The sequence below is a fragment of the Ursus arctos genome, unplaced genomic scaffold (genome assembly GCF_023065955.2).
Source record: "Ursus arctos isolate Adak ecotype North America unplaced genomic scaffold, UrsArc2.0 scaffold_8, whole genome shotgun sequence".
NCBI classification, from domain to species: Eukaryota; Metazoa; Chordata; class Mammalia; order Carnivora; family Ursidae; genus Ursus; species Ursus arctos.
Window position 1 is genome coordinate 44,057,678 of NW_026623100.1, and position 72,089 is coordinate 44,129,766.

Sequence of the window (72,089 nt, forward strand, 5' to 3'; positions counted from 1 at the left end):
AAAAGAGAAAATTGGTCTTTAAATGACAGAGTTTTAAAGTTTTTAAAAATTTGTTGCCCTTTTTAAAAAGATTTTATTTATTTATTTATTTATTTATTTGAGAGAGAAAGAGAGCACGAGCAGGGGTTGCACAGAGAGGCAGAAGGAGAAGCAGACTCCCCTGCTGAGCAGGGAGCCCAACATGGGGCTCAATCCCAGGAGCCTGGGATCATGACCTGAGCTGAAGGCAGACACTTAACCTACTGAGCCACCCAGGTGCCCCCAAAATTGTTGCTATTTTAAATGGAGTGGGGGGAAACTATATTATATCCTCTTACTATTATTTGGGCATATGAAGTTATTGATTTATACATGTGAACTTTATAATTTGCTACCTTATTGAATTCTTGAATTGACTTTATCATTGTTTTTCTAGTTTCTAGGTTTATCATTGATCTCTAGTGTTTTTCAAGCACATTATCATATAATCTCTCAAAAGAAACAAATTTATTTTCCCCCAATATAAATGTATACCTTTGATTTCTAGCTATTGTCCAATTATACTGACTAAAACAATATTGAGAGTAGTAGAAATATCTTGCCTGGTCCTAATCATAGAGGTGTTGAAATGGAATTAGAGATATCAATGTGAAGTCATGAACTTTTATATACAGCAAGCTAGATATAAAAATGGGTAAAAATGTCTTGAGTGTATACATACATACATATATGTGTGTGTACATGCACATAGGGCTGCCAAGTGTGTTATCAAGGCTACAGCACTGACCTAGAAAGTAAAAAAGTGCTCCAAAAATTATGGGTACATATTAAAGGATACCTAAGGAGTCAGTCTAAAGGGATTCTCACTGGCCAGATATATATCATATAGGTGATATATATCAGTGTCATTTAGGTATGTCTGTCTATCTATCTATCTATCTATCTATCTCAATATATATAAGAATATATATCAATGTACATACAAATAAAAATCTAAGAATTTATATGCATGTGTTTATGTGTGTGTGTGTGTGTGTGTGTGTGTGTGTGTGTGTGTGTATAAAGAAAGAGAGAAGGAAATTGTTCTTTACCATAAAGATCAAGAATAAATGTAGAACAAATGATTAAATTAGAAAATTAGCACTTAAAAAACATCATAATAATATCAAGCAAGAGTCATCAATGGATACTGAAATGGTGAATGAAAGTTTAGGACTAACAAGATATTTATATACTCTCAAAATATCTCATCATAGTTACATATTAACTACAAAGAGCAAAATACTAACTTTACAATGAAGAAAAATGGCAAATACTTTTTTAACCAGGTAATCAACATTAACATTTCCAGCTGTAACAATTAGCAGTATGTGCCTCCTGATATGTTTCACAACCAAATGTGCATAATCTGAGTCTATCCATAAGAAAATATTAGGCAAGCCAAAATGAAGAGATAATCTACAAAATGACTGTTCTGCGCTGTTAAAAAATATCAGTCTTGACCGGATGGCTTCAGAGGTAAATTCTACCAAACATTTAAAGAAGAGTTAATACCTATACTTTCTTAAGCTAGTCTAAAAAATAGAAAGGAGGGGAAACTTCCAATTCATTCCAGCAGTACCTTGATACCAAAAACAGACAAAGACAACACTAAAAAGAGAACTACAGGCTAATACCCCTGATGAACACAGGCAAAAATTCTCAATAAAATACTAGCAAACTGAATCTAACAATATAGTAAAAAAATAATTCACCATGATCAAGTAGGATTTATTCCTGGGTTGTAAGGGTTTTCAGTATTTGCAAATCATTTAATGTGATACATCACATTAATAAAATAAAGGACAAGAATCATATGATTATTTCAATAGATGCAGAAAAAGCATCTGACAAAATACAACATTCATTCATGATAAGAACCCTCAACAAAGTAGGTTTAGAGTAAACATACCTCAACATAATAAAGACCATATATGAAAAACCCACAGGTAATATCATCCTCAATGGGGAAAAAGTGAGAGCTTTTCCTCTATGGTCATGAATAAGACAGGAATGTCCACTCTCACTACTTTTATTGAACATAGTGCTGGAAGTCTTAGCCATAGCAATCATACAACACAAAGAAATCAGCAAGGAAGAAGTAAAATTGTCACTATTTGCAGATGACATGATACTATATGTAAACCCAAAATATTACCAAAAGAACTGCTATAACTGCTAAACAAATTCTTTAAAGTAGCCGGATACAAAATCAACGTACAGAAATCTGTTGCATTCTATATATCAATGATGAAGCAGCAGAAATAGAAATTAAGTAATCAATCCCATTTAAAACTGCATCAAAAACAGTAAGATACCTAGGAATAAACTGAACCGAAGAGGTGAAAGACCTGTACTCTGAAAAACATAAAACTCTGATGAAAGAAATTGAAGACAACACAAAAAAATGGAAAGACAGTCCATGCTCATGGATTGAAAGAACAAATATTGTTAAAATGTCTATACTACCCAAAGTAACCTACACATTTAATGCAATCCCTATCAGAATACCAAGAGCATTTTTCACAGAGCTAGAACAAACAATCCTAAAATTTGTATGAAACCACAAAAGACCCCAAAGAGCCAAAACTGGATGCATCACAATTCCAGATGTCAAGTTATATTACAAAGTTGTAGTAATCAAAAGAGTACAGTACTGGCACAAAAACAGATACATAGATCAATGGAACCGAATAGAAAATCTGGAAATGAACTCACAATTATGTAGTCAATCTTTGACAAATCAGGAAAGAATATCCAATAGGAAAAAGACAATCTCTTCAACAAATGGTATTAGGAAAACTGTACAGCAACATGCAAAAGAATGAAACTGCGTATGACCATACACAAAATATAAATTCAAAATGGGTTAAAGACCAAAACGTGAGATCTGCAACCATAAAAATCCTAGAAGAGAACACACAGGCAATAACATCTTTGACATCGGCCCCAACAACTTCTTTCTAGATTTGTCTGCTGAGGCAAGAGGAACAAAAGGAAAAATAAACTACTGGGATTACATCAAAATAAAAAGTTTCTGCACAGCAAAGGAAACAACAAAATTAAAAGGCAACCTATGGAATAGGAGAACATATTTGCAAATGATGTATCTGATAAAGGATTAGTATCCAAAAATATAAAGAAATTATCAAATTCAACACCCCAAAAAATGAAAAATCCAATTTTTAAAAAATGGGAAGGAGACATACAGTTGGCCAACAGACACAAGAAATGATGCTCAACATCATTCATTATCAGGGAAGTGCAAATGAAAACTACAATGAGATATCACCCCACACCTGTCAGAATGGCTAAAATCAAAAACTCAAGAAACAGGTGTTGTTATTTATTGCATCTACATGAAATAGCTGAGGATGCTATATATAAGATCTTGGTCTTGAGGAAGTCAAAAAATATTTGATATATTTGTATAACACACAATTCTATACTGTTCTTGTGTGGCTCTCTGATCTATGTCAAATGTGTTTGCCTGATTTCACAACATATCGCAATAACCCAATTTAAAATAATATGTGAAGTTTATGGAGCTTTTCCATTTTGTTCGCAGAGAAATCCATACAGTAATTCTCTATGGGGTGAAGGAGAAATTTAAGTGGAATAATTTAATCAAGAAATACCATGTCTCGGGGCACCTGGGTGGCTCAGTCGTTGAGCGTCTGCCTTTGGCTCAGGGTGTGATCCCAGGGTCCTGGGATTGAGCCCTGCATCAGGTTCCCTGCTCTGCTGGAGGCTGCTTCTTCCTCTCCCACTCGCCCTGCTTGTGTTCCCTCTCTCGCTGCCTGTCTCTCTGTCAAATAAATACAATCTTAAAAAAATAAAAAAAGGAAGAAACACCATGTCTAGGGGCGCCTGAGTGGCTCAGTCATTAAGCATCTGCCTTCAGCTTAGGTCATGATCCCAGTGTCCTGGGATTGAGCCCCGCATGGGGCTCCCTGCTCAGTGGGAAGCCTGCTTCTCCCTCTCCCACTCCCCCTGCTTGTGTTCCCTCTCTCTCTGTGTGTCTCTTTGTCAAATAAATAAAATCTTAAGAAAGAAAGAAAGAAAGAAAGAAAGAAAGAAAGAAAGAAAGAAAGAAAGAAAGAAAGAAAGAAAGAGAGAGAGAAAGAAAGTGTCTAGTACTGGCTAAGTAGTAATTAAGTACTCTAATCCTCATTTTCTTCATCTATCAAATGGAGATAAAATCTACTTACTTTCACCATCAAATGAATATTCCATAGCCAAAGAAGAGGGGCTGAACATATGATGTCGTGAGAGTGAGAAGCCTAGTGTATTTGACAGGAAGTGAACATACCAAGTATTATTCATTATCCTTTTGATCACTCAACAAATAATTACTAAGTTGAACTTGTCCCACACAATATGCTAGAGTCTGGTGTTATACAAAACAGATACAATCATTGCTGTCATTGAGCTTACTATCTTCTGGGCCAGTGAGAGAAAATAGTAACAATAATAACAAATAAAATTTAAGATAAATGAGTATGTTGTCAAAAATTATGAATGTGATAAATGTCATGAAAATAAAAGAACTTTATGGGAATAAAGACAATATTGTCAGGGAGATATGCTATAACTACAGAATGTTTTGCATGCCAGTTAGAGAATTTTAGATTTGATGGACATGTAATCAGGGTCCTTTTAGATTCCTAAGGAGGACAGCAAGTTTTATGGGTTTAAATGTCTTCTGTAGAGTAAGAGATTTGAAGTAATTTCCAAAAGTACGTCTAGCTTTGCCATCCTATGGCTTTAACACAAATAATTATGCACAAAAGACTCCGGAGGCAGAGATGGATCAGATGTGTTTTGTTGATAGGTGGTAGTGGCAGTGACGGTGCAGCATATGCCAAAATGCTGGGGAATCAGTTGTCTGTGAGGAGGATGCTGGGAGAATGAATGAGGAGATATATGAGGATCAAATGAGATCATGTATGTAGAAGTTCTTTGAAAAAGAAAACACAATGGCCTATACAAGTGTGTCATTATTTGCAAAGCTGACCCTCTTGCAGTACATATATACACATGAGCATCTTAGAGTTTTTTGACTGTAAAGACTTTTATGAAACCAAGGAGTTATTTTTAAAGAGAACAAAAATAGTATATGTCAGTGCTTTGAAATATGCAAGCTAAGTGGGCTGGAAGTAAGCTTAGCCCTCCAGAGTGAAATTCTCAAGGGCCAGAGGTGGATCACAATCTCCACCAAAGTAGCAAGGCACAGTTTGAAAAAGCACATTCTATTCTATTCTATTCTATTCTATTCTATTCTATTCTATTCTATTCTATTCTATTCTTTTCTATTCTATTCTATTCTATTCTATTTGTATTATTTATGGTGGCTATTTTATTAAGCACAATTTTAGAATAATTCTAATATCAGTAAACATAATTATTTTTTTAAGAGTTTGATGAGCCTTTAAAAATAGCATCAAGGTAAAATTGCACATATTTAAGGTGCAAAATTTTATGTTTAAGTTTTGATATATATAGGTACTTATAAAACCATCACCACAACAAAATAATGAATATATTCATTACTTCTTAAGTTTATTGGTGCCTCCTTATAGTCTCTTCCTCACTTTCCCTCCCCTCAACCCCAGACAATCACTAGCATGCTTTCCATCAATACATATTAGTTTGGAATTTATTAGACTTTTTGTTATAGATGAAGTCATACAGTATGACTTCCTATATTATCTGGCTTATTTCTCTCAGCATAATTATTTTGAGATTTATCTGTGTTGTTTTATATATTAATAATCCATTCCTTTTATATTTCTGAGTAGTATTCCATTGTACGGCTATATTACAATTTATTTATCCATTTATCTGTTGATGGAGAATTTCAGTTGCTCTACAGTTTATCCATTACAAATAATGCTGCTGTAGATGTATAAGTTTTTGTCGGGACATATGTCTTCTCTTAGGAACTATGCAGGTATGGAATGGCCAGATCATACAGTGGGTGTATATTTAATTTTTTATGACACTGACAAATTGTTTGTCAAACAGCTGTACCATTTAACATTCCCCTCCAGAAGTATACAAGAGTGCTGCCTCCACAGCAGTACATGGTTATGGTATTTAAAATTTTAGTCATTCTAATAGGTATGTTGTTATATTCTTGTGGTTTTAGTTTTTAAATTTTATTTCCCTAATAACTAATAACTAATGATGCTGATTACCTTTTCATATGTGCATTTACTATCCCAATATACTATTTTGTGAAGTGTCTACTCAAATCTTTTGTCCATTTTCTTATTGGGGTATTTATTATTATTGTATTCTGAGACTTCTTTATAAATTCAGGATATGAGTTATCTTCTGTATGACTTTCAAATCATTTCTCCCAGTCTATGGGTTCTATTTTCATTCTCTCAGCAGCATATTTCAGAGAGTAAATGTTTTAAATTTTTATCAAGTCCAATTTATCAACATATTCTTTTAGGGTTCATGTGTTCTGTATCTAAGAAATCTTTGTCTAAGTTTATACAGTTTTTCTCCATATTTTCTTCTAGAAATGTATACTTCTAGGTGTTACATTTACAGCTATAATCCATTTTGAGATCTATTTTTGTACATGGGGCAAAGTAAGAATGAACGTTCTTTTTTGTATATAGATATCCAATTTTCCCAATTCCATTTGTTGATAATAATCTAATTTGAAACTTTAAGTAACATTATAGGAGGCCATTGATTTTTGTTTTGTTTGTTTATGAAAGTGAGGATAGGGTAAAAAAATTGTTGAAATATGGTGGTCTAGTTTACGGAAGAAATGTTTAGTAGCATGTAACTATTTACTAACATTCACAAGTAAATGAAAAAGTGGTTACTGTTTTCATTATTTTTAATATTCCTTCTTTCTCAGTCTGTAGCCTAGTCTATTTGTTTAAAATGGACTTTTCTACAATTGCCCAGATCTAATGCACTAATTATATAAATCTTACCATTTTTTTGATTTGGTAAACCTTCATAGCAAAACTAATCATTTCATTTGTTAGTTCCTTTTGCTAATTCATTCATTCAACCGAGAAACAAAAACATCGTTATATGTCTAGCAGGTACTGGGTTTAAAAAAAGGAGATTGTTTCAAATAGCACAACTGCCAGGAGCACAGGCAGGAGTGAGAGATGTGGCTCAAATCACTCAACCTTTTTAGAAAGTGAAGATGATACTAACCTCATTGTACAGATATGAGATTTAAACTAGATAATATGTACAGGGCTTAGTGCATTACCTGACCAGTCAGGACTTAACCAGGAGGAACTATATTTATTTCAATTAATGAAAATAGCAAAGTTTCTTATAATTTTTAATAGATATCAAAGATATTGGATATCTTAGCAGAGTCCCTGGAATAAACATGGTATAAGGGTAAAAATGACTAAAATATCATAGTAAATACAATGTTTAAAGTAAATATTATTTTCCTGATTATAAATAATATTGCTAACTATGAGACCCTTAATGTGCCCAGGTGGCCAGCTGGTGTCCATTCATATATCACCGATGTTCTGGAACCAGTCTATTAGATACATCATGGATTGATATTTGAATACGAAGAACTGAATAGAAGACTATAGGAGCCTTAATACTGGAGTGTACAGAAGAATAAATATTTTAGTAATTCCATTCTCAAAACAGCATTTAAGGAGTGGGAGTAGAGGACTTTCTTAGTCCGCTTTAACCCTAAGACACTGGAAAGATTCAAAACTAAGTAGTGTGTTCAAATCAAGGAATTTCTACATTTTCTTGAGTGTCATTAGAAATAATTTATATATGGATTATAATACCTCTTTTTTGAACTAGTACATATATCAGACCTACCACTGTAAAGAACAGAAGAAACATCCAGCCTCTTGTACTCTTTAGTCTATTTTTAACATTTCTAGTGTCACAAGAAATAATTTTAGAGCAAAAATGCTCCTAGTACCAAAAATCCCTTTCATAAAGTATTTCTCAAGTCACCAGATTCTTCCTCCTCCTCCTCTTCTTCTTCTTTTTTCTTCTTCTCCTTCTCCTTCTTCTTCTTCTTTCCCCTTCCCCTTCTTCTTCTTCTTCTTCTTCTTCTTCTTTCCTCCTCCTCTTCTTCTTCTTCTTCTTCTTCTTCTTCTTCTTCTTCTTCTTCTTCTTCCTCTTCTTCTTCTTCTTCTTCTTCTTCCTCTTCTTCTTCTTCTTCTTCTTCTTCTTCATCATCATCATCACCATCTTTAAATGCATTTGTATTTAAACATCAGAAGAACACTGCTCTATAGGTGCTATTTTTATCATTTTCCATGAGAAGAAACTCAAAAATCAGAGTTTCATTTACTTATTCATGATCACAAAGTAACAAAACCAGTAATCAGACCTAGGAAGTGTGATTACAGAATATTTATGTTCAACCACCCTGCTAGTGAATGGATATCAGTTAAGAACTGCTTCAAGTCTGAGTAAAGGTTAAATAGAGAAAAATCAAAGCAGAACTGGGGAGACATTTATATTAAACATAATATGGTATGGTATGGCATGGCATGATGTGGCCTATTATCTGATTGAAAATCCGTACTTTTTCATATATCCTCACAAGAAGCATGGTTGTTCTCCATGATATAAACTGAACACTACTTTTTTTATTATTACCATTCTGAGGCCTTGGAGTTAGAAAGGTTAGTTACAATAGTAACTGTGACTATTGCCCTTTTATCAGCATTGACATTTTAAAACATTGATGGAGAGGAACGGGAGTAAGTCCTAATCCCAGTAAGTCTCCAGAAATTTTTGTCTTTCCCCCAAAACACACCATCTGATACTGTGGAGGCATCTGCTAGCACATTCACGGGTTAACCAGAAACACATCTTTCCACTAAGAGGCTGGTAATTCTGTAGGTTCTAGAAGTAAAGCCAGTGTTCCAACCTGAAAGTTAGTAGAAGCTCTTAGGCACATTTCAAGATCAATTCTTCACATGGTCTTTTTCCAGTTTCTGTTAGCCCTGGCTCTCAGCATTTACCTTTCAAGCTTCATTCTTGGCAATTTTTCTGGGTCAATTTCAAAGCTAATATCCTCTACAACTTCTATGATTCCATGGCCTCAAACATCTCATTACTGATATCAATGTGGATTCTGTAACTTTGGCCTGTAGCAATACATGGGAAGAAGACTCACTTGTAATCTTTGTGAATCACATTATATAAGAGCCTGATGCTGCCAACCACAATACATAGTACCTTAGTGTGATGGGGCAGTAGGGACTACTTCTTCCCAAAGCTAGATAATAAACAAAAATTCAACCTTAGTGTTTGCAATTCAAATAGCCCATTCACCACCATCTGGACAACACTCTATAATGTTCTCTGAGGCAAAATATCCTTACAAAATTATTTGTGCAAAATAGCACAACCCTCCTTTTCTGTTAAGAAAAACCTGTCTTAGTAATGTGCTGCTTCAAATAAAAAGTAAGTACAACTAGATAAAAGCATTTTTTGTCCCTTCCTTTCTCAATTCATCTTCCCCCACCCTTATTTTTTTTATCTTTAGAAAGCATACATACAGCCTGAAGTTACTGTTACCTTATACATCTGCCATCTTACAACCATACAGTAATGAGTTACAGATTGCTATTACTCCCAACTTCTAAATCTCCCTGTGTCATGGGTACATGCAAAACTATATTCATTGCCCCATATGACTGACTACGGATGGAAATGACATGTGTCACCTTCAGGTTGAGGCAGTGAAAAACCCCAGTGTTCCTCTTTTTCCCTTTGCATTGGGGACTATGGAAACTTTGTGCTGAGATGTTGAACGTACAGATCAAGGTGGCTTGTTATTTTGTTATTGCATGGAGCCACAGAGATTCACTTGGATGTACACTGGACTCTGCATGAGCAAAATACACTTTGGTTCTGTTGAGCCCCTGAGGTAGAGCTGTGTGTAAATACTACAGAATCTTCCAACCTATCCTAAGTAATAAAAGTGGTAAGCATAATATGGATGGAGGTTTATGCACTAAAGTTAGTGTAGCAAAACTATTAAAATAACCCTGCTCCCAAAAGCATTACCAAGTTTTAGTAGCAGCCCTGAATGTAGAATGCCTACTTGCAGATTTCTTGCTGAGTCAAAACAAAACAAAACATACCTATTAGTTAAGTGACTTAGTTGCTTTTGTTTTAATTTGTTTTATATTTTGTAACTGAAAGCATTACAAACTAAGATAGAGATAGATAGATAGATAGATAGATAGATAGATAGATAGATAGATAGATGATAGATAGATCGATCTCCTACTTCTTCATGTTACTGCATACCAGGATATAACACATAAATGTTTACCTCATTACTCACTTGCTCCTTGACTCTTGGTAGTTGTGTTAACCCCAACAATGACCCAGACAAATAACTCCAGTCTATATTGCCATTAGAGGATACACTGGGTTACATGATGGTGACACATCACTGAAATTCATGAAGTCTCTCCTTACTGCACAGTGTAACCTTCTTTGCTTTAAAACAGTTTCACTTTATTTTTTTCACTATGCTGAAAGCATGGAGAACAACAATTGCTCAACATCTGAAAACTATGCACTACTTGAATAATAATATTCTGCAATGTGGGAGAAAAATCCACATGTACTTTCTTTTATGCCAGACTGATATGTGCTTTGTTATTTTCACTGGATAAATGTAAGAACTATCAAAGGACAAACTTGCAAAACAAAATAAACTGTTTGTTCCTTTCTTTTCCTGTCTCAGATTCAACAGCTTTTCAGATTTAGTTTCCATTTATTAGAACAGATTGAAATTACTTATTGGAATTTCTTAGCATTCTTTTATAAGCCCAATGAACAGGTATAATTGTGTTCAGTAGATCAATTCATCCACCACACCTTGCCCTGAAAATATGCTAGTTACCAAATATCAGCAAATAGCCTGGTTGTTTAATTATACCAAGTAAATCTATGCCTTTTGATAGAAGTAATCAATTCAAAATGAAATCATAAATCTTACAGGTTGAACAATTTATCCAATTAGTTAGATTTTTCCCCCAAACTCACATTTCAAATTAATGTGCATATATTCACCACCTATACAACATACTGATAGAATCTTATCAACATAATGCATGTCAGTGTCTGCATTATTAAAATTCTACCAAAGCCTAAAATGGAGAGGACAGGCATGAAAAATCATTTAACACTAATTCTAATGACAAAATTTTCCATTGCAATAGGGAAGTTTTCCTAGTATTTTATTTTCACTTCTACAAACCAGAAGTACTTTGAAGTATTCTAATCAATCATATGTACATCAGTGTAATGTCTTCATTATTGAGATGCAAACATGTACATTTATCTTTTTCTTGACTATTATCTCTTATAGTAAAAAAGCACTGCACAAAATGCAAAACACACTATTCAATTCAACAACTACGTGTTAAGAACTGTTTTGTGACTACTAATGACTACTGGAATTTTTAATGTTTCCATGTAATCTTGACACTGTCACCACAAATCTAGGTCCATTAAACTCTTCAGTTTAATCAAATCAATCAAATCACTTTTATGAGAATATATTCTACTTCTTCACTACTGCTACTCTGTGGACTTTCCATGAACAGTTATGTTTGCTTTACAGACATGATGTCTTATCCAGTCCCTTTTATGTAGTAGTCATCTCAAAAGTGTTTGCTGAAAAACTAATGAATTGATGTCTTTTTATGTTAATATATGAATAAGAAAGAATTTTTAAAAGAGGAATGGGGTTATGACTAATGATCCTAATTTCCAGGGATAGTTGTTTAGACTGAAGAAGTAAATTGATGAAGTAAAGATAGAAGAAAAATATTTTTAACATGATCCTTTAAGAACGCTATGGACTTGGGGCACTGGGGTGGCTCAGTTGGTTAAGCGTCTGCCTTTAGCTCAGGTCATGATCCCAGGGTCTTGGGATCGAGTCCCACGTTGTGCTCCCTGAACAGAGGGGAGTCTGCTTCTCTCTCTCCATCTGCCTCCTCCCCCCTGCTCATGCTCTCTCTCTCTAATAAATTAAATAAAATAAAAATCTTAAAAAAAAAAAAAAAGAATGCTATGGGCTTGGCATTAATACCCACGATTGTTTTGTGTGTTAAGAAACTCTCCAGCCAGGAATTGTGTAATATTCTTCCAAATAATAAGCTCTAAAACATGAGCTAATGTTCATTCATTTACATTAAGTACAGTTGAAAGAATCATCAGATATAAGATTATATGTTCATTTGTTTATAAATGGTGGTTGCCGGGGATTGAGAAAGAGAAGAACTGGGGAAATGTTGGTGAAAGGATACAAATTTCCAATTATAAGATGAATAAATGCTGGACATCTAATGTACAGCATGGTGATTATAGTTAACAATACTGTATCAAATACTTGAAAGTTGCTAAGAGAGTAGATGTTAAATGTTCTCACCACAAAAAAAGAAAAAAACCCAAATGGTAATTATGTGAGGTGATGGATATGTAAACTAACCTTATTGTGGTAATCATTTCACAATACATATGTGTATGAAATCAGCACACTGTACACCTTACACAACATTATAGGCAATTATATCTCAATAAAACTGGAGAAAACGAAGGCAAAACAGGGAAAGAAAAGAAAAAGCCTAAAATCATGATAATGGTTACTTCTGGAGAAAAAGTAGACATAAAAAAAGGTTTATATTGTCCTCAGAGTGTTTCATTTCTTGACCTCAATGACACTTAGTGGAATATTATAATTTCTCAGTGCCATCATTTGTGTATTTGTCTCTATGAATGAGCAATTTAACATAAAATTTTATTTTTAAAAAGGATATAGAGAAACATTTTTCAAGATGAAAAATAATGAGTTCATTTTAGATATGTTTAAGTTGAAATGCTAGTCATGGAGGTGTCCAGTAAATAATTAGATATATATCCTTGCTGCTCAGGGAAATACAATGGGCTAGAGATGGATATTACTAGAGTTATCACGATATAGTTCCACTGTAACTGAAAAAGTTTAAGAATTTATGATTAGGAAACATGACCAGAACAAAGCCTTTTAAATGCAGTCAGACACACAATTAGTAAAACCGGTCTTTTTGTTTGGCATTCTCCTCTGTGCATCTCTCCTAGAATCACCAGAAGGCAGTTGAGGAGCCAGCCAGGTGAGGAGAATTATTCAACATCAATTTTTAATAATTAACTCTTCTTGACAAGTCTTGTAGATGTAATTGTAAACCATATGGAAAGAGAAATTTATTAAGAAGCCGGATTGGGGGGCGCCTAGGTGGCACAGGTGTTGGACGTCTGCCTTCGGCTCAGGGCGTGTTCCCAGCGTTCTGGGATCGAGCCCCACATCAGGCTCCTCCGCTAGGAGCCTGCTTCTTCCTCTCCCACTCCCCCTGCTTGTGTTCCCTCTCTCGCTGCCTGTCTCTGTCAAATAAATAAAATAAAATAAATCTTTAAAATTAAAAAAAATAAAAAAAAGAAGCCGGATTGGTAAATGTTGCTGTGTTGGATGCTATATGCACTACTTAGATTCCCTTCGTAAGTGAAGAATGTATTTCTCTAATAGTGCTGTGATATAGTATATATATTAATATATATAAATATAAATAAATATATTTAATATTTATATATATTAATATATATAATATAAATATAATATATATAAATATATATAAATATATGTATATATAAATATATATAAATAAATATAATATATAAATGCTCAATAGCCTTGAGCTTTTAAACCCTCTAAAAGGATTTCCCTAGTTGAAGAGAACTGTCTCATCCACGCCCATATCTCCTTCTCAATGTCCACATACAACTGCTCATTGTAAAGCTCCACTCTTCATGTTCTAACTCAAGAGCATTCCCAAGTCATCTAAACTTCAGAACTGCCCATAGGGTCGGCTTAGGCCTCCAATGAGACTTCAACTTTTCCTTCTGCCCAATCATGCTTCCTTCTCTCAATAGGTGTTGATCCCAAAGAAACTTTTGCACGTGTATCTACATCTTGGAGACCTCTTCTCAAAGAACCTAAACTATGACAAATGCCCAAAGCTTCAGAAATAAGGAATATAAATATATATTTCAACTTAGCTACAACATGGTCTTTAATAATGATTTTGATACAGTTTCAGTGGTGTAATGATATGAAAATAAGCCTTATCCTACCAAACAATGAGTGGGATTTCAAGAAACTCATTAAGTATAGGCAGTTTTTAGAAGAGTATTTGTTCTGTAAATACAATGAAATAACAATAATGTTCCATTAGATGTAAGCCCAATTTTTTTTTTATTTGATGATGGTTTGAATGTATTTATGCTTGAAGTACAGACACTCAGAAAACCTAAGTGGAAAAAGTTGAGAAACAGGATAAATAAAAGGATAATGCAATTTTATCCTTAAAATGGCACAATGTTATGGAATCTAGAGAACATTGTAAGGTTACAAATTAAGTTAGAATGAAGTAACTGTTATATTACATAAAGAAGAAATGGAGATAAAGATAGAATATGGCTATTGCTAAGTTTATATAAGAGGTAGGTAGTTTAGAAAGTTCTTATCAAATTATTTTTTCTGTGGTGGAAAAAAAAAAAAAAGGCAAAAGCTCCCTGAGGGCAGTTGGAGTTGGGGAGGAGAGTATGGTGGGCTTACTTTTTTTAACTACCCAAGTAAAGAATGGAATAAGGCAAATATTTATATTGATTCAAGTGTGCAATTTAGTGCAGGGGTAGCAATGGAATTGCAAGGGTGCAAAGGGGTTGAGGTTGTTTGTAAATATGAGTTTAAAACTATGAAAAAAAAAAACTAAACAAAAATATCAAGAAAGGAGGGGTTGCTAGACTGAAGCAAAGGGAGGGAGTTAGGCACAATAAATAAAGCATTAATAAGGCAGAATAAAGGGAGCAAGAGTCCTTGAAAACAGGATACAGTCAGAAAATGTGTTATCGTGGGAAGCAAAAAACAAGAGACCTTGGGCTTAAAAAGCTATCATCAGAATGTGATATAGTAATTAGGTATTACAAAAGCACAGTGATTCCCAGTAACAACAAGATCAGGGTATTGTATGTTTATACAATGAAGGTCACAAAAACTGTGTGTGTTAAACAACTGAAAGACTTGGATAGGTCACCTTTAAAAGTATTGAAACTACTGAAGGATAGGACAAGATATTTTTTAAAGTTTCTGAGTTTAATGTCAATATGTTCAACAAATATATGGGAGAGATCAGAAGGTTGATAGATGGTAGTGATGAAATGAGGAGTAGTCATAGTCAATGATATAGTTGGATAGAAACATTAACTTCCAGGATATATTCATTTCTAGCATGAATTAGAAACATGCTGATTTGTGTTCTGATCCAGTCAGAGTAGAGGAATCGGCAGTATTCTTTCTATTAAATTACTAAAGTTAAAACAAAATGATAAAACAAAACAAAGATAAGCAATAAACCATTTAAAGATATATAGAAATTTGTGTGCTGTGGAATAGAGGTCCAGAGATCAAGGAGAGCAGCAGACAGTTGGGACATGGGGGATGGAAGCTCTGAACAATCTGGGAATGAGAGTCCAGAGAAGATATACAGCCATAATAATTGGAATTTGAGCAATAAAAAGGATGACAGATCTGTGGCACACACTTGGGTTAACTGGCTTCACAAACTCTGAATAGACACCTGATGGTATTTATTCAGTGTTGGCATAAGTCATATCGGGGTTATGGCAACACTAGCAGCCACTAAATATCTACATATTTATGGAATTACATTTGTTGTATTTGTAAAATGATGGCACCATCTTAATCTAATCATCAGAGGTCTTTACACTAGGATAAGGAGGTAACACAAATCAATCACTTTAGCTCTTTTGATACATTTCTCTATAATTTATCTATGTATCTGTCTATCCAACTACTTAAGGTGGCTCTATTTTAAATAGACCATCTTCATAGCTTAAATCAGGTAATTTGTCTTTAATATAATTGCTGATACATTCAGGTTTAAATCTACTATCTTATTACCATTTTTGTATTTGTCTCATGTTCTATATTCACAAATCTCTCTTTCTTGTCTTCAGGAAACTAATCATTAATGTATTGTTCTATTTTCTCACTCAACTATTTTATTATTTACACATTCTCATTTTTCTTTCTTTTAGTGTTTACCTTAGATATAACAAAATATATACTTTATTTAAGGTTAATATGAATTGGTCCTTTATCCACTGTTCAAAAATATGAGTTCTGAGAACATTTAAGTTGTTTATTCCCCTTCTGCCCTGTGTTCCATTATCACCATGCCTCTTAATTCTCTGTATGTTTAGGACCCCATGCTAAATAATAACTAATTTATACTGTAAATGTTATATCATATGTACCCACACACATACCCCTTTATCCACACTTGATTCTACCCTCCCCTATGTTTATTATCATGAGTCATCTTCCTTCTGCTTGAAGTACATTTTAGGTAGGGGTGTATGTGTATGAGAGAGAGAGAGAGACTCACTAAAATTTCATAGTTATTGCTTATCTAAAAAGCTTTTTTTAATTTAAATTCAATTAGCCAACATATAGTACTTTATTAGTTTTTGATGTAGTGTTCAATGATTTCTAAAAGGCTCTTTCTGTAATCTCCATTTTATAATTTTTCAAGAATTAAAAAATTCTTTTGGTTTCTGTATTTGTGTTGAAAATTCAGCAGTACATCCTTGTATTGTTCTTTTAAAGATTTATTTGTCCTTACTTTGGCTGCTTTTAAGATTCTATGGTTTTCATTTTATTTCTCTCGACTATATTGTACTTCTTGGATCGGTGGCTTGATGCATTTTCTCAGTTTTGGAAAATTCTCTTCCACTTTTATTCTATTTTACTCTATTATCTACCTCATGCTCATTCTCCTACTACTCTGGGATTCCAAATATATATATTATTTATATATATAAATATGTATATATACGGGACCTTTTAATTTCTCCCTATTTTATTACATTCTTTCTGCACTTTCCTTTTTTTTTTTTTTTTTTTTTTTGGCATTTCCCCACTAGCATACTTTCTTCTGTATGTCATTCAATCCACTAATTCTCTTCAACTGTTTTCAATCTGCTGTGAAACCCATATATTGAGTTAATTTCATTTTACTTGTTTTAGTACTAGAATTTTTCAATTGATTTTTATTGTATCCAGTTCTTTGTAATATTTGTGTATTTCTTTCATGTATTTAATATTTCATTCAGCTGTTTCAAAAGTTCATGCCAGATACGTGGTGAGTCTCCTTTCATTCTCCTTTTGTTCCGTTCTTATCCAGTCTTAATCTTGGTTATTATTAAATAATAGCTGAATATTATAGAAAAATTGTAGAGATTACTTAAGGCTCAAGATGACCTAGAGGAGGATATATTTTTGTTGTTAGTCTCTCAGATTAGAGACAGATCTCCTTTATATAATGAGGGTTGAAACAATGCAGTCCTAGTGTGGTTTATTTTCAGTTCATATTTTCTCCTGGGCTGCAGCGGTTTTAGCTGCCTGGTGAATGAATGCCTGAGATTTTCATCAGAGAACTTTCCTGGTAGGTCAAGAACTCATTTTTTATTCCCCAAGATCTGTAAGTCCACTGAGAGTTTAGCTTCATTTCTGTGGTTTTCAAGTCTAGATTTTCTCCCCTCATCTTCTTATTTCAATCATGGCTTTCTAATAGATCAAGAACAAATAACATCAACAACTAGCCTCTTTTCTCTTTCCTTCTTCGGGTCTTGATTCTGCAAATTCCAGCTTCCTTGATGACCGTGATGCCTTCAGATATTCTCAGCATGTGGGTTGGTTCAAAATTGCTAGCCATTTTCACAGAAGCAGAGTTCTCCTATTTCTCTCAATAAATGGCACTGCATTGGACTTATTTCGCCAAATCAGAAATATCAGGAATCATGTACACATTGCTTTGTCCTGCTCTTTATTTTTGCAATAAATTAATGAATTCTGTCAAGTTCATTTCTTCAAAATCCTTCAAATCCATTTCCTACCTCCATTTGTCAGCATCCCCATGACTACTGGCTACTTAATTTTTCAACTGGATTAAGAATTCAGTCTTCTCAATAATCTCCTGTCTTGATTTTTATTGCTTGATTTATTATTTCATTTTCATTCTATTTCCATACTGCTATTCAGAATGTTTGTCTTAAAATTCAATTATTATTTTAACTCCCCTGCTTAAATTCCTTCAAACTATCCTCATAACATTCAAAATAAAAATCCTTTGGCATGATATTACAGTATTCTTCATGAATAGATACGTATTTATCTCAGCTATGTCAGCTCTCATGCTACCATGCTTACTGTATATCTTTCTGCCATGTCTGACAAGTTTAAGTTCTTGAAAACACCATGCACTTGATTTTGTGCATACTCTCTCCCACTGTTTTTGGAGGAGAAATTTTGGTACTGGCTTCTCAAGAATGATTTCTCAAGAATGATCAATAGCCACACTTGTTCTGACTCCCATGTATATCTGGGTATCCTGTCCTGGCTCTTCCTCAAGCTACTTAAAGATCTGGGAGAATAGCATGTGCAAAAATCTATTTGTTCATAAACAGATATATGATACATGTAGCTGAAGTATAGTGAGTGAGGGGAAGAGAAGCATAACAAGGGCACAAGTGGTAAAAATAAATATATATATAACAATTATATATACAAATATATATATAACAATTATATATATATATATGGGTGGAAGATGTCTGAAGCACTTTTAAAGTGTCATGGGATTATTTGGAAGGTTTATGCATCACATATTAATGTATCCCCCAAATTAGGCCTGTACCTATCTAACATATAATATAATTCAATATATTTGAATTAAATAATTCAACCAATTTATTCCTGAGTTGAATACATGTCATATTCAAATATTCTATCAGATACTGAAAAGGATATAAAAATGAGTGAAGTATTGACTTTGTCCTTAAGGCCTTTGCATTCTACTAGTGAGCATGTAACATGAACACAAATATATGTTATTTAAGTTCAAATGGGAAGGTGAAATAAATTAAAAAGTCCATGGCTTTTATTTTTTTAGGTTTTTATTTTAATTCCAGTTAAGACAGTGTTATATTAGTTTCAAGTGTACAATATAGTGATTCAGCAATTCCAACCATCATCCTGTGCTTATCACAAATGCACTCCTTCATACCCATCACCTATTTCACACATCCTCCACCCACTTCCCCTCTGGTAACCATCAATTTGTTCTCTATAGTTAAGAGTTTGTTTCTTGGTTTGCCCCTCTGTCCCTCTTTTTTGCCCTTTGCTCATTTGTTTCTTAAATTCTACATATGAGCGAAATCACATGGTATTTTTCTTTCTCTGATTTATTTCCCTTAGCATTATACTCTCTAGCTCCATCCACGTTGCAAATAGCAAGATTTCATTCCTTTTGTGGCTGAATAATATTCTAGTGTGTCTGTGTGTCTGTCTGTGTGTCTGTGTGTACACACACCACATCGTCTTTATCTATTCATCAGTCGACAGATACCTGGGCTGTTTCCATAATTTGGCTATTGTAAATAATGCTGCTATAAACATAGGGGGTGCATGTATCTCTCTGAATTAGTGTTTTTGTATTTTTGGGTAAATACCCTGTAATGTGATTGCTAGATTGTATGGTAGTTCTATTTAACTTTTGGAGGAAGCTTCATACTGTTTTCCACATTGACTGGACTAGTTTGCATTTCCACCAACAGTGCAAGAGGGTTCTTTTTTCTCCACATCATCAAAAAGGCCATGGCTTTTAAAAAAAGAAATACATTCTAATGAGAGAGATTTAAAAAGTGGTTAAACAGGTGTATTTTAAAACATTTTATTTTGAAAAAAAAATCTCATATCTACAAACATTTTTTGAAAACAGTATAATGATCTTCTGAAAAAATTTCACCTAGGTTCACCAATTGTTAATATTCTGGCATATCCTCCTTCTTCTTATAATTCTTATTACTTTACTGAACTTTTGAGAGTAAGTTGCACTCACTGCACCCCTTCATCCTAAGCACCTAAGCAAGTATCTACTAAAAACAGGACATATTCCTACAGGAACGTAACAAGCATTAAATTTAGAAAATGTAGCAATATAATACTACTATCTAATACATAGTCCATTTTCAACTTACACAAATTATTCCAGTTCTGTCTTTAATAGGATTTTTTTCTGTCCAGAAACCAGTGAAGAACCATGCATTTCATTTAGTTTTCACATTTTTTATCATCCCTTTTAATTTGGAACAGTTCTCAGCATTTTTCCGAACGTTAATAGATCATCATTTTTTAAGAGTATAGGCTTGTGTATGTGCATGACCATGTATGTGTGTATGTGAGTAGGACTGTTGCATCATGATTATACTCAAGTTACACATGGTTGGCAAAATTATCACATTTTGACAGGTGACATTTTATACAAATTTTGAGATATAGAAAATATTTATATAGAGAGATTAAATATGGCACAGAAGACAGAACTAGAAACTGAATCAAATATTCTTAATCCTAATGCAAGACTTTTATCACTAACTATAGATACTATGGATACTATCCTGAAAGCCTGAGATTTTTTTTTTTTTGATGAATGTGAAATTATTAAAAATTTGATGTATCAAATAGAAGGCTCAAACCATGCTTTCAAAAGATAGATTGTGGTGTGATATAACCAGAACTGGTTGTCTAAAGAAAACATTCAACACTAGTCCCTAGTTAACTGCAGATGTAAGGAATCTCTAATTAGAAATTCAGTTTTAGGAGCTTTTGGGTGGCTCAGTCAGTTAAGTGTCTACCTTCAGCTCAGGTCATGATTCCAGGATCAAGCCCTGCATCAGGCAGGATCCCTATTTAGTGGGGAGCCTGCTTCTCCCTCTGCCTTTGCTCCTTCCCTCTGCAGTGCTCTCTCTCTCAAATAAATAAATAAAATCTTAAAAAAAAATAAGAAATTCAATTTTAATCTTTAAATGATTATGCTTTTTGATAGGAAAAAATGGAGAACTTTTGTTTTGGGGGCTAAGAGGCCCTATCCAGCATTAAAGCAGGCCTCAATAAGCTAACTATTAACATCTGCAAATTCAGAATATTCTAAATGAGATGAATATGGTACCTTTACTTGATAGTATAGAATCGCAGAGGCATAAAACAGTCACATTCTTGCAGACTGTCCCCTTATTTTGTAGATACAGTATACACAGAGAGAAGATTTGCCCAAATTTACAAAGCTGGAAAGTGGTGTAGACTAATCACTTTCCTAGGATTCTCAATCCATTGTCCTACTGACAGATTCTTTGAATATGCTTACAGAAATGACAGAATTTCAACTTCATGGATAGCCTCTTGCCATTGACTGTCTCCTTTGTAGATTAGGCCTTTCACAGTTGGGCCCCAGTCTCCCACTGGTATTTTAGTAATAGAATGGGGTAGGCCAGAAAACATTCACAACCACTTAATCAGACCCACTTTTAGCCTCATTTATTTTGACCTTCAAGCATTTACTTAACGAAAGTGCATGAGGTTTCTTTTCAGATTAATGCCAAGTTTCAATTGCCACAAAGCATAAGAAAAATTATTTTTTTTCATGTGATTCCCCAAAAATGAATTCAACAATACTTTTATCAGCCATGTTTTTAATCCATTAGCAATATTGACTTTGCCATGAAATGAGAGTAATTCAATTTTAGATTATATTATAAAGCTGAAATTATTATAGCTTTGCCTGCTAGTTTTACATTAGTTAAGGCTATGTCAGGGTTTTCACGCTGAAGCTTTATATTTCAAAGTTTTATAATCAGACATTAAAAAGGAAAAAAAAAAAGCCAAATGGCTTTTGAGACTGCATTGGTGCCTGCAAGAAATCCATGTCAGGCTTTTTATTCAAAGAGATTCACATCAATGGGCAAGTCCCTCTGCTTAATAACTTTCATTATTATTATTAGATTGGCTATGGGTACCACCAAAACATTTTCCTAATGCTATAGTGGCGCCCATTTTTGGGTTTGTTCAGCCTCAGTATCAGGTGTGGAGCTCTATATGGTACTATAAACAGAAGACAGAAGATACAACACAAGCCACCCAGTCTCTTACTACCTGTCTATATGCAGGTTACTTAATATTGTTGAGACTCAAGTTTTTTAAAATGAAGAATGAAGAAAAATTTATGCTATGTTTCTGAAAGCAAGAGACTGGACCTTTTGTAATCCTTTCCAATACTCATACCTGAATTTATGTTAAAATGAGGAGGCAGCTAACTTAAGAGATCCTTAGGAGCAGAAAAGAGATTGCTACCTCTATCTTATAGTTGAGACATATTAGAAAAACATCATTCCCCAAAGAAACCAATAAAATACAAGTACCTGACTTAAAATATATTTATTTAACATCTCCCCAACAAATTGCAAATGAACATTGTTAGCTATTAATAACTTGGCATGAATTCTGAAGACAGATCTATACTCAACATACTTGATGGGCTATGTTTAGGAAATGGCCATAATTGAAATTACTATTCACTGATGGAAAGCTCCCTAAAGTCAGAAAGAATAGTGAATGAAGAAGAGAATGGATAGCAGTGTTGAATAAGCTGAAACTTCCTGCATAACTCTGCTCAGGATCACTAGTCTTCATTTGTATTTAGTTTGACTCCACACAAATTTAAACCTCTTATAGGCATGGCAATGTTTAGACGTCATGCTTTGTTTAAATAAATAAGATGGCCTTCATGCCTCCTGGAAATGTAGGACTTTTATGTTGAGGAAGCTATGTAAATTCTTAATAACAGTAATATTTCCTGTACCTTCTGCATTTACTAAGTGGCAAGCACAAAGTTACATGATTCATATACATCATCTAAGTTAATAATAACAACAATCCCATGAGGGAGTTATATTCATTTCGCTAATAAGGAAATGGAGGCTTAGGAGAAATAACTTCATCAGGGTGATCTGTGAGTTGCAAATTCAGTATTAGGATCTGGCTTTCCCAAAGCCTGCATTCTTTTTTTTTTTTTTTTTTTTTTTTAGTTATAAATGCTTTGTCTTTTTTTTTTTTAACATAGAGGAACTTGGTGGTGGACATATAGCCATTAGACGTTTCTCTAAGAGCTCAAGTTCGGGTTTTCTAATAGAATGTAAATGAATACCTACACATGTTTATGTAACTGTTACCAATATTAAGTTCAGTCACTAAAAGAAGATTCACTATCCCAACTTTCTTTTGTATTTTTTTCACCTTTACTGTTAGGCACTGAAGTATCTGACCCCCAAGAAGGCAAGGGTCCTTCCAATATCATTTTTTGTAATCTTATTGCCATCACTGGAATACCCACTTGAGCCATTTTGAGATATCCAGCATATCCTGGGTCCTTGGTTACAATTAAGATATGTTCTGATATCACTTCACTTTCCCATGGTCCAGAGTCTTATATATTGTTCTGCTGTGATTGCTCTGAAGTGGTTGGTTTCAGAATGTGATTGATTCATTTGTGATACCATTGTCACTTACAGGAGATACTTCAAATGTGACATCATCTAGGCCTGGGATAGATGGCAATTTTCCAACTAAAATACTGAGAGGTGTTTCAATTTGTTAGATGTGGAGAAAGTTCTGCCAGTTTCTCCTTACAAACCGTAGAAAAGTGGTTGAGAACCTGTACAGTGCTCACCACAGGTTGGTTTAGAAAGTGCCACTGGTCTTTTCTGTTAACAGCTGCCGATTTAGTCAGGTCTATGCCTGACCTCATGAGAGGAAGCCCATCCTCATCTGTCTCCTTGGGAGGGAGATCCAGGGCTCGCCCTACAAACCCCTCACAGATGGGATCACCCAAAGCCTACATTCCTAAATTCTATTTTATAATATAATATCTCATAATTTCCTAGGAGGACAGAATAACAAATGAATCTCCCAGTGAAGATGAGGAAAACATGGAAGTGAAATCTCTAACATTCAACATTCCGTAAGTGAGACCCATTGGTACAATCCAAGCAGTCTCTGAACCCTGCAGTTTCTATTTCCAAACATCTATCATCTACTCATTTCTTTCTATTCCCAGAAACCCTACATTTTTCCAGACCATTCTCTTGTTTCATAGAAATCACTAAATGGTCTCAGAGAAGCTATTCATGCTCCACCTGCTCCCTGCAGGCAACCCAGGTTCAGAGACCAGGATAAATGCACAGAGCTGTTTAGTAACAAAAAACTAACTGAAAGTCTCCACATCACCATGGTTGGCTGATTCCTAGTTTCTTTTAATTGAGAATGCTAAATAAAAGCACCTGCTCAGAATAGGAGAATCCTTCAGGAAGTACTCAGTTAAATTTTCAGTGACATCAGCAGTTACTCTCCGCTCTATTAGCACCCACAATTTTGCCTTTCCTTAAATTCCTCAAACAGGTTATGCTTCTTCCTACCGTAGGACCAAGAAACATGCTTTTCTGTTTTCATTGTTCTTATATACTTGGCTCCGATGTGTAGCTAATTCCTACTCCTCTTTCACACTTCTGCTCAAATACTATTTTCTTTAGTATGCCTTTCCTGCCATGACAGACTTAGCAAGGTTTTCCTATTATATAATTCCAGAGCATTTTATACTTAGCAACAATCACCATATAATCATAACTGCAATTCATTCTTTCATTCACTCACAAAATATTTTTTAACACTAATTATGTGCCAGGAATTATTCCAAATGTTTCCCCTACTCTATGGGAGGGAAAAGACAACAAATAAAATTATATATGTGTGTATATGCACGCATATATATACACATATATATAACATATATGTATAAATATATTTCTATAAATTAAGTTTAATGAGGAGAAAAAGTAAAAGTAGTAAAAGTACAGCAAGTTTTGTATCACTGATGCTGAATTAAGTAAGTGACATGGACACAGTATGCAGAATAAAGTGGCAAGGGGTGATAAAGGTAGACCTCATTTAAAGACTGAGAATTTAGGGGCGCCTGGGTGGCACAGCGGTTAAGCGTCTGCCTTCGGCTCAGGGCGTGATCCCGGCGTTATGGGATCGAGCCCCACGTCAGGCTCCTCTGCTATGAGCCTGCTTCTTCCTCTCCCACTCCCCCTGTTTGTGTTCCCTCTCTCACTGGCTGTCTCTATCTCTGTCAAATAAATAAATCAAATCTTTTAAAAAAAATAAATAAAGACTGAGAATTTAGCTTGAAGAAGGTGAAGAAATGAGATACCAATATCTATGGAAAGAGCAGCCCAGGTGAAGGAAAATAACTTGAGAACTTTCTGTTATCATGTGAACATGATTACTATGTTTGAAGGACAGTATGGAAGCCTGTTGAGGGAACGGAGAAATCATAGTAATGGAGGACAAGAACAAGTAGGGCCTTAAGGTACTTCTGTTTTTATTGAATAAAAAGAGGGGCCATTAGCAAAGTTTAAAAAGAATATCTATGTAATTCTGTGTTTAAATAAATCCTTTTTGTTGCTGTTGGAAAAGCCTATAGGAAGTCAAGGATGGGAACAGGGCAACATGATATGAGGCTACTGTAATAATCCAGATGAGAGATTATGATGGCCAGGACCACAGTGGCTGCAGTGGAGACAGAGGGAAATGAACAGACATGTAGCTATATTGAAAGCACAATCAACTAGATTTTTTTTGACATATCAGATATAGGATATACTAAAAAAAAAAACAAAAAAAAACCAGAATACTTAAGGATGATCCCAGGTGTTAAGTGACATGACAACTAATGAAGTTCCTAAAAAAAAAATTATGGACAACCATGGGTGCGAGGCAGGGATCTGTTCAGGAGATCAATGAAAAGCATATTGCTAAGTAACATCTACATTGGGGAATTTTTTGGTTTTCAAAAAACACACAAATGCATTATATATGGCTAAAATATAGATGCAATTAAACTTCTCAAGTAATGCTACTAAACATGTCCCCTAAGTGCAGCACAGTTACTTTATGGTTCAACTCACTAACCATGTAAAATGTAGAATGAAAAGTGGCAGGGACTGAAACTATTTGATCAATAAATGAATAGATAAAACATATAAGGATGGGAATGGTGTATTCCATTATGTGTATTTGCCATTATAAGCATTATAAAGAGTGATGTAGGCATAATGCATGGGGATACATTTTTAATTGTAGAATTTGTGATGTCAGAATAGATACAATACAGGTACATGTCTTCTCCATCTATAATTAAGACCATCAGCAAACTTTTGGAACAGAAGTAATGGAATAACAGGCCTACTACATACCAGGCACAGTGCAAATCTTTTGTTTGTTTATTTTTATTTTTGTTGTTTTGTTTTTGTTAGATAATCTCTTTATTTCTTTTCGGCCTTCCTTGTGATAAATACTATTATTTTCTTCAATTTCCAAACTGGGTGCTTTGGGAACAGGAAATCAAGCAAATCCCCAGTTCACAAAACTATAAATTGGTAGAGCTATAACATATATGCAAATTTTGACCTGTGCCCTTGACCACCACAAAATAATACCTTTGACCAGAGACCTCAAAACATAATGGGAGCTTTGCAACTTCAGATTTTCGTAAGCTTTCCAGTTGTAATCATATCCCATTCTATTCTGTTGAGAAACAGCGCTCTTAGCTGAAGTATCTTTTCTCACTTTCAGAACACTTAAACTGTGGCCAATTACAATCCCACCTCCTGAATCCTTTCTAGCTTTCAGTATTTTTCTTCTTTGACTTCCTCTAACAGTTACAGTGAGAAGTAAGCCATTTAATTCTAAATGACTGACTATTCTATACTGCCTATTACTAGTTTTAGATTATTTTTCACGCATTGGCACTAACTCAGAGCTTAATAAATTGGCTATTGATTGAATAACTCTGAAGTAGGCTAAAATTAAGAAAAATTTAAAATGGTAAATAGTTACAGTATTTTCTCAATGCAGGATTACTCTCTACCTACCACTCAGTCCAAAGGCAAGCCATCTTATAATTTAAATCAAAAAGAATTATACTAATGAGGGCCTGGGCTTAATATTCCACAGGAGAAGCAGCCACATACAACTTTTATGAGATTATTTCATGGGTCTTGTTCTGAGTTTGCATTATGACAAACCCAGAAATTAAGGGACACCAGAAATCTCAACAGATTTCAATATCCATTTGAATTCAGATTTTCAGATGAAATTATTCATTATAACCTTTCCAGATTTAACAGACAGAATAAGCAATCTTTGCCAGGAAGAAACCCTGGAATGATTAATTAGGAATGATGCTGAGTATTAACCCTGAATGTGTTTTACTGTCAGACTCAGGTATGAAGACTTATGCCCAGCTATAAGGACAGGAGAATAAAGTTTTTTTGTTGTTTTTTTTTGTTGTTTTTTTTTTTTTGTTTTATCACTCTAGGGCTTCAGTCTCTATCTTCTATTCACATCCTTTCCCACAGGTAAGTGGTGATCTCTACATATGTTGTACTATTTCAGGCTGAATATCACATACATTTTCTATTTCATTGAAGTGTCTTCTCAAGTGACAAAATTCTTACATTTTAAATACTTTTATGGACTGCATGATATATTTGTGTATAAAATTAAATGAACATAATTAAGTAGACTTAGTTTCAAATCAAGAGAAATACTAAAACTATATGCACAGATTGCATCTGGTCAATATAAATTGATGATTACTCAGTCATAGTGTTCAAGGTAATTAAATCTGGTAGCTTCTTTGAGCCATACAACCCTTCCAAAGATATTCTTTGATTTGATGTTCAGAGCAAAAACAATAATAAAAATAATGTAAGCGTTTTAATGGAAAGGGACCTCATTATCTAAAAAACACTAAAGCTTTTCAGTTTTCTAGTTACTTAGCACACAGTGTAAAATTTCAAGATTATAGAATGTAGGAGAGAAAGATTTGATGTTAGGGTGGGAGAAGGTCTAAAGAAACTGTGTCTAGGATTGGCTATGCATGGACTTGGGCAAGAGATAGGCCTGCAGAGCTAAAGGGCTCCTGAAAGTTACTGAGAGAACAAGGGTTGGGAAACCTGATAGAAGATGTAGAAAGGACACCACATTCAAACATTCTTAGTTTTCAGTTATTCAGAGAGTTGGTCCTGTGCTTAGGGGCTCTTGTGTGTTCATGTTTAGTCTCTGCACCATGTTTACCATTATGTCATGGCTCCAGAAATAGTGGTCCTGCCCAAAACACAGAATGGCAGCTCCAATTACTGCTGCAAGTTACAGATGCCTGCACCATATGCTACCATTCTGAGGATCTTCCAGATATAAGCAGGGATGCCATTTTTCAAGGAAGAAAGGGGCTAAATTATTAGGTAAATTGATCAGAATTAATATTAGCCTGATTAAGTCTGAACTTAATCTACTTTCGACATTCTCATTTTGGTTCTTTTCGAAATCCAATTAACTTATATACCTGATTAGCATTTGCTAGTTCTGATTTTACAGCCTGCAAATTTCTCTCACCATTGCCTTCTTTTTCATTTCCATGACTTTAATCCAAATATTACTAAGAGATTTGACAAAGTGTTTGAACATTAGCCAGTTTAGAGGCTGAAAATTGCATGTACAGATATCATTAGTTACGTTTTCAGAAGCCAAAATGACATCCTTAAAACAGACAAGCAGAAGGAGCCGTAGATGCAAGCAGAGGTGCTAAACCTGTAGAAATAGCACATTTACCACATCTGAATGCTTCCTTCTTTATTCTGATAATAAGCAAAGAAACAACCAACACTACAGTGTAATCATGCTTTTCCCTGGAGAGAAGCAAGAAAGTAGACCTTTCCATGTTATTAGGAAATTGACCTTATTTTTTGAAGGCCCTTAAGAGACTAAGTGATCTTTTTATCTCACACCCCAAACCAATGTGAAGTTCATAGTAGCTACAAGAACAAAGGAAAGAATAAATGACATTGCCATGTACTTCCTATGAAGCTACTATGAGAGCATGAAATTCTTTTTAAAAATTACATAAAATGGTTTCCAATTTCAGGTTAAATCCATAGCCTAAAATTCTTTTTCTAGGAGGATGACAGATGGGAGACCCTGAACAAACTTCCAAGCTGAAACAACTAGACAAGTAAGGAAACAGCAGAGCTCCCAAATTTAGTGAAATTAGTAACTCTTGGAGGTAAGTGAAAGACAGTCAGCTCTCAGCCTAGGAGTTTCTTTAGAGACCTTGAGTTTATGCTTTCTGAAGTGCATGAGGCATGAGGAACAAGAGATACATACCAGAATTTGTCAACGTGGAAACACTAAGGAAGACTCCAGAAGAAAAAAATTAAAAAAAAAAACAAAACAACTAAGAACCCAAGGAATATATTCCTCTTCCAAGAAAGCATGCTTTTCTTGACCCATACACTCAGTGGAAGGGAAAAATAATTTCCACTGAGAATTCCTACTCACAAAGACTGTCTTCCTGTTTTTCAGTCCAAATCCTTGCTACTTTGTTGCATAAGAAAACTGGTTATTTCAGAATTTTTCTTGACACAAAGTACAAATTAATATAAGAAGAAAAATAGTTTATACATACTGTCACAAGGCTATAAGATCTGTGGTGAACCTATTACTCAATTGGTTTGTTCTGTTCCGTATGTATCAGCTCACACGGCCCCAGAACATTGGATGACTGACCAAGTCCCAACTGATTGTATCAATGCCAGACATCTGACTCCAGACAATTTGTAATTAGAATACAAAGACCCTAAGTAACTTTATAGACACTTTAACTGGAAGATCATGTAGAAATGGAATCAGAGATAGTGGATAGAAGCACAGAAGAAATGTGAGGTGCATATGGAGAAAATGCATATGTGAGGAAAAAGAAGAGGAGCTATAGGTGAATTTTCACCTCCTACTTTTGTTTTTTCAGCTTTATTGAGGTACAATTCACTTCCTACATTTAGTCCCTCAGGAGAAACTCCTATCTTTCAAGCAAATTCCCCTTAGTAATTAAAGCAAGTTTGACTATGTTTCTGACCCTTGAAACTAAATGATCCCAACTATAATAGTACCTTAATGTTAGGTAAGGTCAGGCCTCTTTATAGGTGGAGAAACTGAGATCTAACAGAGTAAACGAAATCCTTGAGGGTAACACAATGAATTACCCATAACTGAGTTCTAGGACTGCTACACCCAAAATACTTTATCTATACTTTCTGATACTGCCTCTTTCCTTTGGTTATTTAACAAATTGAGACAAGTTATTATGCCATTCTTATCCTACCATTGGTAAAGATATAAAGAGTTCACTTTCTAATCAATATTGAATAAACTAACTACTCATTTATGCAATTAGCAGGGGCTGCCTGAGGAATGCGTCTTCCATTGCAGATATGTAAAGAAAGCATGAGGCGGAATACTAAAAACTTTAGAAAGTACTACTTATAATACAGGGACTAAGAGTACACTCTTGGTCAATGAACAATAACTCTGTTATAGCCAATCTATGGTTATGTGAATGTACTTCAATGAATCCACTCATTTTGCCCATCTCACAATGGTTAGTGCAGTGGCTTGCAACAACTGGCAAGAAAATACAAATTTTATTGGCTGGAAAAAAAAAAAAGGACAAAAAACAAAACCAATGTTTATCAGCTATAGCCCATTTGTTTTCCATGATAAGATGAGGACAAAGAAGCATTGACTTCAGCAAACCCAGTGCCATAGGAAATGCAATTATTACTACTTCACACAAAGAATTATCTACAGTCAGCTTTCTTAGTTGGAGGCACTTATATAATTCATCACTTTAATGAATTTAAATGAATAACCTGTTACGTAATATATTTCTTTTCTGAAGTAACCAAGTATTAGTGCAGTGATCAAATTAATTAATTTTTTGTCATTAGATAGATAGAAATAAAATCTAGTGAATTATATCTACCTTCTTGTCATGAGAGGTTGTTTGTTTTGTTAGATTTTTGGAACTCGGATCCGAAAGAGAAAATCCAAGAATCTACAGACTTCAAAAGCAAATGAAATTATAAGATTCTTACCATGATTACCATTACTATTAATAAAGAATCACTGTCAGGAATATTCAGATGATGCATTTATTCATTCACTCAGAAAACATTAAGACTTAACTTTTCTTCTACCTAAACCTGGCAGAAAGATCTTTACATATTTTTTCAGCTTAATACATATTAATTGAGCCCATATTCCATACCAGACAATGATTGAGAGGCTTGGGAATATCAGTAAACAAAATGGACAAAGATTCTTGCTCTCGTGGAGCTTAAACTAAGCAGTTTATATCTTCCATTTGTTTAATACCTGCCTTGGCTTCCCATCACATCCAAAATAATGTCCAAACTCCTTACTATGGTTTATAAAGTCTGAAATGATGTGATCCTTGTCCACAGTTTGTTTACTGAACACACTCAGTAGCACTGGCCTTGGTGTTCCTGAGATGAGCTGAGCCTCCCTCATTTCCTTTGTATTTACCTTCTCCGTGCCAGAACACTCCTTGCTCACATCTTTGAAGGACTAACTCTTCCTGGTTTTTAAGGTTTCAGGATAAGTGTCACCGGTTTAAAGACAACTTTTCTCGGAGTGCCTGGGTGACTCAACTGGGTAAGCAGCCAGCTCTTGGTCTGGCTCAGGTCATGATCTCAGGGTTGTGAGATCAAGCCCCACATCCAGCCCTATGTGCAGCCCTAGAGTGGGCTCTGCACTCATCAGGGAGTCTACTTGAGAGTCTCTTCCTCTGACCCTCCCCCGCTCTCACTCTCTCTCTAAAATAAAATAAATATTTAAAGAACTTTTCTAATCACACCATTAAAACAACAACAACAAAACCATCTACTCCAAGTCTTTCTATCATGCTGTGATTTTTTGCCTTAATACAGAAAATATTATTTTATTTGCTCAATTATTTGCTTGTTTATCCTATCTCTTCTCTCTTCGTAGATTGTAAATTTTGTAAGAGTTCTTTTGTTCTTATTCAGTCTTACTTCCAGCCCTTAAAATAGTGTTTGGAATTTATTATGCTGTCATAAAACACATTGTAGAAGGTATAAATAAATAAATCAGTGAATTCATATTTATTTATGCTTTTCTTAGTGTAAAAAAAATCAAACCAACTTTGTAAAGGAATTTAATTACTCATATAACACTACTAATGCATTGCAAAAGTATTGCAAGACAGGAATATACTTAATTTCTCTAATTGACAGACTGATAAAGAGGTGAAAATTAAGAAAAAAGGCTCCTTTTTGAGTGGCTTGCGGTCACCTAATCTTTTCCCTTTTTTAAGCTTATAAATTGTATGATTATTAGAATTATGTCCACACATACAACAGACTTTCTTTGTATGTGGGTTTTGAGATATATTTAAATCAGGATTATAAATCACATAGGGAAATGATTTATGTAAATTGAGAATTCATTAGCATGTATTGAATTATTTTCCCTATAATTCAAGCAAATGGAAGAAGTCAAATGGATCAAGTTGGTTAAAAAAAAAAGAAAGAAAGAAAGAAAGAAAAAAAAAAAAAGCAATTTGCTAATAATTTTTTATTGTTGATAAACGACCAGAAATGATAAGTCCCAGGCTGCAGAAATCTGTTACCTTCATTGTAATTCAAATTGCATACAAGAGACAAGTCTTTCCATGCTTGCAATAAATAGTTGACTTTGTGGCTGAGCTTACTTGCTGGTGACACTGGGCAAAACGCATTTGATCAACATAAAAACATGTCCATTAACTACTGTAAAAGTCCTATTTGTCATTTAATTATTCTAGTTACAGGAAATGTCAAGTAACCTGTTGATGGATATGAGAGGCAAGTAGGAGAGTAAAAAGTGAAACTAGCTTCAATCCTGATTTTGCCACTTAGTGGCCTTAAGAGATCCAGTTTATCTAAACTCTGAGATGCTTGGTCTTTTTTCACATATGAAAAGAAATAAATAATTCCCATGTGACGTGGCTGTAATGAAATTCAAGATAATGTATAGAGTATGTCTGATATACTCAAGCACTGAATAAATATTATTTTTATTCCTTCTCCAAATGTATCCACTTTTGAGGAGCATGGTAGACCTTTAAACTTTGTCTCTCTCACATATATGTTAACTTTCTTACTTGCTTTGAAATGTTTGCCATACACATGAATAAATGCTCCACATCACTTGGTATCAGGGAAATACCAAACAGAACCATAAGGAATAGCACAGGGGACCATAGGAGAAGGGAGGGAAAACTGAATGGGAAGAAATCAGAGAGGGAGACAAACTATGAGTGACTCTGGACTCTGGGAAACAAACTGAGGGTTAAAGAAGGGGGGGTAGGGGAATGGGGTAGCCGGATGATGGGTATTAAGGAGGGCATGTGTTGTGATGAGCACTGGCTGTTCTATGAAACTAATGAGTCACTGAATGTTACATCAAAAACTAATGATGTACTATATGTTGGCTAACTGAACATAATTAAAAAAAAAAAAAAAAAAACAATGAGATACCACCTCACACCAGTCAGAATGGCTAAAATTAACAAGACAGGAAATCGACAAATGTTGGCAAGGATGCAGAGAAAGGGGAACCCTCTTACAGTGTTGGTGAGAGTGCAAGCTGGTATAGCCGCTCTGGAAAATAGTATGGAGATTCCTCAAGAAGTTAAAAATAGAGTTACCTTATGACCCAGCAATTGCACTACTAGGTATCTACCCCAAAGATACAGAGGTAGTAAAAAGAAGGGGCACGTGCACCCCAATGTTCATAGCAGCAATGTCCACAATAGCCAAACTGGAAAGAGCCAAGATGTCCATCCACAGATAAATGGATAAAGAAGATGTGGTGTATGTGTATATATATACACACACACAATGGACTATTACTCAGCCATCAGAAAGGATGAATACTTACCATTTACATTGATGTGGATGGAACTGGAGGGTATTATGCTAAGCGAAAAAAGTCAATCAGAGAAAGACAGTTATATGGTTTCACTCATATGTGGAATGTAAGAAACAGGGCAGAGGACCATAGGGGAAGGGAGGGAAAACTGAATGGGAAGTCATCAGAGAGGGAGGAAAAACCATGGGAGACTCTTAACTATATGAAACAAACTGAGTGTTGCTGCAGGGGGGGTGGGTGGGGGGATAGGGTAGTTGGGTGATGGGCATTAAGTAGGGCATGTGATGTGATGAGCACTGGGTGTTATACAAAACTGATAAATTAGTGAACACTACATCTGAAACTAATGATGTACTATAAGTTGGCTAATTTTATGTGAATGTAAAAGAAATCTTTGTCATAAATTGATTTTTAACCAATTAATTCTGCTGGCCAAAGAGGATCTAGATTCTCTCCATTGCATATAACACTGGTTCACATTATTTACAATATTTGAGCCTTTCATGTTATGACCCTACCATTTATTTTCAGGCTCACATCATTATCAGGCTTTAAGGTTTATGGTTTCCCTTTTTCAAATCTTATTTTCATTGGCACATTTCCTATTTTCTTTTAGTCACCCATTCATTGTTCACCTTCTACATGTTAGTTTCCAATAATGAATCAGCAATAAAAATTCTAAAGTTAGTGTTCACATCTCTTTGGCCTACAGACATAGGGCCAATCAAAGCCACTATTTGAAGCAACACTCTTTGGCTTGTAATATCTCTGTGGTAAAAGGAAGAAATTTTTCTGTTACTGTTATTTGCCTCATTAACACATGTACAGATTTATTCTGAAAGGTGGATTTACTCTCAATTTCTTTTCTCTGATCAATATTTTTTTAAATTTTTTTAAGGTAGACTAGAAAAGAATTGGAGTTAACAAATCTGGATTTGGAAATAATATCTGCAATTTATAGTTTATGTTGACGTGCATATATTGACATTTTTATCAGTTTCATAATTTATAAACTAAAACTAGTGTAACAAATAAAATGGAGCACACATGTAGACAAAAAGCAATTATGTCAGTATCTTTTCCAATTAAGCAACTGATATATCATAATATTTTTGCATATTGAAGATTAAATTTATTCTAGATGTGTTATCATTCTTATATTTTTATACCTCACTTTATTTAAGTCGATATTACATATATGCCTATAACAGATCATCTCTTTCCCTCTTTTATAAACTTGAGGTTGGCATGATACTTTTCTCTTTAAGTTACCATTACTTTTTGTTAACTGAGCAAGTCTTTCCAGCAAGTTAGCAAGCTTTCTGGTGGGCTATGGATTAACTGGAAAAGTCCTCCTCCATCAGTGTATGTATCGCATAATTATATTAGATTCTCAATATATTTTGCCAAAATTAGCATATATTATGCTAATGTCGTTGTAAATAATATGATATCAAGGGGCAGTGAAATGTACAGTACATCACAGGATAGTGAGCTCAAGAAGTTCCTAAATGAATGGCTGGTGTGTATGTGTCAAAGGGCTTTGCTAGATCTGAGATAAACAATTATTACTGTGCAGCAACCATTGACATTGCACCGCTATTTTATAAAGAGTTTATAAAATACGTTTTTAGTACCTCCATTTAAGTAAATATTTATAAGCTTCAGGATCTTCTATTTCTTTAAGCATTATCAATGAGGTCAAAATCATGGTCACTACCTGAGCACCTCTTCTGCCTGCCACCTTTCAAAATCCTGGAAACTAGTTTCACTAAAGCCAGAATTAAGCCCTGAGAAATTCTCTTCTCTCATTTCTTCCTTTATTCATGAATAAGTGAATTTATTTATTCTTTAGGTTAAGTCGGAAGTGAAATAAAACAGCGCTTTTCAATTTCTTGATCATAAGCCACACACACCTAAGTTTTTCCCTCTGTAACATAGAAGAAAATTATACACATACACTGAAATAATATTTAATAAAATTATACTTGTGTATGTTATCATCTTTATTCTATCTATAAATTTAATTTTTTAAATGATGACTGCGATCCACTAAGTTGGTTTTATAACACACTAATGGGTGGCAGCAAGTACTCTGAAAAATACCAAAATAAAGCAGATCAAAATAGTGAGGTCCTGGTTTTGCTGGTCAGTTGCAATCTCCTGGTGTTACAAAGCGACCATTTACAATGTTTGCTGTGTAATCATGCCAAAAAGGTAGGAAAAAAAGAGAAGTACTAGACGGATGTGGATGAGGAAACTCAAAGCCAAGATTCAGAAGAGCCCATTTTTCTCTGGCCTAGCAGGTACTCACTTTAAGGTAGGTGGCAGGATGGGGTCAAGAAGATATTCAGGTTTCCAAGTCCTAGGCAAACTTTTAAGATAAGCAGGTTCTATTGTGGGAAAAAAAAAAAAATGGAATTACTTCTTCATAAGCTATTTATTACCTAATCTCTAATACCAACACTTAGGTAATAGCAATTACTGATTGTGAGTTGCTCTACTAAATATTCAGATGTATTTAATTCATTTAACTTTCATAAATATCTTATGAGATAGGTACAGTTATTATCCCTAGTTTACAGACCAGGAAAATGAAGCCCAAAGTAGTTAAGTAACTTGCCTGAATTACAGAGCTAATAAGTGTCAGGAATTTTAGTCATTATGGAACATAACCCAAAGTATCTTGTAAGCAAAACTGCATTAATAATTAATAAAAAGAATAATGCATTGTTCATTTTCAGTGGATTGTACCCTTCCAAGATGCTTCTTTTGCATGGAACATGATGTGTTTGTAAGGAAAAGTTGCACCAATTTCTGATGGTAGTTAATTCTGCAAGCACTCTACAACAGGTGTAAGTTAGGATTACTAATGTGATTAATCCAAAGAAAGATTTCAAGGAAATATCAACAGAGAAATATATTCAGGCAATGATTTTGAGTGAAAGTGAAGAGCATATAACACTTTTCTTCAATATGGAATAACCAATGGAGACAAGATATCCTGATATTATCAATGAGAAATAGCCATTCCGTAGCAGAAAAGACAAAACTCAAAGAAGAGGGTATCTCTGCACTGAAGTCTTATAAATAAAACAATATTATATATGTACATAAAGTGTAAAATTATTTTTATATAGGTTTCTCCCTGTTTGTTAATCATGGTATTTTTTCAGGTTGTAGTCTTCCAAGAATACGTTAATTTTGCTTTCACGATGATGGGCAAAAATTCAAAATCTTTCAGGCTCTTTGTTGCTCAGTGTCTTAAGAGAGTTCTTTCTGTAACTTTGACAATGGACTGACCACTTGCGAGTGATAATGTAGTTTCTGACAATACCAGAGTCCAAAGCTCTTATCTCACTCTCAGGATTGCCTCTGATATAGGAACTAGAGCCATTAGAACTCTGTCATCCATAAACGCATAATGGACAGTAACAATGTACTCAAAGGGACTTTAAGTCAGGAAAAAAAAAAAAAAAGATGAACACTTAGATCATGTGCTCCCAGAAAATTAAAACTACTGAAGGAGAGAGATGATAAGAATAAAATGGTTGTAATGATGGTGGTAATGGTGGCAGTAATGGTAATAAGTAATATCATGATTAGTAAAAATCATAATACTAACAATAAGATGTATTCTTTCTACCTGAAGACAACTAAAAAAAACTGTAATAAACTATTATTTTTAAAATCTTCTGACATGTTTAATACAATAGTGATTAATTACTGAGATAATATCCAGGAGAGACCTAGATTTCAGCAGTACGCCAGCACATGAAGCCACCTTTCCTTGAGGCTGACAACAAAGAAATGAAGCAGAGAAGCTTTATTTGTGTTTTTGATAGCCAACTGGAACATGAGGGACAAAAATCCACAGTATAGGGCCTGACAAGTGTGGGAATCTGGAAAGATCATTCTTTGGGTTCAGACCCCAAAGAGTTGTTCAGAAATTGAAAGGAATTGGAGGAAGGCCAGCTATTACATGACTTTCTGACCAATTTCATATCATTTGCATAACGAAGAAAAACTTCAAGACTTCAACTAGGACTAAAATGATCTTTCATTATGTAGGTCCTCTGGCACCTAGTAAAGAAAAGGAAGGTAAGATCATCTAAGACTCAAATATTTGTTCAAATTATTTTTTCATATATGATGGCTAAACCACAATCAAAAATAGATAGATGAAGAGAAAATAAAATATGAGTGAGAAATAAATGAGAAGAGAATATCCTCTCTGGTACTGGAAATACTTGGCTAGCTTAACAGCAGATTAGACCAGCTGAAGGGTGACTAACAGAAGTCTCAAGCAAAATACTAAGTGGTTAAAAAACTATAAATACAATCTCTTTAAGATAGAGGAATAGATAGGGGCACTGGGTGGTTCAGTCAACTAAGGATCCGACTCTTGATTTTGGCTCAGGTCATGATAGAGTTGTGAGATCGAGCCCCGCCTCACGCTCCATGCTCAGCAGAGAGTCTGCTTGAGATTCTCTCTCTTCCTCTCCCTATGTCCCTCCCCACTGTTTGCTCTCTCTCTCAAATAAGTAAATAAATCTTTTAAAAAAGGATAGAGAAATGGAAAATAATGAATACATACCATACAACTGGAGAACTAGGAAATAAATTTAGAGAAGGAAAATAAATAAAATTGTAGGATTAAAAGAGAAGAGCCAAAATATTATTTGCAAATGATATATTCAATTAAGTAGAAAATCCAACTGAATCTACAGATAAACTACAATGATTCAACATAGTTTCAGGCACAAAATCAATATACAAAATGAAGCGCTATTCTGTACAGGCTATAATCAAAGAAAAAGGATAACAGAAAAGATATATGCTCACTCAGAGCATATAACATATAAAGCAAAACCTCTTAAAACGTAATGTTGACTTGATTAAAATAGGATTATAGCAGCATTTTAATACATTTTGTTTTTAAAATCTGCTCCAGAAAAGTAATTGTGTTTCAAGGATTAAAATAATACAATTAATTTTAAAAACTCAAGTCAGTAAAAATACAAACAAATTCTAACACTTCAGGGAATAAGTGTGTTTTTGCATGTCTATGAAACATCAACAAAAAAGCAATATAATTTATATAAAAAGAACAGTGAGTTTCAGACTACAACAAAGGTAAATTTTGAAAACTTATCAAAAGATATTTATTTGTAAATAAATATTTGCAAAAATATTTACGATAACTGAAATTTAAATTAGGAAAAACTGAAATGGCAAATTAACTAGAAAGCAGCACAAACACATTAACATAAAATCTATGCAAAACTGAAGAAGCTGAACTTAAGATACATTTATAAATTTAAATGCCTTTATCACAGAGGAAATACTGAAAGTGTAGGAACTTGGAACAAACCTAATGCAAGTAAAAAGAGAATGTAATGAAATAAAAGATATAGGAGGAATAATTAAAAGATGAAATTAGTAAAAATGTTTAAGTAGAAAAGATATATATATATATTCGATGTGACTTTTCTGGAAACACAACAACAACAACAGTAATATAAATTAATCCTTTATGAGTGTGACTGAAGAAAAAGAGTAGAAAAAAGTAAACATAAAGGTAGGGCATTCCAAGATGACAGCGTAGGAAGACCCTGAACTCACCACCTTCCCACAGACACATCAAACATATAGCCATATATGGAACAATTCCTTGTGAAAAATAATTGAAAACTAGCTGAATTATTCCTCCACAACAAAGAAAAAAAGGATAGGATAGGCAGGAGAGCCAGAGACACCATCTGGAGAAAAATCATACTCCTGGCATGATGACCAAAATAAGGAAGGATCTCACAAGTTCATATATCCTCCCAAGAGAGGCATTTGTGCCCCATATAAGGCACCCCAAACCTTGGGACCTGTACCACAGAAATGAGTCCCCAATGCCTTAGAAAACCAATAGGACTGACCATGATACCCAAAGGGCTATGAGGAACTGACTCCTTTCAAAGAACCTGTGAACAGTCTCACCCACCCCAGGACCCAGTGCAAAAGCAGCAGTTTGAAAAGCACCTAGACTATATGTGAAAAAGATGAATCTGCTAATCTTAAAGCATCTGCTGAAGGGACAGGGAACAACTGAGTCATTCTATGAGATGGAGGTACCAAAATCATCGTTTTTGTACTCCCCCTCTATCCTGCTAGGGCACACTGGCACACATGTACATGGCACTCTTCTACTCATTTGCTAAGGCTGGCAGAGGCAAGCAGTCATGGCATTTTCCTGCTGCCTTGCTGAAGCTGGTGGTCTGTGCCATTGCATCACACCTGCACTGCCTTGTTGGGGCAAGAGAGTACAAGAAGTCACAGCATTCCATTGCTGCCTAGCTGCAACTGTTGGGTGTACTGCAAAGTAGGCACTTATCTGCTGCCCCATTGAAGGCTGAGGGCATGCATGGCCAAGCTATTCTCCTGCTCCCTTGCTAAAGTTGGCAGTGCTTCCTGCACTCTGCAGCTTCATCACTAAATCCAGCAGACACACACAATCAAGGCATGTTCTTGTTGCCTTGCTAAAGCCAGCAGGTGTGCCCTGCCACCTTTGCTCTCCAGCTACATTGCTAATGCTGACAGGTATGTGCAGTTCACAGAAGTGATGATGCTTGATCACCTGGCCCAGGCCGCCATGGGGCCTTAGTTCCTGGGCTCCACAGGATTGTGACAATGAGAAAGCAGTTCCTAGTAGGTTACTACCCACAGGGCACTGTACAAACAGAAGACTGAAACACACCCCCAGTCTTCCTATGAAAAAGGCCTAGTTACTTGTCCAGCAGCTTCACCAGAGGGACAGGCTTTAGACTTTGCCACACACCTAGAGACTGTGAAGCAGCTCCCAAGGAGCAAAGGCAGAGAACGCTATCCTTGTGCTCTCCCCTGGCTTCACCATAGCTCAACAGTACCTCCTAGAAAGGAGCTTATACACCCTTCTGGAGCCCCCTGAAACTGTTACCCATGGGAAACCTTCAGATCTCATCTGGAGGACAGCAGGTTTATGACTGCATCTCCACAGGACTACATAGGGCTGCATACTTTAAAAGCTGCTGCCTGAGGACCTGGCTTCCAATTAGCTTGAAACTAGGTACTAAATGAAATCCCTCACCTTGGAACACTGACAGAACTTGTCATATCCTCAACAGGGACCTATCAACAACAAATTGAGCTGCTTGGACAACCATAAAGATTGAAAGACAACTAAGAACTAAGGCAAAGTTGAGCAATAAGGTTCATCACCTACACAAAACCATTCCTTCAAGACTGACAGAGGTAGCTCTTTAGCCTAATACAAAAAAAAAAAAAAAAACAAAACAAAACAAAACAAAACAAAACAAAACACAGAGTTAAGCAAAATGAGGAAACAGAGGAATATGTTCCAAACAAAGGAACAAGATAAAACCTCAGAAAAGATCTCAATGAAATGGAGATAAGTAATCTACCTGATAAATAATTCAAAGTACTGGTCATAAAGATTCTTATCAAAGTAGGGGAAAGACTGGATAAAAGTGAGAACTTAAACAGAGAGGGGAAATATAAGAAAGTACCAAACAGAAATCACAGAGCTAAAGAATAAAGTAATGAACTAAAAAATACACAAGAGGGGTTCAACAGTAGACTAGATGAAGCAGAGGAATAGATCAATGACATAAAACACAGGGCAGTGGGACTCACCCAAATACAAAAGCAAAAAGAAAAAAATAAATAAATAAATGAAGATAGCTTAAAGGACCCATTGGAAAACCTCAAGTAAAATAATGTTCACATCGTATGGATTCCAAAAGAGAAACAGAGAATGGGGCACAAAACTTACTTGAAGAAATAATAGCCGAAAACTTCCCTAACCTGAGGAAGGAAATAGACAACCAGATCCAGGAAGCTCAGTAAGTTCTGAATAAGATAAACCCAAATAGATCCACACCACACATTATAATTAAAATATGAAAACTTAAAGCAAGAAGCTTAAAAGCAGCAAAAGAAAAACAATTTGTTACATATAAGGGAAACTTTCACAAGACTATCAGTACATTTTTCAGCAAAAAGTTTGCAGGCCAGGAGGGAGTGGAAGGATACATTCAAAATGCTAAAAGGATGGGGCACTTGGGTGGCTCAGTTGGTTAAGTAGCAGCCTTTGGTTCAGGTCATGATACCAGAGTCCTGGGATCAAGCCCTGCATCAGGCTCCCTACTCAGTGGGAAGCCTGCTTCTCCCTCTCCCTCTGCCACTCCTCCTGTTTGTTCCCTCGCTCTCTCAAATAAATAAATAAAATCTTTTTAAAATAATGCTAAAAGAAAAAAAAAACACAAACAAACACAGACTTCCAACCAAGAATACTCTACCCAGCAAAGTTATCACTTAGATTGAAGGAGAGATAAAGAGGTTTGCAGACAAGGAAAACCTGAAGGAGTCCATCACCACTAAACCAGCTCTACAAGAAATGTCTAAGGTCCTTATTTAAGCTAAAAAGAAAATGCACTAATTCATTTTAAGAAAATAAATGAAAGTAAACTTCTCAATGATAAAGGTAAATATATAGCAAAGACAGTGGATCACCTATAAAGTTACTATAAAGGTTAAAGACACAAGTAGTAAAATTATAACTACACTAATTGGTTAAGAAATACACAAAATAAAAAGATGTAAAATGAGATATCAATAACAAAATGTGGGTGGGGGGATAAAAATATAGTTTTAAAATGCATTCAAACATAAGTTCCTATCAACTTTAAATAAACTGTTACAAATATAGGATGTTATATGGGAACCTCATGGTAACCACAAAGCAAAACCTATAGTAGGTACACAGAACATAATGAAAAATGAATATAAACATAATACTACAAAACAGGAAAAGAGAGCAAGAGAAGAAGAAAGGGAAAGAGGAATTACTAAAACAGACAGAAAACAATGAATAAAATGGCAAATAAGTAAAGACCTATCAATAATCACTTTAAATGTGAATGGACTAGATTCTACAATCAAAAGACAGAGTGGATTAATGGATTAAAAAAAAAAGACTCACCTAAAATGGCTTAATGGATTAAAAACAAAAACAAGACACTTCAAATGTAAGAAACAGACTGAAAGTGATGGTAAGGGAAAAGGTATTCTATGCAAATGGAAATTTTAAAAATGTTGAAGTAGTTATTATGCTCATATCAGACAAAAGAGACTTAAAGACTGTAATGAAGACAAAGAAGGACATACATAATGATAAAGGGGTCAGTGCAACAAGAAGATATAACATTTGTAAATATACGTGCTTTTAACATAGGAGCACCAAATATATAAAGCAAATATTAAACTGACCCAAAGGAGAAACTGTCAGCAATACAATGATGGTAGAGAACTTTAATATCCCATTTTTATCAATGGATAGATCATCCAAAGAGAAAATCAATAAGGAATCATTAGCCTTAAAGAGCACATTAGACCGTATGGACTTAATAGATATGTACAGAACATTCCATCCAAAAGTAGCAAAATACATACTCTTCCCAAGGGCACATGAAAATACACATGAAACAGTCTTCAGGACAAATCACATGTTAGGCCACAGAACCAGTCTTAATAAATTTAATACTGAAATCATATCAAGCATCTTTTTTGACCAAAATGGTATGAAACTAGAAATTAATTATAAGAAAAAACATGAAAAAAATGTGAAGATAAAACAACATGTTACTGAACAAACATTGGGTAAAAGAAATCAAGGGAGAAATTAAATCTTAGTGATTCTAAGAGAGAAGTTTATAGCAACACAGGCAGACCTCAAGAAACAAGAAAACTCTCAAATAAATGAACTAAGTTTACACTTAAAGGAAATACAAAAAACAATACAAAGCCCAAAGTTAGCAGAAGGAAGGAAATAATAACTATCAGAAAGGAAATAAATGAAATAAAGACTAAAAAAATAGGAAAGATTAATAAAACTAAGACCTGGTTCTTTGAAAAGATAAATAAAACTGACAAACTTTTAGCTAGATTCACAAAGAAAAAAAAGAGAAAGGGTTCATATAAATAAAATCACGTGATGTGATGAGCACTGGGTGTTACATGAAACAGATGAATAACTGAACTCTACATCTGAAACTAAAGATGTACCATATGTTGGCTAATTGAATTTAAATTTAAAAAAAAATAAATACAATCAGAAATGAAAGAGAAGTTACAACTGGTACTACAGAAATACAAAGTATTGTAAGAAACTCTGATGAACAATTACAGGCCAACAAATTGGACAATCTAGAAGAAATGTACAAATTCCTAGCAACAAACAAAAAATCTTCCAAAACTAAATTCTGACAAATTAGAAAAGTTGAATAGACTAATTACTAGTAAGGAGATTGAATCAGTAATCAAAAACTTCCTAACAAACCAACCCAGGACTAGACAGCTTCACTGGTGAATTCTAGCGAATTATTCAAAAAAGATTTAAATCCTGTCCTTCTTAAACTCTGCAAAAAAAACAAAACAAAAAAACAAAAACAAAAAAAAAACCAAAGTGGAAGAAACACTTCCAAACTTCCAAATGAGGCCAGCATTACGCTGATACCGAAACCAGGCAGACACCACAAAAAAAAAAAAAAAAAAAAAAAAAAAATACAAGCTGATATCCCTGATCAATAAAGATGCAAAAGTCCCCAATAAATATTAGAAAACTGAATTTAATAATACATTAAAAGGATCATACACCATGATAAAGTAGAATTTCTTCCAAGGATGCAAGGATGGTTCAACACCAACACATTAATCAGCTTGATATAGGACATCAAAAAAATGAAGGATAAAAATCATCTGCATCATCTTGATAGACGCAGATACAACATTTGACAAAATTCAACATACATTCATGATAATACCTCTCAAAATGTGGGTATAGGGGCGCCTGGGTAGCGCAGTCGTTAAAAGCGTCTGCCTTCGGCTCAGGGCGTGGTCCTGGCGTTCCAGGATCGAATCCCGCATCGGGCTCCTCCGCTGGGAGCCTGCTTCTTCCTCTCCCACTCCCCCTGCTGTGTTCCCTCTCTCGCTGGCTGTCTCTATCTCTGTCAAATAAATAAATAAAATCTTTAAAAAAAAAAAAAATGTGGGTATAAAGGAAACATACCTCAACAGAAAATACATAACAAGCCCACAGCTAACATCATACTCAATTGTGAAAAGCTGAAAACCTTCCCTATAAGATCAGGCAAGACAAGGATGCCCATTCTCACCACTTTTATTCAACATTTTATGGGAAGACCTAGCCAGAGCAATTATACAAAAGCAAATAAAAGGCATCAAAATTGAAAGAAAAATTAAATTGTCAATAGTTGCAGACAACATGATTTTATATACAGAAAACCCTAAAGACTCCTCCAAAAAACTGTTAAAACAAATTCAATAAAGTCACAAGTTACAAAATCAATATACATAAACCAGTTGTGTTTCTATACACTAATAAGAAACTATTAGAAAGAAAGATTAAGAAAACAATCCCATTTATAGCTGCATCAGAAATAATACCTCGGAATATTTTTAATCAAGGAGGTAAAAGACCTATACTTTGAGAACGATAGACAATGATGAAAGAAACTGAAGAAAACATAAACAAATGGAAAGATATTTCCTGCTCATGGATTAGAAGAATTATTATTGTTCAAATGTCCATATTACCCCAAGCAATATACAGATTCAATGCAATCCCTACCAAAATTCCAACAGCATTTTTCACAGTAATACGACAAGCAATCCTAAAATTTATGTGAAACTACAGAAGACTCCAAGTAGCCAAAGCAATCTTGAGAAAGAATAACAAATCTGGAGATATCATGCTCCCTGACTTCAAACTATATTACAAAGATAATTAAAATAGTACAGTATTCACACAAAAACAGATACATAAATCAGTGAAACAGAATAAAGAGCCCAGAAATAAACCCACACATAAGCACAATTTACAACAAAGGAGACAACAGAAAACAATGGTGGAAGGACAGTCTGTTCAACAAATGGTGCTTCGTAAACTGGACAGTCACATACAAAAGAAAGACGCTAGACTACTATTTTATACCACAAACAAAAATTAACTCAAAATGGATTAAAGACTTGAATGTAAGATCTAAAAACATAAAACTCGTAGAATAAAACACAAGCAGTAAGCTATCTGACATAGTCTTGATGATAAATTTTCTTGGATCTGATTCCAGAAGAAAAGACAACAAAAATAAAAATAAACAAGTGGGACTTCATCAGACTAAAAACCTTCTCACAGCAAAGGAAACCATTAACACCTACTGGATGGAAGAAAATGTTTGCAAATCACATACAGGGTTAATATCCAAAATATATAAAGAACTCATATAACTCAATAGCAAAAAAGATCCAATTAAAAAATGGGCAAAGGAGCTGAGCAGACATTTTTCCAAATAAATAAAGATGCCCAAAAGGCACATGAAAAAAATGCTCAATGTCACTATTCATCAGGTAAATGCAAATCAAAACCAGAATGAGCTAACACCTCACATCTGTTAGAATGACTATTATCAAAAAGACAATAACAAGTGTTGATAAGGATGTGGAGAAAAAGGAACCTCAGTGTACCACTGGTGGGAATGTAAACTGATGCAGCCATTATGGACAGTAGAGTGAAGGTTCTTCAAAAAATTAAAAATAAAACTACCATACGATCCAGTAATTCCACTTCTATATATTTAACTAAAGAAAATGAATTCAAAAAGTAAATAAAAAAGATATATGAACGTTTATGTTTACTGCAACTTACAATAGTCAAGATATGGAAACAACCTAATTGTCCAGTGATGGATGAATAAAGAAAATGTGGTAATACACACACACACACACACACACACACACACACACACAAACACACACAATGGAATACTATTCAGCCATTAAAAAGAATGCAAACTTGCCATCTGCACGAACATGGATGAACCGAAGTGAAGTAAGTCAGAGAAAGACAAATACTTTATGATCTCACTTACATGAAGAATGTAAAAAAAGAAAGAAAGAAAAAAAGAGAACAACAAAAATCATACATACAGAGACAGAAGGGTGGTTGCCAGAGTGCAGGGGTGAGTTAGGAGGTGTTGAAATGAGGATACGGGGTCAAGAGGTACATACTTCCAGTTACAAAATAAATAACTCATAGGGTTGTTATGTACAGCATGGTGACTACAGTTAATAATATTGCAGTGCATAATTGAAAATTGTCAAGAGAGTAAATCCTAAAAGTTAACTTTGTTTATGGTTAGTAACTAGATTTATTGTGGTGATAACTTCACAATGTATACAAATATCAAATCATTATGTTGTACACCTAAAATCAATATAATGTTGTACGTCAATTATACCTCAATAAAACTTTTTTAAAAGAAGAAATGAAATGACATAATTATCAGTAAAGAAAAAACCAAACATTATAAAATAATAAATACTAAGTACATGACTTCAATGAATTTTAAAAAATTCTAGAGGAAATATTTGAATTCCTTTAAAAATATAAACTTGGGATGCCCGGGTTGCTCAATCAGTTAAGCGTCTGCCTTCTGCTCATATCATGATCCCAAGGTCCTGGGATCAAGTTCCATAGCGGGCTCCTTGCTCAGCAGGGAGCCTGCTTCTCCCTCTGCCTGCTGTCCCCCCTGCTTGTGCTCTCCCTTGCTCTCTCTGACAAATAAATAAAAATTTTAAAATATATATATAAACTTAACATTCTCAACCCTGAGTACTCATTATAATCACTGCATAGAATTTGGAACAAAAAATTACCAATGTTTAGGCCCTACCATAGATCAATTAAATCAGGGTATCTGGGAATGGAGCCCAGCTTGTTTAAAGCTCCTCAGTTGGTAGTGATGGATGCTGAAAATTGAAAGCTTATATTTTCAACAGAAGATTCATTTCCTCTGTTCTCATATCTGTTGTCATTAGTTTACTTAATACTGTAGAATATATTGAAAAGGAGGTTAAGAAACACCAATTAAAAGATACAAGAATCACATGAAATCACAGGTGAACTCCATTTAACTTTTAAAGAGAGGTGGAAAGTCATTTTAATATTTCATTTCATAGTAAAAGATGGAAAGCCTCCCAATTCATTCCATAATAACAGTAGAAACTTAAAACCAACACTTGATTAAAATAATAATAATATCGAAATATAAAGTTTCAGTATTCAAATATAAAGTTTCAGTATTCAAAAATGAGACCCAGGACCTATGCAGACAAATTAAAAGAATTAAGCAGCAAGAAGACATCTAACCTAATTTTAACTGCCCTATTCAGGATAAATTCCATCATGGCCTTTCCTTCATTAATGGAGAAAGCAGCTGGGGAGAGCTGCACTTTAGAAATAACCTGATGGAAAGAAAGCTAAAACATTCTCCTGGTAACATTGGAACCTAGCCTGTGTAAAGCGCCTTAAAGTCATTTTATCTAATCCTACTTTTTCACATTTGCCATTAAAATTATTTCTTGGTAACCTTAGTTCCTCTTATTCATAATCATCCTGTGTTTCATTAAGATGGAATATTAATTATATGTCAACAAACAGAGATTTGCATTATGGGACTCTACCAGATAGCTGAAGTCTCCTTATAAATGAACAAAAGAACAAACAAGAACACGTACTTTTTCCTGTGTAAAATACTATTATTATTTTAAATCTACACTAATTAATCATTGCTCTAATTTTCCATCTGGTATTTCTTTCGCAAACCTACAAAATCAGTTTTGTGCCTTTCTCCTTTGATATTCACCAAAATGGTTCCCATGAAGGGACCCTCAGAATGTGAATTTCTACATAATACATGTCCGTCTACAACATATTCTAGGCATAAGGAGATAAGATAGAAACAGTGCCAAAAAAAGATACTTTGCAAAGTACCAAGGAAAGAACTGAACACAGAGTTGTCTTATTTAACAAATTACTCTAACCAGGCCTTGAACATAAACAAACAACGCTTATCTTTTCAGTGGGTTTCTGTGGTTTCTCAACACATAGAAAAATCACAATTATTTAATTCATGCCATCACTGAAACTTTGCAGTTTTTATTGTTTTTAGTATTATGAACCCTATAGTGAGAAGGTCCTTTTGGTTAGAATCGGCAAAGTGGGCAGATTTATGAACACAGTTAACCAGGTTTTTTGTGTGTATTGTCCAATCTCAATTCAGAGAAAATGTATCATTCTCAAAATATTCTCTACCATATTCAGTGTTGTCAACAACTTATCTAACTAATATGCCAATTTCCTCTTCTCTTTTAGTAATAATTCTATAGGTGACCTTTTCACATGCAAAAACTGTGGGTCTATTCAAAACAACCAGAAAGCAAAAACTGTACATAGGCCATGACACTCTCAGTCCTCATTACTATCAATGAGTATAAAGAGGGAAAGAGCTGACAAGTGTTATTATAGTAAAATGTTGCATAAGTATGAAAGTGAATGTCTATAGGGTCACAGACCTAAACAGATTCCTAACCACAGAGGCAAAATCTACTGAGGCAAATAATACCATGCAAATCTTTTTCTATGGCTTATCTCCTAACATTCCAGCATATTTTAAAACATATGAAAGGTTGTGTTATAGGAATGAAATTGAATGAGTCAAGAACCAGTAAGCTCAAAAATGTATGTTTGAATTATTCTTGGTTGTGTAGCCACAGACTGTGGTAAGCTAGAGAACAAATACGAATGGATTCACAAATACCTTCTTGATTTGAGGAGGGATAATGCAGCATTGAGTTATGGAGCAGTAATAAAAGAGCAGATTAGATAAACTAGTCTAGAATATCTGCATTTATGGATATTATTCTATTTGATCCAGCCTTGTAAGGATTCATGCAATTCCCATTAGGTGCAAAGGGAAATGCATAAAGAACTGAAGCATTTGTTTACCTTATGATTAAACATCACATCAACAGTATTTTTTAATCTCTGAGTGCAATGAGTTCCATTAGGTATGCTATCAAACACCCTAACTTGATTATTCCCTTGGCCCTCACAGGTGGCAGTGGCATTGTTGTCATAAGGTGGAACATGGGAAAAAGAGATGGCCGACACTTGAGGCTCATAAATGGAGAAATGAAAAGGCTGTGGTTGCTGGAGACACAAAGAAACTGAGGAGTCAAGAAACTAGAATATCGGGAGGGAAGATCCATAAGGACAGAACTGGAAATGACACATAAGTCATACAGATCAGTTCTTCAGCAAGTTTTTGAAGATAAATACAAAAGGGGAATGAATCAGTAATGTCAATATCTCAGTAGCAAGGGCCCCAAACCATGAAAAATCAGGGCAGAGATATATTGGTTGGATGATTACAAGATAAACAAAATGAATGACAGCGGTGTTACAAAGCAAAGGGAAGATGATTTAGAAACACATAGTTTAAAGTGTGTTTATACCCATGAAGTGATATATACTATTACTTGAGAGTGGACTTAGCATAAATGTAATGTATATTATAAACAAACATTTAATTTGTATACATTATAAAATATATTGTATAATATTCATTATATAATATATATGCCACATATTCTGTAAACGTGTATTGTAGAAATATACATATTATTTATAATTATATATTATTATATAGGTACACATTAATGTAAATATATTTAATTTGTAGATGTTATAAATGCTTATTGTACAGTTGTAAATGTATACTGCAAAACCTAGGGCAACCACTAAAAATTTTTTAGAAGTATAATTAATATGCTAACAAAGGTGAGAAAATTCAAGCATATAAAATGCACAATTAAAACTGGAGAAGGCATAATAAGAGGGGAAAAAGAAATTACTAGTACAATGAATAGTGAATGATTACAAAAATGGTAGATAGTAAATCAACTCTATCAAAATCACTTAAATGTGATTGGTCTAAACACACCAACTAAAATACATAGACTATCAGAGCTGATTTAAAAAAATATCCAAATACATGTTGTCTATAAGAAACCCACTTTAAAATAAAGACGTAGGAGGGCACTTGGGTGGCTCAGTTGGTTAAGCAGCCATCTCTGGATTTCAGCTCAGGTCATGATCTTGGGGTTGTGGGATTGAGCCTCCCATTGGGCTCCATGCTTAGCACAGAGTCTGCTTGTCCTTCTCCCTATGCTCCTCCCCCCAGCTAACTGATTCTCTTGCATGAGCTCTCTGTCTAGACTGGATGAATAAAATCTTTAAAAATACATACATACATACATAAAGACATAGTTATGTTGACAATAAACAGATGAAGAAATATGTACCATGATATCATTCATCAAACAGCCTATTAATTACAAAGGAGATTTCAAAAAACAAGGAAAACACTCAGGGATAAAGAGGCATTACATAATGATAAAAAGTCAATTCTATAAGAATACGTACCAATCCTTAACTTATATGCTCCTAAAATAAGAACATCAAAATATGTGAGGAAAAATCTCATACAAATGCTAAGAGAAATAGATAAATCTATTCTTATAGTTTGAGATTTTAGCAGTTCTCTTTTCTATTGGCAGATGAAGCAGGCAGAAAATCATTAAGGATATAGTTGCCTTGTATAGTATCATCAATCAACCTGATTTATTTGACATTTATAGGATATCTATCCAATGACATTACAATACACATTATTCTCAAGTTCATACAGAACATTCAGCAAGACAGACCACATTCTGGGCCATAAAACACACCTAAATTAATTCAAAAGAATAGAAATCATAAAAAAATATATGATAGACCATAGTGGTATTACACTAGAAATCAATAAAAAGAAAGACAGGAGGTAAACCCAAAATATCTGGAGATTAAACCACAGACTACTAAATCAAGCATGGGTCAAAGGAGAAGTCTCAGGAGGAATTTTAAAATACTTTGAAATTAATGAAAATAAAACTTAAAATTTGTTAGATGCAGTGGAAACAGTGCTTAGAAGGAATTTTAGAGCATTACATGGTATTAGTAGAAAAAATAATTCTAAAATCAATAATCTAAGCCTCCATAAAACTAGAAGTGTTTTCAACTTAAAGCTAACAAAATAATTTAAAAAATTAGAGCACTTAAGTCAATAAAATTGAAAATAACGTAAAAATCAATGCAGAAAATCAACAAAAGGTGGTTTTTTGAAAAAGTGAATATAACTGATAAGTCTGTATCTGGGTTAAATGAGAAAAAAAAAGAGAAAATAAAAATTACTACTATTAGAAATGAGACATCATCACTACTGATCCCACAGTCCTCAAAAGTGTAATAAAGGTATAGTATGAACAACTCTACGTTCACAAATCTAATAACTGAGTTGAAATGGATCAATTCCTTGAAAGACACAAATTCCTAAAACTTATACAAGGAGAAATAGATCATCTGAGTAGAGCTATTATCTGTTAAAGATACTGAATCAGTAATTAATAACCTCACAAAAAAGATATTATTAAACTCAAGTGATTTCACATGTAAATTGTATCAAGAACCTAAGAAAGAATATATGATACCATGTACTTGTCAAAACCCAGAGAATTTTACAGCACAATGAATGAGCCTTCATGTATGCATATTAAAAATACATTTTTAGGAGTTTGGAAATCCCAGGAAAAAATGCAGACTGTGAAAAGTGCACCTAACCGTATTACAAATGTATGAAACAATCTCACTGAAGGTAATGGCGGGGGCAGGGAGGGAGGAGGTGCTGACCTAAGTAATATTGGAATGAGCGAACTCTGTAAGATGAAAGGCAAAAGAACTGTACTTTAGCTGATAAAAAGGTTTCCCAGGGGGTTATCGGTTAACAATTCTGCTGCTGTTATTCAAGTTTATGGAAATATAACAATTAAATGGATGGCAAAAGGTGGCAGCCAGGTTTCACATTTTTTGGAGTTGAAGTTTAAAGATAAGCATGGGAGGAAATAAAAGTGATCCATGAAAATAAATTAGAGTTGGACACACCAGTATGGACCTATGTTTAGTTTATTATATATAGATTGTTAAATATAGGAATGTTTATAGATATGTCTACATACACATACAATCTTTGATTACCTGAGAAATAAATGACACCCTTGTAGCAATGAGCATGCTCGGTGTCTAGATATTGGTTTTTGATACCATTCTCCAATAATAGAAACAAGGACTCCTTGGAGAAATGGCTAACTCTAGGACTGGGGCAGGAAATATATAAGATGAGCCTGAAGTATGTGCCAGCACATAAGGAAGTGTTCGAAAAACCAAAAATCCCACTTTAATGAGGGTATGTCAAAGGTACACAGGAACCAAGGGAAAGAGCTCCCAATGGCCAACACTATAAAAATCTGACAAATAAAATAGAATTGTGTTGAAATATAACGCAGAGTATAAAATAAGCACTCCTGAGTTGATACTTCTATAAATAAATTACTGAATAAATAAGTGAAGAAGAGACAAATATCCCATGTAGAAAAATTCCAAATTATCTACATAGATACTCTACCCTCAAGGATGGGGAACATAATACCATGCTTTAGGTATGGACTGCGCTTGGAGATTCTCTTACAAAGAGTACAATATGGAATGGGGGGGGGGAATACACGGGAGAGCTCTCAGCCATGGTGATCAAGGCCAATATCAACAGTCATAAATCACATTGATAGTACATATACTTGGTGAAGTTACACTTTGTTTCTGTGGTCTTCCTCCCAATAATCCATAACACCAGTTTTACCATAAGAAAAACATCAAACAAATTCTAATAGTGGGGCAATCCACAAAATACCTGACACACTGTCCTCCAAACTATCAAGGCCATCAAAAATCAAGGAAAGCCTGGGAAATGAAAGAGACATGTCCTAAGGAGGCACTGACAACTAAATGTCACATGGTATTCTAGATAGGATGCTGTAACAGAAGAGGGACATTGGATAAAAACAAAGGGAATCTAAGTGAACTAGGGATATTGTTTAACAATCATGTATCAATATTGCTTCATTAGTTGTTAATAAATATCCTAATCTAAGATGTTAATGATAGGAGAGACTGGGGGTTGGATATAAGACAACTCTCCTCTCAAATTTCTGTAAATCTAAAACTGTTCTAAAAGATAAAAATTTATTAAAAAGCAAAAAAAAAGTGGAAACAAAGCAAAAGGAATGAAGTACAGACACATGCTACAACCTGGATGAACCTTGAAAATAGGAAATCAAGCCAGTCACAGAAAGCCACATAAGGTATGATTACATTTATTTATTTATTTATTTATTTATTTATTTATTTATTTATTTATTTATTTTTAAAGATTTTATTATTTGAGAGAGAGAGAGTGAGTAAGAGAGAAAGCACGAGCTGGGGGAGGGGCAGAGGGAAAAGGAGGCAGGAGCCTGATAAGGGGCTCAATCCCAGGACTATGGGACCATGACCTGAGCCAAACTCATGGAGTTTAACCCACTGAGCCACCCAGATGCCCCTGGTATGATTCCATTTATAGGAAATGTCAAGAATAGGCACATCCATAGAGACAGAAATAGACTAGTGGTTACCAAAGTTTGGGTTTGGGGAGAATGTTGGCTACTAATAAGAGTCACTGCTAAAGGTTATAGGGTCTCTTTGTGAGAAATTTAAATGTTCCAGAATTACATGACGATGATCAGCACAAAACTTTGTAAATATATCAAAAACCACTGGATTTTACACTTTAAAAAGATAAACCTTACTGTATGTGAATTATACCTTGAAAAGGCTGTTATTTAAAAAATATCACTGCAAAGAGGTGCCTGGGTGGCTCAATCGGTTAAACGTCTGCCTTCAGTTCAGGTCATGATCCCAGGACCCAGGAATCAAGCCCTGCATAGGTCTCCCTGCTTCAGCAGGCAGCCTGCTTCTCCCTCTCCTCCCTGCCTGTGCTCTCTCTCGCTATCTCTGTCTCTCTCTCAAAAATAAATTAAAAAAAAAAAAAATCACCACAAAGATTTGCGTTTCCAAAATAGGTTTGATGCTGGGTCCAGACTGTACTCTTGGTACTGCCAAAAATCTAGTGACCAATAAAACTACCTGAAAACTATGAGCCAGGAAAAAAAAAATTATGTCACTAATCCTTACCAGATAATTAAATATATGAAAGTGTGTGTATACATAAAATAGTGTAATTATATATTTTATTAATAAGAAAACTAAGGCCTAGAGAAGTAAAATAACCTGTTTAAGATCATGAAACTAATAATAATAACTAAGACCATCAATTCCAGAGCACATGACTCTAGTAACCACAATTTCTCCTTAAGCATTGTATTGAATTCTGATTTTGCTTCTTGTCCTTTCCTTGAAAGAACACTTTCGCAAAACTCTTCCCTTATTTTTATGTGCAGTCTATAATGTGGGACAAGGTCGTCACTTGCTAGTCTGCCTCCTTTAACTATATTTGCCTATATTTGCATGGCCTGCTTCAATTCTTTAAAGTGAATGTGTGTCTTTTGAATATTATCTATATTATTAACTCATTTGCTTAGCATAACACTGTCAAATAAAATAGTTCTAATAAAAGTAAGTATATGATTATGTGTGAAACAAAAAAAATGAGATCTGACAATGACTCATTGTCTGACACTCTTGACAGATCTGACAATCACATTATATTTGGCAAAGATACAGAGGGTCAACAACTAAATTTACCTACTCTACAACTTTGCATAGTAGTACATATCCTGATGTGTTTTAATAGAGGTGAAGAACACAAATCATTCTACATTCTGGGTTTTTCATTTAAAAAAAAATCTTGTTCATCTCTTACAAAATTAATAATAATCATCATTACTTCAGTAACCTATCCTTAAAATTTGAATGCATACTGATTGATTAACCTATACAGATACTATAATACAGCATGTGTCAGGGAGAGGGTGTATAAAATTAAAAAATTACTTTCCAATAATTCAAAAAATAAATAAATCACTGAAGTATACAGATATTTTGATAGGAACTGCGTATAATATATTCAGTTAAATGAATCAGCAATTTAAAATGAGTGAAAAAATATTCAGCACAAAGAAAGCAAATTATCTTAATGTAATGCCTTTAAACCATTAAAATAGATTACATTGTATAAACCAGGTTAAAATTTCAATCCAGCATAAAACAACAAAAAATGAAGTCTTAAAAGGAGATAGAGTAAAATCAATATTGCTCTTTTGGAGTGGAAGCATTCTCTTGGAAATGGTCAGTAAACCATTAAGGTATCAGAACAAAAAATTTCAAGTAAAACTCCTGTAAATTTTAAGAGTTTAATTACTGATAAATTACTAGAATGTTACTCTTAATTCTGGAATCTTCCCAACCAATTTGGGAAGTAGGTTAATGGAGAAAAAAATCTCTACATCAATGACCATTCAAAATGTGTTATGTGTAAATCACATCACCAAGACAAAAAAATGTATATTTAAGCTATTTCCACCTAGAAACAACTGCATTAAGCAAGATAGCTCACTGTTACTCCAATGGAGGCTTGGCTCCTCCTCACTATTCAGGCTAGTAGGACCAAACTGCTTTTTTAGTCTTGTGTCAGTACAAGCAAAATTATTTCAATTAAAAGGAAATAAATGAATGGTTCAATTTGAGATAGTTTTTAAAAACAGTTCTGAGGTTTCTGAATCTGAAAACTGAGAGTCAGGGGATATGAGACTTACAAACAGGAGAGATCACAGAAACTAATTATCTTCTGAGTGCAACCTATCATACATCATGGGTAAGAACCTAACTTCAAATTTTTATTCCCTTTGTAGTAATTATTTTTCATTGTGTCCATCTCTAACTAAACTTATAAATAGCTTTTGTAGTGATCTTATTTATTTTTCATTTATTGAAAAAAATAAATGCTGTAGTGAAAGTTCAGATAGATGACTGTCTTGAGTTAAAACTAGGCATGTTTATGGTAATGGTTGTGGTTATTGTGTTTAAATACTGTCTTTGCAAAATCAGCAGGTGTAAGTCTATCAGCAAGTCAACTTCCATATGCATCACCAGCCTTACCTGGCAAATGGGAATGATGGTGATGATAATGCATATAGCAGTCATAATAACTCTGTTATTAAGCTTGTTATGAAGATTAAATAATACTTGCAAGCTGTTTATCACAGCGACAAACTGAATAGGATAAATTTAGTCCCTCCACCAGACTCACAGCAAATATTTTAATAATTTAATAAGATATGCATTGTTGCAGGCTGCATTAGTTAATTAATAAGAATTAGCCCACAGAATGAAACACACTAGCAATTCATTTACTAGGATGTGTAGATACTTGACAATAAGTCTATAAACACTTTGCAAACCTTATATGAAAAAACTGAAATGATTTGTGACACCATTCAATTTATTTCTAGGCATTGATAAATGAAAAAACAGTTGCGAATGATAAGAGGCATAGAGTGACAAGACATTTGTATGAGTCCCTGTATAGCAATGCAAAATTCAAGGACATTTGGCTTGAGCATTATACCCACACCTCCAAGTCTTTGAGACCAACTCAGTTACTACCTGCCACAAGGGATCTCAGATTCATTTAATTCAGGCCCATGATCAATTCTTATAAAATAATTGGCTTTTGACCTCTGGCCAAAATGTCAATGATTTTTTGTTCAATTCCACAGGGAAAAGAAATCTGCCTCTGCATTTTCACCTCCAGAATCATAAAATTGCTTCAAAAGAAGAAAGAATCTGAGTCTCAAAGTCAGAGACAGAACTTTTGCATAGATAACCAGGTAAACAATATGACATTTTCAAAGATTTCATGTAGACCACTCTCTTCTTAATTATTCCTGGGATTGAGTTTTTAAAAAGAAAAAGGCTGGGGTAGGGGAAGAAAGGACACAGAAGAGTTTGGTTCTGTTACAACCTGACCAATATCTTTTGTAGACTATTTACATATAAACAGATAAAAGTGGCGTTATTTCAATTAAGAAATTTAGGGCTTTGACCACTTAGCCTCAAGACCACACATAGTGGGACCAAAGTCACTGCCACAGACTACTATTTCCCTGATAAACATATTTGTAAACCACTGGACAAAGAGTCTAGGATTCTCTTTATTTCTAACATTTCGTGATTTCAAAATTTTTGATTTGAAAAGAATCTTAGAGATCATCTAGATCCATTGTAAGGCCTGCATTTTAAATAGAAAGACTGGAATTATCAATGTTTTATAAACTAATGGATCATCACATTCATTTGGGAGTTTATTAAATAAACAAATTACACAAACAACACTCTCCACGTTGGGATGCAGTGGGTATGGTTTGAGGAACCAGAACCCAAATATTTTTGAACATATCAAGGGAGTCTAAAAATCACCAACATGTGGGACCAAAAAAACCCAAAAAACAAAAAAAACCTTCCTCCATTTTCAGTACTAAAATTACTAAAGCATAAAGGACTATCTATTTGACTCTTTTACAAAAAGTTATAGAAAAAGCAATTGTGTAAAAAAATGGAATTTTGGTGGCTGTAGGAAACAGAAAATAATAAAACTTAAAAATGTGTGGAAAACATCAGATGGACTACACCCCTTTATTTTTTACTCAATTACTGCCATAGTATAATATGATAAAGCCTAAAATCCAATGATCATCTTTATAAATTATGGGGTTTAGAGTCAGAATATCCACAGCAAAATGCTGGCTCCACTATTTGTTTCTTTATAATTAAATAAATGATATAGAACAATTAGTCTTTGAACTTTATCTCTAGGATGGGAACAGTAATAGACTCATGAAAATGCTTTGTAAAATGTTAAAACAAAAAAAGTGAATATTTCTAAATAACTGGGGGAAAAAAGACCTGAAATAAAGTACTTAGGCTAAGTAATATTTTAGATTTAACTTAATTTCATTCTTAGTGCTACACAATGAGCTTCCCACATGCGAAAACTGAAGCTTAGTGAAGTTCAATGGGTTGTAAAGGTCAAAAATCTAATAAATGGGGGCGCTTGGGTGGCACAGCGGTTAGGCAGCTGCCTTCGGCTCAGGGCGTGATCCTCCGCTGAGCCTGCTTCTTCCTCTCCCACTCCCCCTGCTTGTGTTCCCTCTCTCGCTGGCTGTCTCTATCTCTGTCGAATAAATAAAATAAAATAAAAAAATCTAATAAATGGTAGAGTTAGAATTTGAACAGGTTTCTATATTTTCAGAGTCCAGGCTTTTATAATCTGTTGTGCTTTATAATTTAGTAGTGTTTTCAAGAATATACAAGAAATAGATTCCCCCCAACTTCATATAATTTGCATTTACTATGATGTGTCAACAAACAGAATTATTAACAAGTGCTAAAAACCACTCCGAAAGCCTTCACAGCATTTATTTACCTGGACAAAAGACCATCCACAGAAACCTTACTAAACACTGGGAAAAGAGAAGATTTATGCTGTTACATATATTCATGATCTATACCTTGATTTCATGTTGTTTACTGTGATGATAATGACCGAAAACTCTACTTACAGTATAGATTCGCAAGCTTTATAAAACAGACAACGGATGATAAGTTTTTAAGAGTATTTATATTCGTGTACTTTTAATACTTTGTCATTGGTACACATTTGCCCCTAAAAGATGCCATTAATAACCCCTATATTCAATATAAGATCATGCTCTTCAAACTCCTTTTTTCCCCTATTTTTGGGCCCTCCTTTCAGCTGTCATGAATCCCTTGAACACCATGCATGTTACCTGTATACAAAATTGGTGTGTTCTGTTACCTGATGCTCACACTTTTTATTATATGGGCTTTCAGGGTCTTTCTCTCACTCTTCACTACAAGGTATATGATTAATTTGCTTAAATTGTTTGTGCAAACAATACAGTTGATACTGAAAACCTGCTTTCCTCCTGGACTTTGGGAACTTGGTATGTGCAACACAAAAAGTGCCTATATGAGAAACCCCTAATCAAAATTTTAGGCAGTGAGTCTCTAGTGAGTTTCTCTAGTAGATAAACACATATCACTAAAAATTTGTAACACTTGTGTGTTCTCCAACTTACTAAGCCTAATGTTTCAAAGTCCAAACATGTTGTAAATGAAGGTTTAGCTTTTTCACATTAATTATTTCACAGAATTCAATTATTTGTGTTAATTTTTTTATTTTCTACTGATGGACATTTAGGCATCCACATGTTTGGGGTTGTTTTTGTTTTTGTTTTATACATTTTACCTGTATGGTCACATGTTGCTAAAGAAAATAAGCATGTCCTCTGTGACTAAACTGTGAAACATCCTCCTGGTTTTCTCCAGTCTTCACCCCATGCGATGTTTTGCTTTTGCTGATTTTGATTTGTACCCTTTTACTGTAATAATTCATAGCCATAAATATGACTATATGCTGAGTCCTATGCATATTCTCAGAAAATTATCAAACCTGCTGGTGATCTTAAGGATGCACAAATATAAAATGGTTTGTTTAAAATATATCAAGAAATAAATATTAATGAGTAATCTGAATGAGTAATAAGAAAGTATCTTCCTCACAGATAAGGAGGTTTGATAAGGAAGGATAAGGAAGATTTGAAACTGGACTTTAAGAAATGGAATTCGCAATCACTGAAAACACCGTATCAGCAGACATTTTTAAAAGGCTACATATACAGAAGAAAAAACTAGTGTAATGGACGATAAATTTAAAGAAATTAACTGAAAGTCATCAGATGGAGCAAAGAGATGGAGAAGGGAACAAAGAAAAAGATTTAGAATACATAATAATAAGGATATGAATCTTCACTTCCCATTCTACAAAAGGACGGAGATCATTAGAGGCAAAAAGAATATCCGAACTGTGTCTAGTAAAATCCAGACTTAGATCAGGTAAGGATAATTAAGAGAAGAGAAGCCTTCCTAGCAACAAAAAAGGAAACAGAAAGATTATGGATTGATAGTTTTAAACTGATGAGATAAAATAATAGTCAATCTAGAATGCATACGTAGCTAAACTTCTATTGAAACACAAAGTTGAAATGTCTTCTTTTCAGAAAAAACTGCAATGAATGACCTTACCAACAGTACATCCTCACTAAGGAAACTTCAGAAGACATACTATTGCAAGACAAAAACTTTATGAAAGAATTCTAGGATATATGAAGAAATGTGAGCAAAGGCACTGCTAAACTTGCAGGCATATCTAAACAAACAGCAATTACATACTATTCCAGGAATTAATTTATACTTTGGGAAGTTAAAAAGTAGCAGTAACATACTACATAAGAATAAATGTAAGAATTAAAGAAGAATTTTAACATTTCATAAACACAAAAATTAATATATAAAAATCCGCATTTCTAACCATCAAAAACAAAAATCAAATAAAAATTTAAAAAGCTAATTTATAATATCTAATACCTATAAAATAATTGAGGTTAAGTATTCTAAAGAAATGGTGTTAGTCTTATTATTTATAGAATGTTGTGAAAAGATATCAAAAGTACATAAATCAATAAATGCATTATATTCATTATAAAAAATCCTAATAAATGTCAATAACCTAGTTATATATTTAATATAAATTTATATATAGCATATGTGTATATAATATATGTGTACGTACATTAGTCTTTTAATAAAACATTTAGGATGATTCACTTTCATCTAAGTACCATTTGAGCATCATCCTAGAGTAATACTTTCAGTTTTGTTAAAGTTTACATATTTTTTAAATATTTATTTATTTAAAAGATTTTATTTAGGGGCACCTGGGTGGCTCAGTCGTTAAGCATCTGCCTTCAGCTCAGGGCGTGATCCCGGCGGTCTGGGATCAAGCCCCACATCAGGCTCCTCCGCTGGAAGCCTGCTTCTTCCTCTCCCACTCCCCCTGCTTGTGTTCCCTCTCTCGCTGTCTGTCTCTCTCTCTGTCAAATTAATAAATAAAATCTTAAAAAAAATAAAAATAAAAGATTTTATTTATTTGAGAGACAGAATGAGAGAGTACACGAGCAGGGAGAGGGAGAAGCAGGCTCCCCACTGAGCAGGGAGCCCGACACACGTGGCTCAACCCCAGGATCCTGACCTAAGCTGAAGGCAGACCTTTAATCAACTGAGCCACCCAGGTGCCCCATGATGTGTCCTTTCTGCATTAAATTACATATTGCTGTCTTACTATATTTTATTATAACTTCTTCATTCACTTATTTCAAATTTTCTGTCAATTTTATTTGACAGAAAGTGTGGTACAGCACTTATAAAACGAGAAAACTGTACTTAATTTAAATCCAATTTTAGTTTTTACTGTGGGCTTAGTAAATTTAATTGTTTAATGTATCATTACTACAAATACATTTTTCAGTGATCTTACTTTGTTTTACGTTAAGCAAGTGCCTTTTTTCCTATTGTTTCATATACTTTGTGACGTTTAAAAAATATTTTTCAACATTTTTTTTCAGCTGTATTGAGATATAACTGCCATGTAACACTGTGTAAGTTTAAGGTGTACAATGTGATGGAATATTATTCAACCATAAAAGAGAAGGGAATCCTATTTGTGTCACCATTTCTTTTTTATCCATTTTTGGTCTGAAAGCTATAAATTATTTTATTTTGTACGCTTTTTATTACACTGAAGTGATTTGAAAACATACATAACTATAACTTTCTAATGTAGTAAAAAGTTCTTAGTAGGTTTTAGTTATCAATTGTACAATACTCTCAGCCCTTCATCCCTGTAATTGGTCTCTGGACTATTACATCAACTATTTCTAAAACACTACTTACTTGTGATTATGTATGTATGTATTTCAAAAAATACTGTGAAGGCACTTATCATCTAACCATATGGTTTCCTAGTCCCTGTGCTGACCTCTTGTTCATCCTCATTTACTTCTCTTTTTACTGAAATATTTAGTGCAGTTCTTTTAGTGCTTTTCTTTTAGGAAAAAGATTAGACCTCAAGAGGAATTCTGTCCCCTAATGCTTCTTCTTACTCAGGCTATTTTACTCACTTACATTACTTTCTGGGTTTCTCTAGTAGTTTATTTTCACTTATTCTAGGATACACTTTTCTTTTCTCACATCTTAACTTTTCTTAGATTGAGATGAGATTTACAATTGAAGCAATCTTACCACTGGGTCCTAATTTAATAGGCAGTATCTTGGTAGTAAGTTTGGAAAATTGCGTATCTGGTTTAGGTTCCACGAAATGCGTTATTAACATTTATTGAGGGCTTTCTCTATCCCAGGCATTACTTTCAACTTTAAGTAAAATAATCTCTTTAAATTACTCCCAAATTCAAATAACTGGTAAATGAGCAATGTTGGGATTCAAAACCAGTCTGATTCCAGAGCCCACTCTTTTAACAACTATAAAACATTTGTCGTTTGTGAGCGTGTTTCCCAACTTGATAGAGTCCCTTACTCCTTAGTTTTCCAAACTCCCTGATGATAAACATCACCTGGAAAAAATAATGTCAATTCAAACTCCTGCCTTTAAGGGTTACTGAAACAAAACCTTCAGAGGAAGGGCATGTATGCTGTGCTTTATCAAATGTTTCCAGGTGATTTGTATCTTCAGGCAAGTAAAGAAAACACTGCCATGACCCATTGTGGACCATTGCTATTTACCTTGGGAAGAGATGAGGGTTTTTGTTTTGTTTTGTTTTGTTTTGGGTTGGGTTTTGTTTGTTTGTTTGGTTTTTTTTTTTTCGAGTTTTTAATACCAGTTATGTGCTTGCCCTGAAATCTAATCCAAAGCCTATTTTGGGAGCTCATTCTTCACCAACAGGGAGGGATATACCCATTTCCGCATTTCTGGAGACATCAGAACACCTCATCACTTCTGTGTCACTTGGATCTCTGGTGAGAACTACTGACTTACTAACATGGATGTTAGACTGGTGCCTCTAAGCCACTTTGAGGTTTTGGTCTTTGAACTTGAAGGTCACCTGCTTATAAAAATGTCATACATTTCTAAAAACTATTTAATAAACATTGATCTCCTTCAAATATTTTTTCTCCTTCCTTTTCCCTACCCCTCCTCCCTCTCTTCTTTTCTCTGTGTGTGAATCCTGTGGCTCAAAGAGATAAAGTGAATATCATATTTTTAAAGCTAGTGTCAGACCTGACAACAATATCCATGGAAGAACTCTCAATCAGGTCATTGCATTTTATCCTGCACAATGGAATCTTTGCTGTTTTACTATATTACTTAAATGAATACATGATAGTTTCCACATTCAATTCCAAGCAGTATATTGGGCTAAATGTCATTAATAAGAAAGTCTGTATCAGGTGGAATTCAGCTGAACTTTTAGGTTCAAATCAAATCAGTTTGAATGAAATCAAGTTTAAACTTTGATCTGACCTTGATGTCAAGCAAGATTCTCTCATTTTGGCTGGGAAACTGTGCTTTCAAGAATCAAATTCATTTTCAAGCCTTATTTTTTCCCTCTTTCAACTCTATTTCCCTGAAGTCAAAATGAATCAAACCTAGCAGTGTCTTTATTATTTTAATTGGATAACAATAGATTGTGTTTCAAAATTCTAGTTCTAAACTATTATATCTGTAAAACTGGTGAAGTTCTTGGACAAAATCATCTAACAGAAAATATTATTGTTTATTTATTTGTTAAAAAGAGTGAAAAAGGGTATAAGTTTTGGTAGGTTTAGAAAAATAAATAAAATTTAAAAATTAGTAATTAAGGGGTGCTTAATTATTCAGTCTTTAAGTAAAATAATCTCTTTAAATTACTCCCAAATTCAAATAACTGGTAAATGAGCAATGTTGAGGGTGATTTGGTCCAGTAGAGCATGTGACTCAGTCAGTAGAGCATGTGACTCTTGATCTCATGGTTGTGAGTTCAAGTCCCATGTTGGGTGTAGAGCTTACTAAAAAAAATAATAATAATAAAGAAAAAGGAGTATTTAAAATTGGTAATTAAGAGTCAAGGGCAAAAATCTGCCCTGATGTCCCAAAAGATCTCAGCTAACCTATATGTAAAATTAAGTTGGTAGTCAACAAGATCTTCCTTTTAATAGTCTTTAGAAATATTAGGGAAATGGGCCTTCAAATATAAAAGTAAATTAAAACATGTACCTTTTCTTCTACATAATGAACAAACCAAATAAAATGTTAATTACACTCTAAGTATGAGGAAATTTGAGGTTATAATTTCCAGTTCTTTATCAGGAGAGCTGGTGATCTGAATGATTGTAAGGGTGAAAGATTCAACACTGTTATATCCTTAATTTGTATACATTGTTTCTCTCACTTTAAAATCTCAAATTATATTTTTGTGTATCAGTCTCTAGTAAAAACTTCAATATTCAATTTTCTTATTTTTTTCTAACTTTTCTTAAATACACAAAATTTGGCTGAACTTACCATGTAAATTTTTAATAAATTTTGTACACATCTCTCTAATTCTTTTTGTTTTCTTTTCCTTTTGATTCAATATTCTTTACCTACATTGCTATTTATCTACATTTCACTTAAAAATCCCAGAAAATGACAACTTTAAAACATGCAAATAAATGTGGGTCTTTATATAATATACTGACACAGCTCCTAGCCAAGATAGTAAAACTGATCATATCTTCAGTACAGTACACATACTTTAATTTTTTATTGTTTGTTTTTAAGATTTTGACTACTTTGTATTTAAGTATATTACCTTTACCCATTTTAATTTTTATTATATCTATTTGATTTTTCAAACAGATCCTTAGCTATGGCCCATTACTTTTCCTGAATTTGATACTGTTAACTGATATTTCACAGAGTATCAAGCCTCGTTACTTGATAGCCATCATCTTCTATATTTACTGTCATATGTCTGGGTATTATTTCCATGGATCTACTGATCTGTCCTTTTCAGTAACAGTGGCAATGCTTTGTGGGCACACTGTAGCAATTTTTTATGTGCTCTTTTAACATGCTTGATAGCAGGGCTATATTTATACTTTCTTGGAGTCATAGATTGTTTTTCCTCTTTTAGAAATTTCTTGACTAACTCTAAAATATTCTTTGATGGCACATTCAGATGAGGTTAGGCAACACAAAGTTAGAGGGCACACTGACCAAAACCATACTCACTTTGGACACCAACTCTAAGTTTTGGGTTAGGGGGAAGAACTGGACCAAACCACCCTCAGGTTTGATAATTTGCTAGAATGACTCACAGAAATCACTGAAGACTATTATATTCATAGTTATGATTATCACAAGAAGAGGATACAGATTAAAATCAGCCAAAAGAAGGGCATACAGAGAGTCCAGGAGAACTACCAAATGCAGAATTTCTATTGTCCTCTTCTACCATTTATCTCTTACACTATGCATGCAGTATCACCAACCTGTGGAGCTTACCTGACCTTTGGTATTCAGAGTTTTTATGAGGCCCCATTATGTAGATATGAATGACTGTTCATATAGCTGATCTTAGTCTCCAGGTTGATGGACTCTAGGCTGATTCAAAGCCCTGACCCTAAATCACAGTCTTAATCTTTCTGGCATAGACAGATCTGGCTAGGCCAAAGATCTAAGACAAATGAAGATTACCTCCCAAAAGATGAGAATAAAGGATAGACCTCTTTGTGCAAGGTTAAATTCTTTACTACACAGGCTACCCTCTGGACTTAGACCAAGTCTCTTTTATAGCAAAACAATTATATTTGCCTTGGCATCTCCATTTAGTATATAATGAATATAACAGACACAGGTATAGTATGATGAATATGCCTATCATTTGGATGAGCCAGTGTTGGGTAGGAATAGATTTAAAGAAAGAATAAATCTGTACCATCAAGCCACTACACACACACATCTTCATATTTTTGTTTCCTGATCTACCACTATTCATACCTTATGATCAACTCTTACAGAACTATTTAGCATGCAAATTGTTAGCTAAATCCTATTCTTCTTTAAGCCAGTCATTTTCCGTCAGTATTGCTTCATCAGGAGTCTTTATCCAATTTCCCTATACATTTAATCATCAATATCAGTATTGTAATTTTACCAACAATGCCAGTGTTAGGTCAATACCAATACAGCAGTAGTCGTAACCTGAAAAATGAGTCAAAAGATATGCATATACTAGGGGGCACCTGGGTGGCACAGCGGGGCGCCTGGGTGGCACAGCGGTTAAGCATCTGCCTTCGGCTCAGGGCGTGATCCCGGGTTGTGGGATCGAGCTCCACATCAGGCTCCTCCACTATGAGCCTGCTTCTTCCTCTCCCACTACCCCTGCTTGTGGTCCCTCTCTCGCTGGCTGTCTCTATCTCTGTCGAATAAATAAATAAAATCTTTAAAAAAAAAAAAAAGATACGCATATACTAGGATCACACTTAGTCATTAACAATTAGTCTAGTCCATCATTATATTCTGACTAAAGTATCTCTCAGAGTGATGCCACTCAAGTTTACAGGCTTCCATTTTACTTTGCCAGGTCCCAAAAACCAGAAGAGGTCCCAGCAACATATGGTTTCATCCTTTCAAAAATCTAGTATAACTGAGCTCACAGACAGTATCTAGCTCTGAACCCTCTTTGAGGCATCAGTGTAACATTGGATTGTTCTCACTGCATAACCCATTTATTTATTCCTTTACTCTCAACTACATTTCCTCTTTTTCTCCAATGTATCCAAAATTTTCTACCTTTGAAAAGTACATTAGGTTCTGCTACTCTGTTGGTTCAGATTGTCAGGAGCACGACTAGTCTAGCAAGTGCCTCCCCCTCAATCTACTCCTATTCATATAGGGTAGGATTACATATAAGGTAGCATTACTTAGATTTTCATAGTGGGCTATACTGATCATAAGACAATATGATTGCATTCACTGCACACTGTAATTTTGCCAGATAGAATGAGGGCAAAACTCACTTCCATCAGGCCCTTATGGATTCTCACATAAGCATTTAAAGATATATTTACAGTTTCTTGCTTAGGAATTATCCATGTTCTGGCACACACAGTTAGAGCCTGGTTCCTAGGACCACTGCATCAGACAGGAAAAAAGAAAGTTGAGGTGATCTGGGGAAAAAAGAAAACTAGTATTGTCATATCAGCACCCTACCCTACATCCTCATCCCCAGCTCTCCCAAAGTAGAGGAAATTATCTGGTGAGGACACTCCTTGCCCATCCCCCATGTTGAGTGTAAGCGTACATTCCTAAAAGTATGTAAACTTATAAACTAGCCCTTCATACTTTCATCTCCCCTAGTTTTAGACAATGAATGTTTCAATTTCTCATTCTAGTTCTCCCCACTCATTACTCTAAGGATAAAAAGGTGTTCCTTGCTCTGAGAAAATGTGATTCAGCTGTCCAAACTGGTAAGCTATCTTCTGTTCCAGTCCTTTTATAACATACTGAGCATCCATCTCTGGGTTAGTAAAGCTCCATCCTGAATGTCTATTCCTGTCAGGTCTCATTTATAGTCTCCCAGAGCTACCAGCATGAATTCAACTAGCCAGCTATGTGTGGGATCTTCCCCTTCCCTCAGCATTATCTGTCCCATAGCTATCTGTAGTCTCTGTCTTTCTTGCTGATTGATAGAACAGCTCTTAATGGCATTTTGTTCCTCAGAAGGTGCAAGAGGAATATATCTAAATTCAGGCAATCTCTGCATTGTTGCATCCTCATGAACCAAGTGCCCACCTCAAGTGAGCACATCAGGATATCCACTCGCCAGTTCTAATCATCCTCCAATCCTGGAAGGGATTCTTCATGGCACATCCTACTTTAAAGTTCTATTTTAATGCAATCCTTTAATTTTCATAGTGATTTTCATAGGGCTGTCCCTGTACGAGGGACCCCTTTGATAGGCCTGTTTTCTACTGCCCTTCTGCCTGAGCATATGTCCAGACCAGTCAGCCACTGTCCATGAGTCAGTTAAAAACCTAAATACAGAAGCAAACCACATGTAATTCAGCTCACTCTACTGATTGGCTTTACCTTCCCACTAACAAAAGCAACTCACAGGAGAGCTCTTATTATCATTCATATGCAAGTGTCAACAGCAGTCACTAAATCTAATTCCCAGGTGAGTTTTACATTTATGCAAATATCTAATTTCTTTATGAAATAATATAACTTTATTTTCTGGAGAAGTGATTAACATATTTAACAGATCTGATATATACATAAAGGAAGACATTTTTGGCAGTCTTAAAAGCACACTTCCCAGGCATATGCTTTCTTTTTTTTCATCTGGGCAAAAAGTACAGACTCTTTTATTTGTACTCATGTTTTACTTTTCATAGTATTTAAATATCTTTATGTCTCATTCTCACTTTAAGCCTGTGAGGGTAAAGAGAATGCATCATCATATATACTTTATAAATAGGAAAATAATACTCAAAGAAGATAGTTGATATGCTCAAATTAATTTAGCCAAACGATGGCATATAAATCATTAAAACTTAAGTTCATTGTTTTGTTTTAATTTATAATATGGTCATTTCTAAACTAAGCCCTGCTTTAAAAAAGGTTCTAGAGTTTTCCCGAACCTTCACTCTGTCTATATTTCCACAATGGCATATTTCCTGTGGATTAACAATGTGCTAACTGTATGGAAACCAGGGAAGAGTGTTAAAATCCCAATATGGACCCTTGTGAAGCTTGGCACAAGTAAGTAGTTGAGATAATCCCTCATATTATTTAAAGAGAAACCTATCCCTACCCTTAGAGCTGAATTATCAAAATAATATAAGAGCATTTAAGTGTTTTCTGATGGGTATGTGGGGGAAGGGTATGTTTATAAGATTATAAATTAAAGAACATCCAAAATAGTACCTGTTGTCTGTTCCTTATTATAATGGCAGAATGAGTTCCAAAGATAGTGTAAAAACACTCCAACATTTAAAGAATGTTCTAACCCCAGTATATTTTAAGAACTGCCAAATCAGAATAGACAATTGAACAAAAACAATTTATCATCACTGTTATGAGAAAATATTAAACACTTGCCTTATTGGCATAGTATTTGATGCTTGAGTATCATAAATAAATTCAAGTACCATCTAAAAGGAATTATTAATGAATTTTGTTATTTGTGTTATATAAAAAACGATTTAAAAATCTGTGATGAGATGTCAGTATTGCACTGTACTTCACATTTTCATGTTTAAATAAGGAAGTCCTAGGTACTTGGATTTTTAAGTAAATTCTTTTGATAATTAACTGCTGACAGCCAATTTTTAAATATGAAACCCACACATAACAACCTTGTACAGGTAAATGACATGTGCCTGTGAGCCATATCTGGTGAGCTCTAATATGTGACCTCTATTCCAAATACAGTTTATTTACCATGAAAATGTAAAGTACTAGACTTGCCCTCCTACCATAAATAATTATAACAGGCTGTAAAAAACAATGTCTGTATGAATTAAAATATACTAGATAGACAATGAAACTAGAAAAATGACTTATTAGCAGAAAAATTAGCAGTCCATAGAAACTGACTCTGAATAGGATGTTGGAAATACCATGGAATAACTCTATTACAGCTATTATGCACACTATCAAGGACTCAGAAGAAATAGGATATTAACAAATGAACAGATGAAGAATTCAAGTAGAGAAATGGAAATTATAAAGGAAATAGAAATTCTAGAAGTAAAAAGTAAATATCTATAATTAAACATTACTGGGTAAGTTTAACAGAAGTATAGGAATAAGAAGAAAAATAACAAAAAAACAAGTTTGGGAAAAATAAACAGAATCTCAGTGAACCAAGGGAAATACAAAATTTTCCATTATACATGTTATTACTCCCAAGAAGGAAAGAGAGAAAGAATTGGGGCCCCCAAAAAGTTTGATAAAATGTTTAAAAATTCCTTAAAATTTTTAAGGGAAAAAAACACACTAATGGATAGAATCAGTGGCATATTGGTAAACATTTAACTGTCAGTTTGTTGAGGATAAAAACTTATAATGTAGCATTTCCAATGTCTACGGTGTAAATATTCTAACCAATTTCAAGTTACTGATGTGATTTAACAAGAGAACATTTTATAACTAACACTTGTCATGGTAAAATATCAGATACCTTTTCTCCCTAAGAGTGAGTATGTATGTGTATATATATATATACATACATACATACATATATATATATATATATATATATATATAGTATTGGAAGACCTAACTAATGATATAAGGCAACAGAATCATCAATAGATGCTAAATCTAGTGGCTTAATTAAGTACACACAATATCATTCAGTCATCTTCCTGCCATAAACTATCAAACACACACAAGTTGAGGTTCATTCTTGGAAAAAAAAAGCATAAATTCTTAAAGACAGTCAAGGTCCAGAAAAAGACAAGAAATGCTACTGAATGTTTCTAGATTAATAAATTAATTTATAGATTAATGTAACTAAATGTTATGCCTGACACTGAACTGGACCTCAGACTACAGAAAAAAAATTAACGAAATAATTATAAAGGACATATTTGTCATGACTGATGAAATTAGAATATGGATTTGGGATTTGATAATAATACTGAATTAATGTTAAATTTCTTTATTTTGATAGCTGTTCTGTTTTTGTATAATATAACAATAGTGTTCTTAGGAAATAACAGTGAAAATTTAGAAGTAAAGGGAAGTGAAAAATTTAGGGGTTAAGAGAATGAGTGTCTCCACTTACTTTTTTTTTTTTACGTTAGATTTTTTTTTTTAATGTTTTTTTATTATATTATGTTAGTCACCATACAGTACATCCCTGGTTTTTGATGTAAAGTTCAATGATTCATTACCTGCGTATAACACCCAGTGCACCATGCAATACGTGCCCTCCTTACTACCCATCACCAGCCTATCCCATTCCCCCACCCCCCTCCTCTCTGAAGCCTCAGTTTGTTTCTCAGAGTCCATAGTCTCTCATGCTTCAGGAAAAAAAAAATCATTTGTCATTCTACCAATATACTGAAATACATAGAATACATATACAAACATATATAACAGATTTATAAAGAAAGCAAATCAAATATAAACAATTCATAAATTTGGTTAAAAAATAATGAGATTTCTTTGCCCTACTTTTGTACTTTTTTTAATATTTGAAACTCTATCAATACATAAAGTTATAAATTTTAAAATAAACCAACATATAACCAAAAATGTGTATATACATGGCCAACATTTCCATGAGGCAATAATTATCTGGATTCCAGTAGTAGCAAGTCTCATCATATGAACAGAAATTCTAACACCATCATCCATCATGTTTTCTGAACCATAAACCTGGTGTTAGTTTT

At 34.2% G+C, this 72,089-nt stretch overlaps 1 pseudogene; it reads right to left on the minus strand.

Moving 5' to 3' along the window:
- Positions 1–23,219: 23,219 nt before the first annotated feature.
- Positions 23,220–52,964, minus strand: LOC113268248 (WASH complex subunit 3-like; annotated as a pseudogene).
- Positions 52,965–72,089: the final 19,125 nt, after the last annotated feature.